This window comes from Frieseomelitta varia, unplaced genomic scaffold, assembly GCF_011392965.1.
Source record: "Frieseomelitta varia isolate USP_RPSP 00005682 unplaced genomic scaffold, Fvar_1.2 scaffold_1012, whole genome shotgun sequence".
Taxonomy (NCBI): domain Eukaryota; kingdom Metazoa; phylum Arthropoda; class Insecta; order Hymenoptera; family Apidae; genus Frieseomelitta; species Frieseomelitta varia.
In genome coordinates this window covers 5,405-77,493 of record NW_025108654.1, presented here as the reverse complement: position 1 = coordinate 77,493, position 72,089 = coordinate 5,405, and the positions used below count along the sequence as shown (strand labels likewise).

The window sequence follows — 72,089 nt, the reverse complement described above, 5'->3', positions numbered from 1 at the left end:
TCTTTTGAATGATTTCAATCATTAGAGTTACTGAATGATTAATTAATCAGTAAACTAATGATCTCGGAACATTAAAACATAATTCCGTATTTTGCAATTTGCACACATAAAGTTGAACAAATAGAACAATAACGTATATAAATAATAGATAGAATTCGATATTTATTAAAAATATTTTTTATTTTAATGTTCTTGAAAAATCAATTGGTTATTTAATTTACGCCTTGTATCGTTTTCAGAAGCTGTGCAATTTTTACAACCACACAGTGTTTACAACAATCTTAGGTTATTCTTACGAAATGAATCGAGCTTCGTACCGAAGCGAGTGCTTATTGTGGCAAAATTGTCACGATATCATTTTGAAAAATTACGAGAACCAAACTTGAATGACGAACAATTGAAATTAAAATTACTGGAAAGAGGCTCTGATTATGATACAATGATAGCTAGTCATATGGCAACCAAACATGTAAAAAATCAAGTAATCGAAGTTTTCAAGAAAATGAATATAGAATATAAAATAATAAATAGGTAAATATATAATTTCTATTATCTGAATTTTTGTTAAATTAAATAATTGTTAAACTAATGCTAAATTTCTTCTAATTGTTATGTTTATATTCTATAAGGGAAAATCTAGACAGTTCAAATTTTACTTGGGCTGATTTAATTCTTCCTATTGGTGGGGATGGCACATTTCTATTGGCATCAAATATGATATTTGATAACAAGAAACCAATAATTGGCATCAATTCGTTTCCGGAAAGGTCCGAAGGATATCTTATGTTACCATCGAAATATACAACAAGAATACCCGAAATTTTTGAAATGTTAAAAGCTGGTCACTATAATGTAGTCATGAGACGAAGAATTCGTACTACTATAAAGGGAGATAATATTTGGGAGCCTCCTTTCCACTCACACGAAAAGGGTCGCGTTGTAGGTGAAGAAAAGTAATAAATTAAAACATTTTCCGTACAACATAAATGAAAAAATATCATACATTAAGAAAATGTTTTGCAGATTTTATGTACAAGATTTGGAACGCGAAACAAGAAACGCTTTACCAAAAGAAAGACGTTTGCCTTGGTTGGCATTAAATGAAGTAAGTTCCATTCAAATGGATGATATATTTTTTAATATTTATATGTTTACATCTAATGTTTCTACATGCAGGTATTTATAGCAGAAGTACTTTCTGCTAGGACAAGTACCTTACTTATAAATGTAAATAATGAAGAAAAATATCATTTGGTAAAAAGTTCTGGCTTGTGTGTTAGCACAGGAACAGGATCAACATCTTGGTATAGATCTATAAATAGTGTTAGTCCACAAGTAGTAAAAGAAATACTGAGGCTTTTAAATAAGAAAGAATTTAGTAATGAAGAGATTGAACAAATATGTTCTACTTTCAATGCTACCTTATCTTTCAATGCTGGTAAGCATAATATTGTATTAAGTAAACGAAAAAATTGTTAATAAAACAATCGTTTGTGTTTTAGAGGAATTAAAACTATGTTATACTATAAGAGATCTGATAGTGAATGACATGTGGCCTACGCCAAAGTGTCTACATCCCCGTGGATTTTGTGATAAACTAACAGTAATATCGCACTGTTATGATGCTGGAATAGTCCTTGATGGAGGTATTGCCGTGCCATTTAATTTTGGAACTACTGCAATATTGGAGACTTATCCTGAAGATTCTTTACGAGCATTAACACTTCCAGAGTGATTACTATTTATTTCGAATAAAAATCTAATTGATATAATTTAAGGAATTGGGAAATAGTCTTATGTATTAAAGATTAAATGCAGTATGTAAAAGTTCTACCATTTGTATCTCTGAATATTTTGGAATTTTATAAAATGCATTTAATTTGATATTCCTATTGTGTACAGTTAAAGACTACTACTGGTGTGATCCATATTCCAATGAATAGTAATAAAATCAATGTAATAATGTATATGTAATATAAGAAAGTTTTTATGAAATTGTATTTCATAAGAATAAAAAAATAAAAGTATTGTTTATATTTAAAATTCTAATCAATCATTTGTTTATTTTTCGTTACAAAATCAACACTTAAACCACAATTACAATTCTATATAAGACAATTTATCTTTAATTATAGTTTAATTATAGTTTAAGCGTTGAGTGCTGAGAAGTACTGCAAAAGAAAACCTAACACAATAAATAGAACAGATATTGATAAACAAAATCTGAAACAATAGCCAGAAGAGCCACTGAAAAAGAAATCGCGATACAGTAGCCAGAAGGGCCTATCCTGATCTAATACATAAAAAATCTGAAAAAAATATTACTACTCACGAGTATAAAAAATACCCGCGGTCACTATGCTCATCAAAAATTCTACGTATACAACCAGTCACCCGTGCCGATTCGGACCTTTCGTCCTACGACATGATTGAGCGACCGGAGGAACATAAATGCATGCGACTCACGTGACAGATGTGAAGAACGTTATCGTATTGATGCTGCACTGGAGCAGAGAAAGTTATCGTGAAGATCCTCATCAAGTAGATACCACTGAGGATGGTGGAACGCCATGAAAAATTTCTTAAAAAACATAAAAACATAAAACATTTTGTTTCTAAAGACACAATGTTATTTGTAAATATTTAAATTTTAATAATGACAAAAAATTGGGACTAATGATTTTATTGTTAAATTTGAAAAATTGAATAAATTGAGATACAATATATAAAACTACTTACGATTTTGATCTCCTCCTAAGGAGAGGCCTTATCCTCTTGAGCACTGACTCTAGTACCGAAAGCGAATATTTGTCATAAAGAAATATAAAAAAAGAAAAATAAGACTATCAACGCACACGTTTAAGTATCAATCGGCGAGCTCACTGACTCTAATTTCACGAATTATAGTTTAAATAAATTAATTTGATTTAAGCTTAAGAGCCATTTTGCTCAAAAAAAAATATTAAAATATTGCGTAACAAGCACTGACGCTACCGACCGCATTGCGCGCGGTCACAAATATTTTCTGAAAATAAAACTGATTAGGAGAGAGGGAAGGACATTTATTTAAAAAGTATTGCTAGAAAAATATTTTTCTAGAAAATCATTAAAAATCATTAGTTGAAAATTATAGAATATTTCTCAATATTTGCAAAAATATTCTGTAAAAATTGTATGTTGAATGTTCGTTATTAGAGTATGTAGTATATACATTAATAATATATCACATATTGTATGTACAGTAACATTTCATGCGTGTTATAAGTATTCGAAAATGTTTACACAAATTAAAATTTCACAGCTAAATATATTTTAGAAATAATAACACGAGAAACACGTGTGAAATCTTGCTTTGAAATATTTCAATTCCGCGTCAGCATTCGGAGAAACATATAAATTGTATCTCAAATATACATAAATTGTATATCAAATATTATCTAAAATAAATAAAATGTTACCAAATTTCCGTGAAAGTTTATCAGATTTTTCATTAATAATATGCTATCTCTATGCTGTCTCTGCAATCAAGGAATAACCTGCACAAAAAGAAACGAAAAGTTAGAACAAATATGTCTAATGAAGGCAAATATAATAAAAGTAAAACGATAATCAACTTCAAATTCTATTTAAAAAGGGTACAAGACAAAGTACCAGTAACTATAAGAGTGAAGTCAATGATTAAAGAAAAATCAGAACGGAAAGCTTCAAAATCTCACTCGATTTCGTTATCTTGATGCTCAATGATTTGTCACACGCATATTAATTAAATGATACTACTAATAAGGTATAAATGGAAGTAAAAGAGTGTCAAAGAAGCGACGCCAACGATAGAATAGAAAAAGTTACGAACCTAATACCACGTAATACGTATTGCTGTTATGAAACTCGACAGCCGAATGACTCTCTCCGTGACACGTCTCGTCTTGCATTGAGAAACCAGTAGGGGATGGGGAACAAACACAACAATTAGACGAACATAAACATTGTGCTCGTGTTGTTGTTTTGAATTTCGAGCTTCAAGGCCTTCTGCGCCTTTATTTGAGAAATGAAAAATTTTATTATATTACACAGTAAAATTATTATTTTAACTAATAAATAATTATTGTTAAATTTATTATAATTGTTAAGAATTACGCAGTATGAAGTTAAAGAATCAACAAATAAGTAAAAAATGTTATAAAAGAAATGTGTGTATAAAAGCACATAATAAAATACATATACATATATATATATATATATATGTGTGTGTGTGTGTGTTAGTCAATTAAAAGGTTACAATATTTCTATTGATTAAAATTGAAATTAAATTTTAGTATAAAATTATAAATAATTTTTAGCACAGTGTGTTCTGTTTAAATATTTATATGCCATTATTTCTTTAATAGTTGAAAATTATGTACAATAATTATTTGATTCAATTTTACTTTAGGGGATTGTTAAAATTATACACTAGTAGTAAAAATTATAAACTTTTTAGTAATCTGGCAGATGAATTGAAACCAAAAGTGCAAGTTTTATCTTAATTCACAACACAAACGCAAGCTTAACAGCTATTGATTTAAATTTTTACCTGAAAACTTCTGGATAATATTTTTTTCTGGCTGATGACATTTCTTCTGGATAATACTTTCTTCTTCACAGATGAGGCGTGCTTCTTTCCGCCATGGTTACCGCTTAAAAATCGATCCTGAAAAATATCGATTACGTTCGAGAATCGTAGGAAGTTTATTGTGTATTTCACCGTGCAGTGGCGCTGTAATCGCACGTTTCGCAGGAAATAACTTGGAATAAAAAATAAAAAACTCCGGTCTAAATCAAATGTATACAAAGTTCATGTGATTCTTAAAAGAGAACGAAAATATTCTCACACTTGATGAAAAATTGTCAATACTTTAAATTGTTATAATTTCGTGAAAAAAAAATTGTACAATTAACTTGATTTTATTTTAAAGAGTGAAGTTTCCATTTTAACAATCCTGAGTTTGTTTGGTTCAAAGATATTTATTTTTATATCATGCAGCAAGTGTAGAAAGAATATTTTTCTTCTCGAAAATTGTAAAAATTCAAACATCTGAATTTGTTCAGATACTCGTATTAACCAAATATGGCGCGCTTTCATTGTCAGACAAATAAAGCTGCGCAATGCACAAACGACGCACTGCGCAGACCATGTTTAAACTGTAGCATGCCTTCCCAAAAATAATATTTATTTTAAAAAGTTATTATCTAATAAAACGTATAACTATATCTGTCTTTATTAAAATAAATTAAATATTATCATACTTTTTTGAAAAGTTACCAGATTTATCATTAATCAGAATCCCGTCCATTTGTATTCCGTGTCTTTCCTCCAATATTTCCGTTACGATTAATTAGTAATCTGTACAAAAGAACATCAGAACCTTCAAATAAATGTATACAAGAAATCAAATGTATAGAAGAAAGAAAGCAATCAAATAATAACTATAGTCAAATATTATTTTGAAAGTTCATACTACCGGTAAATGTAACAACTGAAGATGCAAAGTTAAATAAAGACAAAGATAATTTACTTATAAATTCCAATAATAAATTATTAAATTAAAACATACGATAATTAAATAAAGTCGACAGTGAGTCTGATCGATGAGAGAAAGGAAGATAACAATGAAAGTATTACACGGTTAATAAATATCACGCGTGAGAAAATACATCTTAATCCTCGATTTTCAATAATAAACTAATCCTCCGCGCAACAGGTTCGCGTTGCAATTTGGTGGGGTGGGGATTCAGCATTCGAGCGTACACCAATAGGATTCCACTCTGATCTATGGGAGAATATTTTAACTGTATTAAAAGCATATAATTTAACAATTCATAATTGTAAATTATTGGAAATTATTAATAATTGGAAATTTTATCAATAATTTTAAAAGTAAATATTTAAATACCTTCATGACACTATAATATATACTATAATATGTACTTCATGAACTGGTGTGTATGGAAATACATATGTATTTACTGTTAACCAAAAGACAAAATTAAATGTAAAATTAAATTATATTACATTTGTAATTTCTATTATAAATTATTATATATTATATTAATTATATTATTTGATAAAATCTTTCTTGATAGGTTAAATGGAATGCAAGAAAATAGCTGAAGTTATCCTTTCTTTAATTAATGAATCAGAAAAATTAATCATCTTAATTAATCTTTTTTGCAAATAAAAAATTGATCTTTTTATAAAAACTCATCATTTAGCAGTGATACAGTCTGTAACTTCATCTATAGTAGCAGTAAAATTTTATTTTATCGGTAATATTGAAAATGATAATAAAACTTTCTCAAAACGTGAGGTTAGATATCCCATACCTGATCTACGCGAATATTAGTTTACTAGAAATACAATTTATTAATTTATTAGAAATATAAAAATATTAAGCTTAATATTCAAATAGATTTTAATAAATTTCATTTTTTATATTTGATTGAATAATAAATTAACTTGTGCTCGTAGAAAATGCCGAAAGATGTCACTATGTTCATCTCCATCACATGGCGCCGCCATCCATGTAAAAAATTTATACGCAACTCGTAAATTGCTACAGTTGCTTGTGTTTATTCCTCTTACAACGAAAGTCGAAATATTAGTGGTGCTTTTTAAAATTAAACATTTCGTTGAAAATCCTTTCCTTCGGAATGGTACGCGAGTGGGATATATTGACAGTGAACTTTTCGCTAATGCGATTGGATTTATGAGAACTTGCAAGACTTAAACGGTAAACAAAAGTCATTCATTCATGGATTTTTTTATTTCAGTTAAGATACAATCTTACGTTATTTATTCATTGATGTATACAAGTTTAAATTTCATTCGTAAGAGTCTTACGAACAATTAATAAAGTCTACGAAAAAATGTTAACTATCTTTAAAATTGTCGAGACTGAATATCTCTTAATCAAGTTTGAGGTTAGGATGTTTTTTTTTATGTTAATTAAGCTGAGTATCTGCGATATATCTTTTGTTATCAGTATTTTATTGGTGATTTTTTTTAATGCACGTTAAATTATCAATGATATAGATATAGATATAAGAATATTTTGATCAAAATTTTATACAATTTACGTGATAAACATACACATTTCTATATTTTGAAAAAATGTTTTCTTAATGTTTGAACAAGACTGAGTCATCGACCCTATCAGCTGTTGCACTTTGTACACTTTCATATTTCAAAATTTGTTTATTTATTTTGTTAAACAATGAAATTATTTCACGATGGAAAAACATGAAAAAATAATAAATCATATATTACGCGAAAATCTCGATGTTCATTTTTAAGCAAATATCTAAAAATAATCATGATTAAAACATATTTATCTTTCGAAAAAATTTCTGTACAATAGATCAAATTAGAAAATTGTTATCAAATGTGTTGCAATTACTTTCATGAAAAAATTATATCTATTTCAATTAGACTACATAATCTGTTTCGATTATAACGTATGTAAAATATAAATTTTGTTAATATATATATATATATATGTACAACTCGATATCAGTTCATGCGAATATGCTTTTATTTATTTACATTAATAATTGTACATTTCATCCTAAGTAAATATTGAAATTATATGCATGTATATAAAAATATAAATAATGTTTGTAATAACCGAACTAGATGATGTTTTTATACACGATAATCACGTCCTTGTAGAAAAATCGATGATTACAAATATAATTTTTAGCTCCATGATTATGAACTTGTTTTTTGTAAGTATAAATAAAGTTAAAACAAAATTGCCAAAATCGCTATGACTAACTTTTGTTTCATAAATTAGTGATTTTTATTTCATTTTATTTTATATGATATACTACAGTGGAAACTGCGTTATCGACGATATTCTTGGAATCATAATGCATATCGAATTAAATCTAAAATCAACTAATATCAATCTAAAATCAAGTAATAAAAAGCGCAATTCTTTTAATATGATTTTGACATAATTTTTTTTTTTTCATTCGTTAGAGATTACATTTAAAAAAAATTGGCACGTGCAAGTTTCTAGAATTCATCTTAAAAAAACTTGTAAGAACTACTATCTATTTCCCGAATTTCTTGAAATGTTATTTTTATTTTAGTAATACTAGTCCGTATTGGGATTATTATTTTTCAGGTCTTGGATTAAGACAGCAGAATGGCAGAAGACGAGAGGCAAATAAGAGTGGCCGCAGAAAGTTTACTGAATGAATCTATAAACTCTCGGAGAAGTTTGTATACTCAGCAGAGTATGACGCGAACCCCAGATTTCATTCTTAGCGAAGATCTTATCGCGGGTAGCATGCAGAACGGGAGAATGTCCAATGTCAGACGTTTTTTTTGCCTCTTCGTCACCTTCGACCTCTTGCTTACTTTTCTCATGTGGCTTATTTGTACAATGGTAAATCATATACATGTACAGCGTAACTAGTTCAAAATGGGATTCAAACTTATGCATATTCATTTCACCCTTTGATTACGAATGATGCCACATCTACTTCATGAAAAATTTTTATTCCGTGACGAGTGACGCTGGAACAGTGGCATGAGTCTTTTATAAATTTCAATGGCCTCCTATCTTCCAGTTCTTTAGTTGAAAGTTACACGAAATTTACTCGAAATTTACCTTAAACTCACCAAAAACGTATTTTTAGATCGCCGGCGAAAGTTTGCAATCCGCGTTCATCAATCAAGTAGTTCATTATCACATAAAAACATCGCTTTTCGATATAGTGGTAAGTATCATGACGTTTATATTCGAGAAAAAAAAAAAAAAAAAAAAAAAAAAAAAAAAACGAAAAAAATGTCCGAAATGACATTTAGTTCGTCGTGGACAGAAATTTTAAGGATTTCATCTTCTTAGTTGGCAGCGATTTGCAGATTTACAATGTTGTTACTCTTCTATGCGCTGCTCCATTTGGATCATTGGATTATCGTGGCTGTAAGTGTCACAATTTCGTAAATGAGTATAATGGTCATTGACTGCAAAATAGTAATATACGATATTGTACAAAAGAAACGCTCTGTGATTTGTTACAGTTGACAACTGCCACGACATGTGCTTTCTTAATCGCTAAAGTGTTTCTTTTTGATGTAAGGGTTCAATCTTTGTACATTGGATTTTTATAATAATAGACTTGTTATTTTACTATTTTTATTTTTAGTGGTCAATATGCAATCAACCAGTATTTCAAGTTCTTCTCATCCTTACGTCTTTTGTATTGGCATGGGTGGAAGCGTGGTTCTTTGATATTCGTGTATTGCCTCAGGAAACACAAGCTAGAAATTGGTTTAGAAGTACGATATTTATAATTTATTTTATTATTGGATATTAAGATGTGATAAGCTGAAGCTTCGAGTTGATTTCAGATTTCACGAGTAATGAAAGAGAACCACTCCTTCGAGGAATTACCACAGAATCACGCCAATATGCCAGCATCGATCCTGGTACATTTTTTACACCTATTGATTCACCAGATCATTCTGATCACGAGGATGAAAATTTTACAAAACCAGGTAGTTCTAGGAGTTTATCAAAAACGAACGAAATATTTCCGCCTAAGTCTCTACCAAAACTCACAACAGAAATGGTGAGTAAGAATTATATAATGTATCTTAGGAAAATATTGATTTATGTTTATTAATCCTTTATGAACGATTTTTCAATGTTTATAGATAGAGGACTATAAACGAAGAGCAAATGCGTTAGTGCAAACTTGCCACGATTTATTGCAATCTAAAGATTGGCAAATTCAAAATATAATGTCAAATGGTGATATTATCTTTTATATGAACCGTCCTAAAGAAGGAAAGACGTTAAAAATAGTAGTAAGTTTAAAGAAGATAAACGTATATTATTCTGTTTATTTTTTCGTCATGATTTCACGTAATTTTTTTAAGGGAAATATTGAAGCTCCAGCTGGTATACTTGTGAACAGATTATTCGACGAAATTGAATTATCACCGTCATGGAATAAACTTGTTACCGAATCGAAAAAGTTACAGGTATCTCTTTTTTTTTTTAATTTTATATATTAATTAAACTGATCAATTTTCATGTATTTTCATGTAAATCAGTGTATCGATGAGAATACTGATATTGTTTATCAAGCCACAAGTGCCCAAGGAGGAGGCATTATTGGCGCTCGTGATTTCGTTATTTTAAGGCATCGTATTCAATACGGTAACTATTATATAAATAGTGGTACGTCAGTGCCTTTTACATCATTACCAAATCGCAGTAATGTCGTCAGGTAAGTTTGCAAGACAAATTTTTAAGATCATGCTATATTGAAAAGTAATTATTTGTGGTAATATTTTATTAAAGGGCTGAGAACAATGTAAGCTGTTGGGCAGCAGAACGATTACCTAATGACGATAGTAAATGTCGATTTACGTGGATTATTAATACCAATTTAAAAGGCTGGCTTCCACAAAAAGTTGTAGATAAATCAATGTCTACTGCATTGATAGATTTCATGTCTTGCGTAAGGAACTATATGAATGACACACAAAGATCAATCGTTTAGTGCAGTACGTTTCGATAATTAATCGGAGAACCACGGTCTTTCATAATGATGATTATCTTCTGGATTTGTGTGATTAAAGAAATTTCAATTTTTTATAGCATTTTTAATGTTCCAAAAACAACGCAATTCTTGATCAAGTCGAACATGATTTTCTTGTAGTGTTTTCCATGTGTATCATTGCAAACCGAATGACAAATGTAGGAGTCTTATATGAGTTGACAGACTGACGGGAGAACGATAATTGACTTTTTTTACATGCTTTCTATTTCGTAAATTAAGATTAAGAAATACTTTTTATAAAGTATGTTCAAAAAAATGTTTTATCGACTTTTTCGATATAGTTATTTTAAATTAAGAGCTTTAAAAATCATTTTAATCATGTAGCTTAAATCTTATTGTTTATAAATTATTCACGAATAATATAATAAAATTTTATTTTTTTATTTGCAAATCATCTAAAGTATTGCCAATGTACATGGCATTTAATTTTTTGCATTTTATTCTTCATCATAATTCTATTATATTATATTATATACATTTTTAATTTTAATTTAAAAATGTCGAATATAAAATAATTGGTACTGTTATTATAAGAAGACATTTATTTCGCATTTCTTTCAAATTTATTCAAAATTTTTATTAAATTGCAGTTGAAAATCTATTATGCTTATATATTTTATGAAAGTGATTGTATTTACAATACATATTTAATCATAATTTATGCATGGATGTGATTGACCATGCTTCGTTGTATAAAAAGAAACAGCAAAATATCAGGGAAAAGTTACTGAATAAATAATTATTCGATAAAAAAAGGCATGATGGAATACTATAACAAAGTTGTTTTAAATATTTTCATATCATTGTAATTTGTACAAAATACAAAATAGAATGATTCATTTGTCAAAAGCATTTCTTGTATTTTCGATAACTGCATAGATAATATTCTTCGTTATTTATCAAATCCATTCTGTTCATATGTATATATATATAGGTTGTGAAAGAGTACATTTGATATGATATAAATAAAAACAAACACCCAGAACGCGCTTATAATATAATCCCTGTATTTATATTAATATACCAAATGGTTCAATTTTGTGAAAAGAGTTATGCTATATATTTTAAAGCTAATGAAAATGAAACAGTATTTGTTAAAAATACCTTTTCTACACTAATGAAATTTATTTTTTACCCTAGGTATATTTTACATTTGCAAATATAAAATTGTAAAATTTATGAACGTTATTATTATATAGTTTTAATTGTATTTCTTTGAATGTATATATATATATAGATTAATGTCCTGCTAGTCACTTCTGTAGTCATTCTTATAGTTAATTTCAGTGGATCAATTGTGTGTTCGATCTTTAACTTTACAAGTGCGAATTGTTTTAAAACGTATAACGATTAATCGAAGGTCATGTTTCATGTCTTTAATTTTATAAAACTGGCCTAAATAAACAATGTTGCTTGTATAAATTCACATTGTACAGAGATAATAAAATGGAGTAACTTCCTTTTCCTAAAAACTTTTGTAAAATTCATTGAATTACTTCTTATGAAGAAAAGTTTTTAAATTCGACTAAAATTTATATCGCACGTCGTAATGTATATATAATTTGAGATAATTTTATATATTCCACAAGTTCGCATAATTTTGTATATACCACAAGTTCGTATTGTTAGATATGATATTTCAACGAAGTTACGCAATTAATGTTATAATTGAACTGCTCAATTATTTATTGATTATCAGTTAGTCTTTTTCAGATACCTAACGTAAAATAATATAGTAATATAAATACGTTCTTCATATTTATATTACTATCTCGAATGTCTTTATCCCATATTCGTAACGCTTAAATTTCTGTATCTAGTGAATGCAAAGATGAGACTCTGTTACCTCGTGTTATAGTTTCCCAAAATTTATTGCTATCCGAAAAAGCTTTCCATAAAGTTTTATCTTTGAAATTTTTAAATCGAATAGTGTTTATTGTTTATCCAAGTTCGTAAAACAACGATAGGTGTAGATTGTGCTATAACGTGGTAAATAACACCGAACATTCAAAATTTTATATGAATAGTTCATGTACAAAACTATATTATCGTTTTCAGATAATCTGTAAGAGAAATCAACAGAGAACTAATAAGAAAAGTTATTGAAGAGTGTTCGCAAAGATATACAGTAGGTAATATCACATCAAGTGACCGAGATACGGTTTGTTTGTTACATTTGTTGGAATTGATTTTTATGGAGCGGGTTTTTTACACAGCATATGTCAAATAAACAAATTTAATTAGTATTATAAGTTGCAAATTAAACTACCATTATAGCATCGATATGTAACGAACGGAACACATGGAAGCAAGCCGTATATTTCATTCGTTAGAACACGCATCCATTGATAACCATACGCTTTGACATAGGTTTAATGAAAAAAAGTACTCGAAATTTTCTGAAAATATACCTTGTTTGACAACTTAGAATTAGAGTCCCATTTGTAGCCAGTTAGCGAAGCACTGCTGTACGATCGGTGGGATGGTCACGTGTAAGTATGTGCGTGTAAAACAGGTGGCGCTGATGCTGGAGCCACAACCGAAATCGAGAAAGTCAGTCAGTTGGTCTCGCGCCTTACGCGTGTGCTTGTCGAGTTTTATGTTTGTTCGTTGTATCGGGACGTCGTGTTTCATTGTCACGTATTCATCTCCAAAACGATATTGTCAACGATTTACCGTGACAAGAACAACTTTCCTGCTCCATTCTACGAGCCTGCAACAGCAACTTGCACCTCAACGGAGCAACGCCGGTTCAGGACGATGCCGGAAACGTAAAGGACGCTTTGGAGCGTCTACGAGAGGATGATGCAGAAATGGTGAGTGTAAAATAAATTCTGTTGCTCTTTTTCTGCTTCAAACGTATTTCGATGTTGATAACATCGTATAATTCAATTGGTCATACAAACCTCGTATCGTGTCATTGAGAGGAAATAAAAATTTACAATACATGCGTTCTCTTATGTGAGACCGTAGCAATTCGAATCGGCGAAAGTGTAACTTTACGCGACAGATTCTCAAGTAAAGAAACGTAGTTTACCCGTCTGTAGTTGCCGGACGCTTTCGGAGCATGGTAAATAGTTGTGCGTAGAAAAACGTGCAATTCTAAAAGGTCGCGTGTGTGAACCAGCAAAACAGTGAATTTGAATTCACGTATGAATTTCAAGGCACGATTCTCGCTATAAAACTCTGATCAATTGAAGTTAAATGCACGGAAAGTTACGTAGTACTTTGCAAAAATTCCCCGAACCGTTGTAAATTTATAACATTCTTATAAAAAATTATTAATTGATTAATATTTTTATCAGAGTCGATCAGATTCACGCGAATCATTCGAATTGAAAGCAACGTTTGACAAATTCTTAGTTTCTGTCTTGAGAAATTTGTTTCTCGACGAGACATATCGGGCTCGCACATTCAATCTGTGTTTGCCTATCTGTGATCCTTTGAGCGCGATCCTTTTGACCTTCGGCCTTCCGACTCGGACGAATATGCATATTAGGTATCTCTGTGTACACGTTTAGGGAGTCGTGTATGCACGATGTTCCCGTTTCCTTCGCGAAATATAAAATTCTGCGGTCTCGAATGCATTATTGTCGGCAAAGTAACGTTCTCTCGTCTTCCTTCTACTCTCACTCCTTTTTTTTTTTTCCTTATACGTGCACTTCCGTTTCGAGGTAACTTTGTTTCGAACTAGTTTCTGCCGCCTTTTCCTCTAGACGAACTTTCGACATTGCACCGCGAGAGTTTTCGATTCTCTCTAGTTCAACGAATATCGTTAGTTTTGTTGTTCCGACTTTAATATTTTGACCGTTTCTTGTCTATTCTTGCCTTCCGGTCGAGAAAAGTACACGTATTTGGAGAGAAAACGTAATTGAAATAAATTTAATCTTTAGAAGCTCTTGTTAAGCTCTGAAATCAGATTGATGCTGTTACGGGTGAAATTCTATTCTAAATTTTAAAAATCAATAAAATCAAACCAATGTAATTAAATGTTTTATTAATATTCGATATTGTGCGAAAGGTCTTGCTTAACATGCCGGTAAATAATATTGTCCAAGCAAAATGTTGAATGTGAATTTTCGTCAGAAATCTCGATACATGACTCCAAAATTTCAAAGCTAAAAAAAAGACAGAATGAAATTTCATCTATAATAGCCTTTAATAATTAATATGTTTGTTATGCATTCATTGGAAATGATACGTCAATAATTATACAAGTGTAATTTAGAAGTATTGCGTAGTAATAAAAAGTTATACTTTGAACGATTCAACATCAAGATCGTGAGAGACCTGTTATGTCAATATCTTCCCCTTGCGTTGAGAGAGGGTTTTTTCAGGAGCGATTGTAAATACATATCCGTGTGGTTGTTACGTGCGTAAACGTACTATCGTGCTGCATCGTCGGTGGTTTTGTTGACAGTAGCGTAGACGTTGACCTTTGGCAGCAGAGCAATTTTCTAGGCGTGACGTGGTTTCCCCTCAAGGTAAATCGATTTCGCGCGCTGCTTCGAAATTTAAATTTAAACGCCGAAACGCCGTCGCACCGCCGAAATTCCTCGTTTAGTCTCTGTATTTGAAAAAAATCACTGGGTCACTTGTCAAGTGCAATCGTTGTTAATTTTCGCCCGAACAATCCGAGCATTTCGATTTTCTGAATTTAAGTTCCTTAATCATTGAGATCTAAATCTTTGTGTATTTGAACATTTTAATTTTCAAATTTGAATCTTTAAATTTTGGAGCTTTATACTCTTTCGGGTCTTTATATTCTTCGACGTGAATCTCCAAAGCTATCGCTGGTATGAATTAGCGTCAAATCGAAACTGGTACTCAAAAACTGTTGCGATTTCTGTATCCGTTAAGCTTAACTTATCGAAAGTCCTTGGGATTGTCTTCCTGATCGAGAGACTATCAATCTAACGTTGGCATTATTTCAAAAACAGTTTTTGCTTTTCGCTCGTAAATGGCTGTGCTTAGTCATTTGGCTGCGTGGCGGAAAACGCGATGTCCGAGCATTCAACGTTATATTATAACAAACTCCTTATTATCAAGTTGTACATAATTTTTCAATTTAACAACGAACTTGATTATTTTTCTGTATATTCGTATTTCTTTCTTTCGAGAATAATTGAATAGCTTGTTCTATTTTCTGTCTTCACTCGGCTAATGAAAATCCAATTAGCTTTATTATCCTTTAAGGATGCTTGCCATTTCTGCATACAGTATACAGTTCATTAAATAAACTTTCGTCACATGTGATAATTTTACGAATAGAGAAACTGCTATTCCTTAAGTTGTATTAGTTAAGTTTGTTTAAACAATCGTAAATGTTCTGATATATTTCAACAGCTCGTTGATATATGTTTGCATATTTTTCTTCAACTAAATCATCGAGCAATACTTATCGAACCCTTCGTTTCCCTGTTTCAATATTGTTTTTGCTCTAGGATTATTAAAATTATAGTAGAATCCAGTATCAGAAACTGGAGTGAATGTATGACTAATTTTAGTCAATTTTACGAGAGTTTAAATATGAACTTCATAGGAAACTACGATTTAATAACAATGAAAATATATAAGTTTATGTAGTTAGTTCAAAGGGCTTGAAAATCCACACTATAAAGTTGTATAAAAATTTTACTTTCCCACTTTGAATCTTTTCGTTGTCTTCTGCGAGATTTTTGCGAATGTTCTCAATCTTATTCGTATCGCATTTTTTCCCCTTAAACTGGCAAATTCTCAAGATATGTTTGTTCACGTACATTATTTTTATTTCTCATATGTTTTTATTACTGAGAAATTCTTGGCGTTCCTCAGGGTTGTCCCCTGCCCACTTTTGCATTTCCTGTTTCATTTAAACTCGAGGCTACGATGACAAATTTCCTTTCTAAGAATCTTTAGATTATCAAAGACTATGTAGTAGAATCTCGAAGCAATTATTTTTTATGAACGATGCTTAAGAAACCCTCGAGGATTTGGGGTAGTTGAAAATTTTTGTTCTATGTTAAGGCCATAAAGAACTTTTTAACATTATCCCCTTTTTCCTCGGTTTTTCTTGCTTGTTCCCTTCTATAACACGTTTTCCTCCTTTCTCTGTTTCTCTTCGAGAATATTACCCCATTACCAAGATCAATCTACGTAAGTTTACGTTGACAGTTTCCCATTTTCATCCGTTTTGCACGCATTAAACATGGAAAAATACGACTAGGAACCACGCGGAATCAAGCTAGCGATGTCGATGAAAAGTTCGAAGAATTTCAAATGCTTGCTTCAGTCCTGTTTTCATGGCTGATAGCTTTCGGAAACGTAAGTGTACAGTGCTGCGAATAATTATAAGTTCACAGCAATTTCTGCAAAATTTCATAAATACAGGAATGATTTATGAAAGACAATTATTTTTTATAGCTCGTAGAACATATCATAATTTGAGTACGAATTATTTCTCGTCGCCGATAGAAATTATCGGACAATTTATCATCGAAAATTTTATACAAATTAAAGTAAAGTTCCAAAAAATAATTTTTATTTACGAAAAAAAATGCTTTGGACCTATAATTATTCACAGCACTGTATTCATCAATTTTGGTATCAATCTAAATTCTCAATTTTCTCAATTCTTCGGAAAATCTTTAGAAATCAGAAATCAAATAAAATTCAGAGAACGATTGGATCACGACTTTCGTACTCTACGTTCGACGCGTAGTCGCAAACGAGTTTTTTTTACTTCCATTCATTTAACTCGCGGAAAATATTTTGGAGCGACGCTCCAACCCGATCTGTAACGAGTTTGCTGCGTTGTTGGCGAAATCATTTACATATCGTTTACATTAACCAAGCAATTTGCTAACTGCTGTTAGAATTCCATCAGCATTGGACATCCAGTCGCCATAATCGCTGTTGTTACACGTGAAAATCGTTAATTGTTCCACGCGCTTATCGTAGAAACACTCGCGATTACACCAAGTACCTAGTGCACGCGATTTGTTTGCGTTTGGAGCATCGGCGATGCGAGATACAGAATTCGTAAACCATCATTGTCGCGACGTCTAGGTGTGGAAAATGGAATGTCAAACGTTAATTCGATTATTTCGTTTGCAATTTCAGCGAACGGCTTTTTCACGATTCGTTCGTTTGGAAAAAGTGATATTTCCCAGTGGCCAAGGCTCTCTTGCATAATAATTTACCAACTAGTGGTAATATTAGTGAATCGGCTTCATAGTCGTAGATTTCAATTTTAGAATTTCACGTTAAGTTTGTAATTTGTACATTTTACATCACTAGTTGTGAATGTAAATTTATTGACGCTAGCAATTTATGACTGTTGGTTTCAAAAAAATTTCACCAATGATTTATTAGTTAAGAGGACGCGAGACATCGTTTCTATTTTCAGCAAAGAATTTCCAAACTTTTCTTTCCCTTTTTTTCTTTTTTTTATTGAAACATGAGGCTGAGTAAAATCGTGCTTGGAAATTTATTTGAAATTGCCCGACAGTTTATTTGCGAATCGAAAGGAAACGTTGGCGTTTGTTTGACATTTCTCTCTCAAATCGGATTTAATTTGCGACTCAAGAACGAATCGTCCGCGACTAGACCATCACGTTAACTCGACGCTTCATTTATTTTGAAACAATCCTGTGCCATTGGTAGCGGTTTACTCGAAGAACTCGTACTCGTGCCTATGCTTAATACCTACTGTAATTATTATACCTTGCGTTTGGTATAGAAAAAGTATAATTAAATCTACAAGTAAATCGAGGCATAAAGTTGTTATCCTTCCATTTAAATTGCTGCAGTCGCTCTCTCCTTTCTCTCCGCCCTTCTGTTTTATCTCGTCGATTTGACTGCTCGTTGTTTCGAGGTGTAAGATATTCGCTCCACCAAGTCTTGTTTTTAAAGCAAATATTTCGCGGCACGATCTCGCCTTTACTCGCCGTTCATCGCGATCCCAGAATTCTCTTCCCTGTCTTCTCCCGAGCGTCGAGCTTCGTCGTGACTTACGAGCGTGTTTTTACCGAAAATACGATTCTTTCAGATTTCGCGCTTTCGGTCGTTTGCCAAGAGTTTTGTAATCGGTTCCTGTCGCACGGATTTGCGGCAAGTGCCATTGACATCGAGAATGCCAACCGACCACCTGTAGAAACAAACGCTCGAGCCAAACTATCGTCGTCACCCACCGACTATCGTTGCTAATTATGCGATTGTTTCGCATGCACAAACTGTCAGCCGGCTGCTCTGACCAATTGCAGCTGATTTCCACTCGTTCGCGAATTTCAGCCGAAAGTGTGTGCTCTGAACGTTGATTGAATTATTCTCGATAATCGGAAAATTGATCGCAGTTGTTTGCTAAACGATTAGCGATGGACGATTAATCGAATCGTTCGATCGAACGCCGTGCCGAAAGTAGCGCAGGTCCGTTTTCGGTCAGACAGCGTCTGGTTCTTCGATGCGTTTACTACCTAATCAGCGAGAGAGAATTCTGTCGACACATTCATCGCGATCGATGCGTATCATTCAAATGATTTCGCTGACATACAAATGCTGCATCTCAATTTTTAATTTTAATTTTCACAAATATAATTAATTGGGACTTTCCAATTTTTACGACTTAGCAGCTTCGCTGCATTTTCTCTAAAAATAGCAAGCACATTATTATTTGTAAGATCATCAGTGATAGTAGTTTCACAATAGCAACTAAATATTTTGAAGTCGGAGATGGTAAATTTCATAGCCTTTTGCTGCGATTACGTTTTTATCAGAGCGCATGATGGATTTGTTTTATCTTTATTCTTAATTCGAGCCATTGTTCGACAATAACGTGGAGCCGCTTCGAATTGGTTCGTTTTGCACCGCTATTAAGGTTTTAAACTCCGCTGTACGGATCCGTTCACTTCGTTGAAAGCTTGCCAGACACATTGTTTGCTTGAACTGCAGGAATTGTATCCATTGGTCCGATGAAATCGTTCTATATTTTCACATGTTATCTCGAACGCATGTGGGAACAATCGGACTTGCCGATTGTTCTTAGATCGAGTCCCGTCGGACACGTGTCCCTGTCAGCGCACATGTTTCGCACGAGATCTATCGCCTGCCAAAATTTCGATCACGACGTAAATTTATATTCTTGTAAATTCGGCTGTAAAAATAAAATACAGACTTATTTCGCTCTGACGACGAGCGAACGGGGAGAAATGTGAACATTTCAATTTTTACTTACTAATTTGTATCGTGTCTTTAAGTTTCAAATAATAAATATTAGCTTAACGTATAACGTTCAGAGTTTGTAGTTAACACATTTCAAATATCAAACGAATATTAAACGAATCGACACGTGTTACTACGATAGCGAACGTTTTTTGTTCTTTTTTTTTTCTCTTTTTTAAAGCTTTCAGTTCGATTAACACGAAATTCATTCGTTTGGTTAACCGATACAGGTATTTCCTAGCTCGTCGTTGTTGTCGTTGTCATTTTCAAGAGAAATCAGTGTCGGCGGTGAATACTTTGAACGCTGCAACTACAATTCGTCGAACTTTTTTAACGTTCGAAAACCCGATAGAAATTGTTATCGAAACTGGCAACGTGCTTTCTGTTACTCATTTATTGCGGAAGTTTGTCTCGTAATATTTCGGAAGTAGTTGGTTGCAATTACATTCGCGGGTGGCACAATCCGCGCTTTCTATTCCCACCGTTTCTTCTGGCGATTTCAATCGCCTATTGCCAACATATTAATACAACATATTAATGTTGATGGCATCGCGTTCCACGCATCGTCTCCCTTCTGTTCACAATTTCCATGTACCACACACATCTTGTACGTGTTATCAGGTAACATTCTGGATTGGTCATTCAATAATTCGTTGATTGAGATATTAAAATTCAATGTCAGGAACAGTCAGATATTTATGCTCATCACTCGTCAATCTACGAGTAGGGGGCAGAATTATTTTTACGAAACACAGTTGCGCAGAACGTTTGAAATTTGTTTAGCAATCTTCTCAGAAAATGCATAAAAACCCCTCGTCTCTCGTACGAGACATCGTAACCGACACGATTCAAAAGAGAAACGAATTTTACAATTGTTCAGTCGTAGTCGCGAAGAGTTGAACGCTTGTCTATGGAAATTTCTCAGATAATTGCGTTTCTGCGTTGCCGTTAACGATCAGAATCACGACAATCAATCCACGCGACACACGTGCAGCAACAGTCCTTTCACTCGTGAAATATCGTTCCACCGTTGCGCGAAACGATAAAGCTTTGATTTATACAAGTGTTTCAGTCGCTTTAATCACTTTAATCGCGCCGCGATCGAATGTCGTCCTCTGTCGCTATCTTTCCAACAAGTTAATCGCGGCGATGTTCGCAAAACCTGATCGATCCTACCGCCCCTCCCCTGTCTGAGCCTAATTGTAAATCAAACGAAAGCTGCTTCGCTCGCATTTGTATGCCGCGCGAGTCGGGACACAATCGAATGGTGGTATTTAAATTACGCGTCCACGAAACCCGGCGAAAATATATCGTGTTTTATTGATTCGATGTTGCCGCCCGATTGTACGCCGTCGATCGGCCATATTCGATTCCCATTAGGCTGGAAAGTACTCGATCGTCGGCCGTTTAATCGCAATCGACAATGTGAATAATGTATACCGCGAATGAAACACATCGTACCGCGATTATGTTAATTTCGAACTTCACGCGCGGCTCCCTTCTGTCTTGGATCAAGATCGACGTGTGTTGCGAAAAGATTAATATTTCAATAGTGATACGATTCGGTGGGACATCGCTGCAATTGTTCAAGAAAATGTAACGCAATTTTAATATTTAATCTTTAATAATTGTACGTGTATACAATTTATGCAATTATACACTTGTACAATTGCCTATATACTATTGCAACTATACTTGCACAATTTGACGTTTAATTCAGAAGCATTGCAATTCGTCCGACTCGTTCGATAGCTCGCGTATCCATCTTTTTTTTCTATTTTTTCTTTTTTATGTTTAGTAATTTTTGAAAAGTTTTTTTGTTTTGTCGTTCATCTGGCGGAATTTGCGGAGGAGAAGTCTCCAAAAATCTGCATCTCCTCCTCTACGTGACTTCCGTCTTTACTTCCGAGTGTCATTTATAGTCTTCAGATAGCATTCTCATCCCTTCTAAGGTCCTAAAAGGTCCTTTATGTTTTTTTCCTTTAACATGAATCTTATTGTACCGGCGACTGATCATTTACAAAAAAAGATCAACTCGTCGGAGAAAGCTGGTGATCTCTTTCCGAAATCGACGCACCCTTACGTAGATTCCACTCCGATGGATTGACGTCGGAATAATAAGGAAATGAATAAAGGAAAGACGTCGTTGGAAATATTGTCGATCTCAATATAACCGTAACTCACCGATTACGTTCTATCACCATAACGCGTCTCGTGCCATCGACGTCCCTTGTACGCCGATATCTTGTAACTCGTTGACACACAGCTTCTCTCTTCCGGGCGAATCTCTCGCCAAGCGGCAACGACCACCACGGTCCACTTGTATCCATTTCTTGGTGGCTCTCGGTAGTCCACGGCAGTTCGATATCCATCGCGTCCAATTCCCGATGCAAAACGATCAATCGAGAGATTTCCGGAAGCATTCGGGGCGAAGAAAATTGCTCGCTCACGCTCGAGCTAAGTAGAATAAACAGGGATTCCCCGAGTTGGCGGCAAAGACCGTGACGAGGTCTACTTCGGTCAGCGCGGGGGAGGCGCTGCTATGTTTCGAGATATCTGCATAAAAGGCAGAGAGCCTTGCAATCGAGGTTGAAACGTCGCGTCGCTGCCGCTGGGGTGGAGTGGCACGGTCTGAGTGGCCACTTAAAATCTTACGGTGACGGGACACCTTCGCAAATCGAATGAAATCAACCCTTCGAGTGCCTCGTGACTGAGGGAATTTTTGAAAAGCCGTAGACGCCGGCACCAGTAGTCGTTGCACGTTCCCGTTGCGATTTTCAAGTTGGAGTCAACAAGAACGTGCGATCTTTATCCATTTTTCGTTTTCACCGATTTGTATCATTTATCGGAATATGCATTTTATTGTGTAACTCGTAAGAAGAGGTAAAGAATTTCAGCGAGGAAAAAAAGAAAATGATGCAGTTAAGAAAAGCAAATCTTTCAAAAAGTCAGTTTGAGATGGAAAATTTATTATATTTTATTATTATACATTTAGAGTTTATTATAAATTATTATATATTGTATATTATTTAAAATTTATTATGTATTATTCATTACTATTCGATACTAAATTTGATCTCTAAGTTTCGGTATTCTTTTCCTCAAATCCTCTCAAATTCATTCAGTTTTTAACATAGTTTTTCAAATTGGGAACCAAATTTTTTCTTCGTCAAATTGAATCTTTTATTGATCTCCGAGAACTTTTGTTTGTTCTAATCAGTAAGATGTTAATTCCAAGCATCGTCGTTCAATAAGAGATGAGATGTTGACGCAACAAATAATTTATCACAAATACTCTTTGAATATTTCAATCGTCCTTGCGAATTTCTCTCGAGGAGGGAGCAGCCTCCAATGAATAAAAGTCGATGATATATTATTCGAATTAATAGTTATTGGATACAGCCTTAATCTTATCGATGACCGTGCTAATTGTAAACTGTTTTAAATGCATCCCGCTCACGCTACTTGAAAATGTTAATTCTACAAGATCCGCGTCGGTTATGTTAATCATGTAACGGCCCTCGGATCGTGTCTGCGGGAATTCCCCGTTTCAAACTCTTTTCTCACCCGGCATCCGATCAAGCGTTAAATTCCGTTTAAACGTAAACGTACTTAATTGTCTCTTCCTCAAGTAACTATGTTTCGCAGCTCGAGTTGTTCGTAACGTCGTTACTTTCTTACATGAAAAGTATATGCAAATTATTCAGCCGCGACCTGCAAACATTGTGTTTACACGTTTAGGAGAAATTCTAGAAGAAGTTTAAAGAAAGAAGAGTTCTAAATGTCGCCAAGAACGTGTCGCTCTAATTTTTCGTAGTTTTCGTGTAAAAATTTTAAAAAAATTGTGAAATTTGAAGAAAGATTCACTGTACTTTGTTATTTGATCCATGAAATAGTTGGCAAACACTTCGAGATTAAAATGACGAAATTAACACATTGTTGGCCGTTGTCATAAGACATATAAAAACGAGCAGATATAGTGAGAAATACATTGCTTCCTATTCGAAAATTAAATTCAAAGAAGCACAGAAAATTAGACACGAAGGTTGCAAAAAATATAGATCTAAAAAAGCAGAAAAATATCAAGGATTGCCATAAACCAAGTTACAGACTACTTTTAATATTGGACATATGTACGTGTTTACATTAAGAGTGTAGTAATGAAAGAAATGAAAAAAACACAGAGAATTAGATGCAGAAGCTATGGAACTGATATTTACATAAACAAAAGAATTCTCATTCTCGTATGCTTAACAGAATAACTAAAATTCAAAGTTTTATCAATATATCATCAAAATTAATTAAAAAATATATTAAATAGAATATACAAATTTGACAAATTTCTTTGAAAACTCTGTTTTAACAAAACAGTGATTAAACATGAAATATATCATGTTGTGTATTATTGGGAAGGAATACTTTTTACAAAATATATTTATATCAAATTTCATTGTAACATCTTTTACGAGTCAAAAGTTATTCAAAAATGTCGCGTGAATTCTCGATCCAGCCGTCAAAGTGTTGGCATACTCGAAATTTTCTAACAGAACACACAGTTTTCTATCTGGCGAAAGTACATACGTAATTAACGATCATACGGTATTTAACGCGATTCCTCAGATTAGGCTAAAGTAAAGACATGTCCCCCAAGCACGATGTAAGCAACGTTTATGAAAAAAATCTTCGTCAGTTAATAAACCTGTATCGCAGAGCGAAGTTTTTCATGAAATCTTTGCACCGAAGTATTCGCGAAATTTAATGAAATTCACTTGGGAGGGGAAGATTTATCGATACAGTTAATCTCGACGGGAAGATATCTGGCGATCTTCATCGATGCTCGACAGTTTTCCACAGTCAGATCCTTCTGTCTTCTAACTTTAAATTAATTAATTCCTCACAAGTGATTTACGATGTCTGTTGTCCTCTTGAATTATCCCCTTTCTTGTTACGCTTCGCGACAAAATTTTCAACCCCCTCAGTTTGGCATAATAATTGGAGCGCAAGTAATTGCCTTGCATACCAACTCTATAAATCAGGAGACAAAGGTTCCTCCAAATTTGAAATTTAATTATATCTTGTAACTTGTCGAATCGCTAGTACAAGTTACAAAAACGAAGATTCGAGTCGATCAGTTTTTACGATATCTAAGAAGTTTCAATTATTATATCTAACTTGTTCGATAATTCAAAGTCATCCAGTGAGAAACTCCAGTGAGATTCAACTCAACCCTCTTTGTCTCTAAAATCCATCGGTTGTTTCACCGCAAGCTCGTCCTAATTTTCCCTATCCTTTCCACTCGTTAGCTCGCGCGTGTACAATATTTTCAACGAAGTGTACATCGGAGAGATAAGAATTTTCTTCTATCGGCGGTAAACGAGACGAAACGGCGGAAAGCGATTCGCAACGCACAAACCTGTCAGCGCACAGGCCTGTTAATTCTATGTCAGAGATTCGAGGTAATCGAGGCGTAACGGTATAATTCGATCGGTCGAGCAACACGAGGGAACGGGGCCGTTGTCTGTCATACACCGGTTACTGTTAATGCAATCGTTGCCGGAGTTTGATCCACGATAGGTCGCGTCGCTTTAACGAGCTCCCAGTATCGAGTAACGAAACTTCCATGGGGATTTAGGTTGAGGATGTGAGGCGACCTGGGCCGGGCGTTCTCCCGCTAATAACGCTACTCCGATGTCATATTTCGCGTCGCTTGACACCGGGTTCGATCGCATCGGGACCTCGTGTCCCGACCCACGACACGTTATATCGCGAGAGACGTTATATTGCGTAATCGGACGTTATTGCGAAAAAATGTCGCCATCTCGCGTGGACGTCGCCGACGATCTTATCGGTTCGAAACGTTGGAGGAATCTGCTTCTCTTTCTCTTTTTTAACTCTTATATAGTTATGACCGACTTGTTACAATTATAAAAGCTTCTCTCACAAATTGCACACGAAGGAAGGTATTTATCTATTTTCTTACGTATAAATCAGACCTGGGCTATAAATTTCTATCGAGTGATAATTTGAGATAATGTTCTTTAGCACTTGGCAAGTGATGGATTTCAATTAATCGTGTGTAGCTCATCTTCAGGTCAAGTCGAAGGGATTCGAAGCTGTGCGAGTAATTGGGAAAACGATGAATTGAAAAATCGATTACTTAAGAAGATAATATTCATTTGATAATTGAAAGTTTCTCTTTAAAATAACATTCAGAAATAAATGAAACCAAAATATTCGAAAGAAGAGAAAAATAATCAATGAAAATCAAAATGAAAATCGAAATAATTTACAAGTGCGTCTTGTCATGGCAGAAAATTTTAATAGAAACTCGTTCCTCGAACATTTGGCCCGTTGATGAACAAAATTTGGAGAAATCTTTTAAAGTTGCGAATGAGAACAGTCGGGAGGAGAGTATTGTATTTTACAAATGTGGTCATGGAGTATATTTAAATTCCTTCTATTGTCGTAAATATAAACGTTGGACGTTATACCTTGAGAAAGTTATTTCTATCAAAATCAAATGACAAATAAAGATTCTGGCAAATAGTAAATAATTTACTTCACGAAATAACAAATAAACCATTCAATTGAGAATAAATTAATTCAGCTGTTAAATAATAATAATAAATTAACTTAATAGTAATAGTAATAATAATAATAATAAATAATAATTGATCAACTTAATAATATAATTTCGTTATTTTATATCGAATTAATTCTGAAATGACTTTAAGAAAGTAATTTGAAAATTTTTCAAAGCACCCAAAGGTCTGTTATAAATTATCAATTGAAACGTATTTCAAAATCGTAAAATTCACGATTCTCGTTCTCAGAGAATCTCCTTGGCAGAAAGCTTCTCAACAAGCCGATATATAATTCCCACTGATCCGCCAGGGTAACGTCAATTTTAAAACGAGTAGTTTCCCTTTTTTCCCTGCTTGCCTTTCCTTTCTCTTCTTTCCATATTAATATAGCAGAGTTGTACAGAGTTGCGTGGGAGGTAATCGCGTGATCGAAGGTTACCGAAGGTGCTAGTTACTTATTCAATCAATGAACATTCTTGTCGATGTAACAGCGTGACTTAAAGCTCGTTACAAAGTTCCTTCCTATATCATATTCGTGATGGCCTTACGCGAAGTTTGATTGCTCTGGGAAGTTCCTGCCCGATCTGCCAAGCATACTTTGCGTCTCGTGTGATATCGGGCTTATTGTTAGACAGGTAACGACAGTCTTCCAGAACTTCGACAGAGTTCACATCGATTCTTTCCAACTTCGATTTCTGAACACGTTCGAGAAAGAACCGAGGTGTTCCGAAACGTGAGCGGTTAGAACGTCGAACGAAAAATGTCGCGCACTTGATCTCGAGTCGTATCAGGAAGTCGCAAGATCATCGCCGAAAGCGCAAGATTTCGATGACCACGGTCTAATCTGATAGAAATTCGTACTACTATTGGAGAACGTAGACTTCGTGAGAGTTCACGAGCAAACTGCAGGTTTAATATTTAATTGTACTAGATAATATTTCACGAAAGAAGTACATAGCTTGTGAGCGTAAAACTTGGATTATAATTGTGCGAAAACTTTGCTTTCCTTACACATGTCGAAGTGTTAATCACCTATTTTCATGAGATTTGGTGTAAATGTAGTTTTTGAAACAGTATTTGACCCGTATTTTCTTTCTTCTTTTTTGTCGGCAATCGTTAACGTTGAAGGAGTGAAAATTAAAACCTTAGAAAGTTGGGGGTGCGGAACATATTTTGTCAAATATCTCGGTAATGATTAAAGATACAGTTTTAGTGAAAAGCGATGAAATTAGTGTTTTTTTAAACGATTTCTTCGAACGAAAAAATCATTTGTTGAAGCCGTGTATTTTTTATTAGTTTTTTTAACAAGTAAAGAACGTTAATAAACGTTTTTTAATAAACGAATGCCTGTTTGTGCAAACTAGATATTCAAACACAAATTATAGATAAAATGGAATCTCGATTTTTGTATTACAAAAGAATTCTTCATTATTTGCAAAGCAGGATGTATACTAGAATTGTTCTCTGTTCGTAAATATGTTGGTTGGATACGTTGAATTGTAGGATACGTTGGCTGTCCGAGTCGTTGCTAATAACAAAGGATCTCGGAACTTTCGCCGACTTGAAATGCAGCCAAAAATTTAATCCGAGCGAGTTTCAGAGGCGAAAACGTCTCCTGCGAAACTCGTCTCCCGAAGCAATTAAGAATGCAGAGGAGTCTCGAGAATCTCTCAGCTCGACTGTGAAAGTAAATCGTAGAATTGAACGATTGTAAAACACGCGCCCCCTCGTCCACGGTTCTTGAAGCGTCGTTTCACGAGTTTTGAAATTAAATTGTCAGATTACAAATTTTCAGCAAAACAAAAATTTGCCACGCGTGTGCACGTGTTATTTATAGCGTAATGACGAACGCCAAGAGACAAACTGAGTGAGAATTCTCTCGGATAGGAGAGTGATTTCAACGTGTCCGGGTTTGTTACGAGCCAGCGCTTTTGAAATTTCGCTTCTGGCCATGCCGCGGTTGTCTCGTCGCCGCGGTTGTTGAGCAAAAATCGGAAAATCCTTTCGCCGGCGCCGGCCATGACTCCTTCGCCATTTTTATCGCCTGCCCGTTTCCTGGAACGCCACTTAGTTTCCTTGACTTTTGTGCCTCGCCTAGTATTTCGGCCTTTTAACAGCGTGCCTTCCATAGTAAACCGCGTGCCTGCGTTAACAGAGCGTCGCACGCGCGCGCCAGTTCCATTAAATTTGCATGCCGTATTCATGAATTCTAGCTCTGCATTCCGCCGCTCTCTAATTATCTTAAACAGCGAGTTTGAAATGTACGAAATGGACGGGAAATTATGTGTAGAAAAGAAAAACAAAATTTTAAACTAGCCACGTAGTTTATAATAATAAATAATATCTCGGTAATTAAGGAAAACCGTAAGTAAGTCCAAACATGGCAATGATAAATAAAGAGACGTTAAGACTTTTTCTAGACTTGCAAAAATCTCAACCTTAAAACTTCTGTCTTCATACGTATGTATGTACTTCACGCACACGTGAAGAATGAAATTGGCTGGTTGAAAACACAACTAACAACGCTCGTCGGAAAAAAAAAACGAAATTACCCTTCGAACAATCCAACATAATATCTGAACAGACGTTTAGAGTGAAAGCTGTAACAACAATGTAAAGAAGATATTTTTGAAGACAGTGTTGAATTCACATAAACTAGACTTCTCACGAATGTTCAAAAAAATGGTGGGCGATATTATTTTTCCAGAGATTGAAACTATTTAGGCATCATTAACTCTTGTATATTATACTTGTTCTAACGAACTCGCAATGCACGTTGACCATTGCTTTAAATTTAAACGATATCACGATATTAGAAAGATACAATCAGCAAAGTTTCGTGTTCAAATACCATTTGAATGATTATTTCTAGTGCTGTATAATTTTATTTGAAGCAATGCTTCGTAAATAAATTATCGGTGGATGATGAGTAAAAAAGGGGAAAGGGTTAAGATTAGAAACAGTCAGAAGTCTGGTGTTTTTTCGCTACGACACACTGCCTCGCTCTTAAACAGCGCAGAAAGAAAGAAATTCTCGCACAATAATTTCACTTGAATTTATACGCGAGTTCAAAAACACCCGAATACAGAGGTAATACAGAGTAATGTCAACCTTTGCTAGGTCGTAAAATTTTTATAGTATCGAGTGACGCGTTCAAGTGGCAATAAAGTCACCGACAGTTTCGTGGAAATTAGGCCAGAGAATAGCTCGACTTTTACGAGCCTTTGAGACCCGTTGCGGAAGGCACGATCAAATCGGGAAGCGACGGGAGATGTCTAAAATCCAACGATCCTAGAGGGGACGAGTCAATCGAACAGAGCCTCGAATGATAATGAGCGTCAGCTGGTTCACGACTGCCTCCATTCTCAATAATTTCTACTGTTTGAAATTTTATCATTCCTCTTACGTCGTTGCAACACCACACCTTATCAGCAATTATAAAAAACTTTATAATTTTAGCTGTTAGTTGTTGGTGGTGGTCAACGATTACTCACCTTTAGGAACAAGCTCAGGAATGTCGCCACTTATTTTGACTGTTTCCTATTGTTTTTCTGTTGTTCCTATTGTTTTTCTGTGGTACTATACTCGGGGTGTCTTTTCTCTTGCTACGCCAACTCCACGTGTTCACTCGCATTTCTTCTTCTGACCAAACAACTTGTAAAGGATGTTTCACGTAAAGTCTCTCAATAAATACAGCGTGTTTCGTAACCTGTGAGACCCACTTCGGGAGCTGATTGTAAAAATAATGAAAAAAAGTCGTATAAATATATGTCCTATCTGTCTTCGTTTATGAGATATAATGAATTTTATAAACAGAGCAAACTCTAGTAAGCTAGTTTTACCAGGGATGGTACATACAATTTTCATAATAATCATAATTGGGATGAAGAAAACCCACATGTTATTGTGCATTCAAGACATCAACACCAGTTTAGTTTAAACGTATNCGTTCACACGAAATATTAGAGGAAGTTCCAGTCGATATTAGATTATTCGTATGCGGTTTATGCATGATGGAGCTCCGCCGCATTTTAGCCGAGTGGCTAGGCAATTTTTAAATCAACGCTTTGCAAATAAATGGATTGGTCGTGGAGGTCCTATTTGCATGGCCTGCTCTCCGGAATCCATTAGATTTTCATTTGTGGGGACATTGAAAATCTATTGTATACGCAACATCGATTGAAAATGCTGAAATACTACGAAATAGAATAGAGCAAGTCTTCCGACAAATTCGAGAAACACCAGGAATGTTAGAGAGAATAACCAGATGAATGACAAGACGCGTGCAGGCTTGTCTTCAAATGCAAGCTGGTCATTTCGAGCACCATTTTTTAAAAGTAATTAAAACGGAAAATTCATTACATCTCACAAACGAAGACAGATAGGACATATATTCGTATGACTTTTTTTCATTATTTTTAGACGTACAATAAGCTCCCGACGCAGATTTCACAAGTTACGAAACATCCTGTATATATTTTCTCACCGTTTACTGCATACGCGTGTTTTTCCACTAAACGAAATTCCATCAATTGTGTAGGATGTTCCGTAGATGCACCGCCTATATCATCGTACAGTTTGCAGTCGAGACGTCGTCTTGTACTTTCACGTAGGCAACTTTGCAATTCAACGTCGCCTGAAGCTGCTAATGTCAGATCTCTGACACTCTTGCCCGGCCCACGAAACTCGAAAATCGTTTTCAGCGCCTTCTTCTTTCCTCTTATTGGCTCATCGTCTGTTAAAGGAATTCTTTCTGCTATTATTGCGTTTGTTGTTGTCGAAACTTTCCTCCATTGTCTGCTTTTATTGTCGGAACGTTCTTATTATTATCCACGTTCTTTTTTGTGCCGGGGCGCAATATCATTTTCTTGATATTCTCTCGCCGTATTTTAAAATGCCACCTCTTATGCGTTAGAAAATTTAGGCCATTTTTTCCTCTTGTTTCTGGAATTTCTTCCCTCGGAAAATTGGATTTCCTTGTTCTCGAAGTTATCTCGCTCTTCCATGTGCAAGGAATGTACTATTTCCGCGAATGTGGAAATTTCGGCGTGTCCCGTGTATTTTCGTCGTAGCGAGCTGGAAGTCAGGAGAAATACCGTGATTCGCGAGATGGACGCTGTCCACGGAAATAATCGGGAACGGAAACGAAGCTCTAGACGAACAGACAGCAGGAATGATTTCGGAGCAAGTGAACGCTCGTAACCACTGATTGACCACAGACTAGACGTTCACGTAATGTTTGACTATGTCCAACCAACTAACTCATCATTTACCATCCTAGAATCGTAATCCTTTAGACGTAAAGATAAAAATTAATCTCGATTACACAAATTACATATACAGAAAGTAACGAGTTTAATTTAGAATAGCATTTCGCTTCTGAAATAAAAGGGATAAATCCCTATTTCTATTTCTGTCAACGAAAGAAAATTTCTATTTGCTCAGACAATTCAGATTGGGAAGCCTGAGAAGCATCAACTCTCTGCCAAAAGTTCCCCGTTTACGACACGAGTCATCGAAGACGGGATCGTACCAGTTGTTAGTCAACGTTTGTTGAAACTAGCAACATTTGGAATCGTGGTAACATTTCTGAAAATATTTCCGATAGTCGCGTTAATGTTGCGACAATGACGTACCCACGAGATTGTTCGAGGTACCCGACGGATAAGACTCCGACTGTGACGTTTCTGTTTGTCTACTTGTCTCCGGGATCCGGAGAACTTTGTCGGCCCTCTCTGCCGTTAATAACTAAATAAAATTCGCCAAAAAGTTGAGGAAAGTCCGCGTAATTCGACTCGAGAAGGCGACTGCCGTGGGAAACAGGTGACGCGAACGAGAACGTTGCACGACGAAGCAAAGGTTTGTGGCGATTTGTATCGAAGTCGCGAAAGACTTCGGTCTCGTTTCTCGCAAGGAGAACCGATTTTCCGCCAGAGAAGGTCTCGTTTCTTCCGGCGCTATTCGCTTTATTTTCATTGATTCGAGCTTCCGTGTTCGCATCTGGAGAAAAGACGAGAGAGAAAAAGAGAGCGGTGCCTGCGGAATCTATTAACCTTTTGCGCTGGAATGACGTGCGACGCACGTCGACAATCTTTTGTCCCAAGATTGCAATATTTCCTCAGTTTTAAGTATAACCCAGTATATTTAAGTATAACCCAGGCAAAACAAATAATAAATTTATTATTTACTTCTCAGTAATTTCTATCCAGTGATATCATACCGACGAAAGCCGGGCTTCCAAAAGAAAGCGACGAATTATTGTATACGGTTTGGTCACTCATTATGGTCCGCCAATCAGTTACCAGCGCAAGTGATTAAGAATCGAACGGCGTCCAATCGCTCTTTCAACTGAAGTTATACGCGTTCCGTTGATTTTCTCGAGAGTTTATCGAACAACACGTCGGCTCTCGCCAAATACAATATCACGGATATTGTCTCCGCGAGATATTTGCTCCGCTTAGCATATAGAATGAATTCGGGCCAAGCAAACGTTGGTCTCGTTTAATTTCTCATTAAAGTTCCTCCGTCTTAGTCGCGGCGGAGAATTTACGAGTGTTAAAAGCACCGCAACGTGTAACTCGGCGCTTGGAAAAGAGAAGCGGCCCGCTAGGATTATAGTGATTTAGCCCTAAATAAGGGTTATACTTTATTTACGGAGGACGTTTCGTGGATTAAAGTCGCGGAGAAGTTGCAGGCACCGGCACTTCGTTCCTCCGATTCGCGATGTCAAGGCCAAGGGCACTCGTGACATGGATGTGCTCCAAACGCCTTACGAGCATGTTGGATTCCGCGTAAAGGAACGATACACTCAATATTTTCAGAAGCGTCTGTTCTACGTTGCAACCATGATCAAGGATGATGTTACATTGTTACAAAGAGTACGCCTTTTTATTATTTTGCCTGTTTATAATGGTAAATTTCACCACTTGCGCTGGGCAACTGATCGCGGACTATAACGAGTGACCAAACCGTATACAATAATTCGTCGCTTAGAAAGAAAATTATTGAGAAGCAATAAATTTATTATTTGCCTTGCCTATTTTGTTTTACTTAAATATAACGTAAAACTGAGAAAATGTTACAATTTTGGAACGAAGCAAACGTTGGAATGCGTCGCACGTCATTCCAGCGCAAAAGATTAAGGGAAGGGGAGAGAAGCGCGATATCCTTTCTGGAAAGAAATCTAGGAAATATCCAGATCCATTCGCGTTCGAACAATCACGAGGTCACGGACTTGTCGCGGGAACAACGACACGAAAGTCGACTGCAGCCCTCGGAGCAGAAAACTCGAACGAATTCGAACCCATTTCCAGAGACGGTCTCAAATATCGCGGCTCATAATCCTTTGGCGAGCGCACTAGCAAACCTGATTAATATTTAACTGGAAACCACGAGCGGCGTACTGCGGTCGAATGAATGACTAATCACGGCTAGATATGTCGTGGTACAATGCGCGCCTGCGAAATTAATTAAAAGGGCTACAAAGGGTTTGCTGAGTTGTAATTAGCAACGGGAAGGGAAAATGGTAAAAAGGGAAGTCATTACACCTTTCCGTATATACTGGAGAAGACGTTCTCCAGTTGGCACAAGACGATCCTTCTCTTTTTTTGGAGTTAGGTTTGGGTTAGGTTTGGGTTTCTTCGTAGCTTTCCTTCTTCAGGCCGCCACTTATCTCCTCGCCGTTTTCCACTCTCGCGTTCCTTCGTTTTCAACGGCCACCGCTGCCTTTGTCGCGCGAAAACAATGAACTGCGCGATTCCACGCGGCAGGCGAGAATGGAGCGGCAAGTTTGACGTAACAATAACATTCGAGCCGCGTCGTGAAGTTCCACGACGACGTCCGGAAGCTGGTTTATTAGTCCGCTCAGGACGCATTGTTGCGTGTATCTTATTTTCAGTTTCAACCACTTGAAAACTATACAATATTAAATTAAATATACACTAGAAATTAATTTAGAAAAAGTAGAGATTGTAGAGTAATAAAAATCTCCTGCAAATGTCACGGTGAAAACTCCACGTTCGTTTCAGTCTATCGTGAAACCAAATAACAGGTGTTCACAGACTCTCTTCTAGTTAACTATGATTTTTTTCATTCGTAACAGAAGAAATTCGCGTCCCGTTTAATTGAAACTACCTGAAATTTCGTTTCAATAAACGAAGTTGCCATAAACGAAGTTTCGCCGTGCACGGGATTTATTACCATGAAATGTTGGCCGACGTTTACGAATATTTCATATCGACGTTTGTGAACGCCCTTAGGCTTAACGCGTATCACACGGGCGATTTCGCAACAGCGCGACGTAGCGCGACCTGATGGCTTTATTACGGATTATTCACGCTTTCACGTGCACGGCTCGGTGTAATCTCACAATTATCAGAATCGTGGATTTCGGAAGATGCACGCCGACGTTTCCATCGACATCACTGTATCTTCATCAATGTTGCAGCCTGGCTTCATTTCGCCAGTTCGAACGACACGTTAATAATTCAGCCGCTTAGAGGCCTCGCTAATCAGTTCCATAAATGCAGGAGTACGCGGAAATGGCTCGTTACTTATTTATATAGTATCAACGATTTATGTCATCTGCTTGCTACATTGTTGAAGAAGCGAGTCAATTCGAATGACGTGATAAAATGAGAAAAGTTATCAAGACTGAAGTTGAGTCGTGTCTTTGAGAGTTTAATTGACTTGAAAATCAATTGTGAGATACTTTGATATCATTTCAAATAAATCCGTGACATTAGTCACCAGTAATCATTTACAAGACCATCGATATTTTACATCGTCAAAGAAGCAAGTCAATTCAGGTGATAAAATGAAAAGAGTTACCAAAACTAGAGTTGAATCGTGTCTTCGAAAGTTTAATCGACTTGAAAACCAATTGTGAGATACTTTGATATCATTTCAAATAAATCCATAACATCAATCACGAGTAATCATCTAACAAGATCATCGGTATTTTACATCGTCAAAGAAGCAAATCAATTTTACAGGTGATAAAATGAAAAGAGTTATCAAGACTGAGTCGTGTCTTTGAGAGTTTAATCGACTTAAAAATCAATCGCGGCATACTTCGACGTCGTTTCAAATAATTGTCGCGATTCACTGTGTTATCAACGGCATTATCCGTAACATCAATTACCAGCAATCATCCAGCAAGACCATCAGTATTTTACGCGGTCACGCGGACAGAACCGATGAAAATTCATTTTGGATGAGGGCCAAGCGCCGAACAACTGCGTGCACCTCGTTTCGACGTTCACATCCTCCCACGAGCACAATACATGGTGTATACGACCCTTTCGGATCAAGAGGACATTCCATCGACAGTTCTTCTCGAATCGTTTCGTGATAAACACGTCAAAAACGCTGAAAACGGGCAAAAATTGGAGTGACGATACAAAGTCACAGTCGCATTGAATAATTTCAAGCGGCGATATGTAAAAATCTAAATTCTCGTCTGTTGTCCTTCTGTTAAGCTGAGATTAAACTGAGGCTAGATCAAACAAGAGACTCGGGATATGTACAAACAATGGGTTACCAAAGTATTTCAATCACATTGAAAAAAAATTTACCGATACAATTGTCGTGGTAGTCACGTTTCATTGCAGTTCTTTCATGGAATGAAACATTTCAATGATCTCTGCTAACATTCCAATATAAGCAGATTTAGAATGTCAGCAAATTTCATAATTCACGAAGAAATTTCCGCGAGTTACCTTTCGCCAATTACCGCGTATTAAAGCAAGGGAAAAATCTAAAACCATTAAACCGGTGAATTCTCCAATCGATCCAAGAACTTTATTGTACACCGGGAACGAATAGACGGTGCCGTTGACGCGAAATACACGCTCGAAAAGAAAATTCGAATGTGTTCGCGTCATCAACCTCTCGCAGGCGCAAATATTTCGCCAGTTCGTAAACGCGAGCTGCAAGATGACGTTTGCATACGGCGTGCTGTGATTTCTCGGCTTGAGGCGTTCTACTGCTGTTTACCTGGGCTCGATACAGCGCCCTGATTCGTGTAATTTTCGGAGCTAGTTGCTCGCTCTCGAGTCTAGGATTATTCGCCGCCATGCGTGCGTGTGTGTGTGTGTGTGTGTGTGTGTGTGTACAAAAATTTTTGCGTTTTACGTTCCTATGGCGGAAAATTTCATCCTGCGTGCTTTCCGTGTTTAACGTTTCAGGAAGGATGTGGGTTTTTGCGCAGGAAGATAAAGAAATCAGCGTGCAGAATATTTTCGACGTAATTTTCTGCAAATTAAAAACTAGTCATTTTATTTTCATCGCACCAGTTTAATTCGTGGCAGTCGTACTGTTCAAATGTAGTATATTTAAATACTCGTTGAAAGGTTGATTATTCTAGCGTATTGTACAAATTAGATATTATTTGAAATACTTATATATATATATCTCAAACAGTCGATCGATATGCTCCATCGTTAAAATGCCAATACCTTACAGTGGAAATTTTATTTTGTCCTCCACTGTGAGATACACAATGATTCACACGCTCGCGTTTATTTATTTTTATTCAGTATTTCGTTTATCCGTTTTATAGGATACCTTGTTATAAGTCAAGAACCATTCGCGTAGTTTTACGTTCGTTGTGCCATTTTTCCCAACGTTCTATTATATCGCGTAATATAAAAATATCGAATTTTTCCTGAAAAATCCGAGACGTACTGGCCAAACCGTTTGAATCGAGCTGAACGTATAGTGATCGCGAAAATATTACGGTGTCGTATACTTTCTAAAACGTTGCGTTTCAACAATATGATTATCACTCGAACTATCGAACGATCGACTTTTACTAATATAAAACTTGTACCGCAGAAATGTAAAAGAAAAGTATTGTGAGAAAATCACAAATATCAATCAAATAATCGTAAATTTCATAGAGAAAGTATAAATTTCGTCTATTCCTTGGAATTGTTTAGTTATTTCACACAGAATCACAATGTCTTCATCCAAGTGAAATACTTTTTGCCCAATTCCATGTATTCCTCTCAATAAAAATCAGTTAGTCAAACATTCTAGTCGATGATCGAACAATCAGTTCTCGGAAAAGATCATTTTCAACACGCGCCTCGACGATTACCAGTCGTTTCACCAAATACCAGAGCAACGTCAATCCCTCTATTGAAACGAGCATCGATCTACGTATATGTTGTTCGAAACAGACCGATACATTGTCTTGCGTCTCTTCAAATCCAACAACGAGACGCGCGTTGACTGATCCCAGACGTCTGTCCTGTAAACGCAACCCGCGCGAAGATCAACTTCCCGCCACTAAAAATACGAACGTATTGTTTCTCCACGACGTGTACACGGGCGTGCAGCCACAGCATTTGGACAGATCCGAGCCCGGTACAATTAAACGGACAGCCGAACCGTGGCCAAACTGTACATACATCATTTTACTCGCCGCCGCCATCCGGTAAACACCGTCCCAAAGGAGAATTATAAATCTCGTTAATTGCTCGCGTTCGGACACTCGCGAGTGGACGATGTATCACGAAACAGAGGAAATCGGTGCCGCACAATCGTCCTGAAATGAACGTCGCGAGGGCCGGTGTTTTCCGCGTTAAATCCTGAATTTAATCGGTCCCTCGGAGCGAATATACAGGGTGTCGTGTAACCGGTGGTAAGAAGAAAAGAGGGTAGTGATGAAAAACTGAATGAAAAATGTAGAATAAAATTTTTTCACACGAAGCTTTGTCCCCGAGAAAGATAGCATTGAATGTTTATCGAGTATACGCGTGCACTTGATCAGCTGCGAGTAGTTAGAGAAAATCACGTTCATGTGGGACACCCTGTACGTGTTGTACACAGTGAAAGCAAGCGGAGAGAAAGGTTTAACGCGTTGTTACGCAATACGTAATTGATAGTTGGATATAACCGGCTACCTATTTCGCGCAGAAAAGCGATTGTTCAACGGGGATTCATCTGTGTTGCGTGCGTGGGCGAGTTGACGGAAAACCTGGGCAGAATTGCGTACCCGTGTCCTCACGAGCGGCAACGTAACTATGGCGATAACAATAAGTCTCCTACTGTAAGTCGTTCTCGATTGGCAACGAATGCAAATGGTCTTCTAATGTTCGGCGAATCATGTTTCTTCTTATTTCTCTGTGTACTGTCACTCCCTTGCAACAGTCGATGATTTTCTTAATTCTATTTCCAATTTCCAATTAATTTTTACTTTCAATTTCCAATTTACTTTATTTCCAATTTTCAATTAGTTTCAGTAATTGAGAAATGCAATTGCGATTAGATACGAAAGGGAACGAAATTTTAAATTTCCATTCTAAAATGTCAAATCAAGGTTTCGGGTGAAAGTCAATGTGATCAGGTTTAGTCCTGTGATTATTAAAAAATATTCTAAATTGATCGCGCTGATACGTACGTATATACGTAGTATATAGACGGGTACCGCGAAAAAAACTGGAAAAATGAAAAATTCTGTAATCCACTCGATCGGCGATAGAGTGACAACATCTACCACGGAGTCGCGTTACGGAATCGAGGGACTCGCGCTCGACGATTTTTATTTCACGTTCCGTTGCGTGTATCAAGTGCCGTGATCGCGTTGATGAGCGTATATCGATGATGGATCCCGACGAGAGGGAAGATCTCTTTTTCACGCAGGTTCGTTATCTGTGAAGTTTCGGATCAAATTGTTGCTCGTATCGAGAGGAGAAAACGTTGATTCTCGATCTCAACGAGATTGCGGAGTTGCAAACGTTGCGAAATTTAGGTAAAGCGTCACCCAGCTCCGACCAGACCAATACGTAATTTTATAATAACATTCTCGCGGTTGATCGACCAAACGTACACGTGTACGGGCGCGTATCGAATGTCGGGGGAAAAGCTCGCGTTTCGTAATTCAGTATAAACGTAACGGAGTCGCGTTATAAAATATCGAATGTCAGCCGATGAACATTTGATTAGAACGCAACGCCGGCTTTCTCTCTCATTGTCTGGCCCCTCGTGTGTATGCGCGCACGTATCGGAACAATGGCGTGCGAACAATGCGTGACAGTGTTCGTGGAAAATCTGACGTTGGTTGGCGTACAGAGAAGGGTTCAGACGTTCACTTACACGCGCGACCAACGTGATCGACGTGAAACGATAAATTGCACGGCAAATAGATAGCCAGAGTATATTTTTGGATGCAGCGATATCGGATCGCTTCGAGCTACTTTCGGAAATGACGTTCTTTCATTTTCGCGAAATCGCGCTAACGCTCTCGGCGCATTGTTTTCTCGTTGCGCGATCGAGAACAACGAGAACGCAAATTTATCGTGATTGAATAAAGAAGAACAATTCGGTCTTCGACAGCGTTCGACAGCGAGGAAATAACGCACGTCGCGCCTTTCAAAAATTCGACTGAATCGCGCGAGACTGTCAATGAAATTTCAAGCAGCGGCGAGTAATTACGATTCGTTTAACGTTCAAGAAGAATCGAAGGGAAGTGAGTCGAATTTCCTTTGAAACGTTTCCACGTTTTCCGTAGCCAAAAGTCTCGTTCGAATGGTCGTGGAGAGGAAAAGATGAAAACACAGATCGGACGTGGCTGGTTTGACTGAACGTGAGAAAAGACGGGCGAGAATGAGAAAAGAAGTCCCCCCCCCCCCCCCACGAGAGATAACGTCTTGCTCTCTCTCTCTCTCTCTCTCTCTCTTCCAAATATCTACTTCCTTTCTGAACACCCCTTATCTACTTCCCTTCATCGGTCGATACCGATGTCGTTTTCCTACTTAAAGAATCGTCCTCGTTCCTTCCTCGAGTTCACCCTCGTATCGCCCATTCTCTCTCTCTCTCTCTCTCTCTCTCTCTCCCTTTTTTTCTCTCCGCCTAGTTCAATTTCGGAGTGGCCTCTCTGTAATTTCCTATTTGTTTCGCGTGAATTGAAAGCTCCCTGAGCTATTCGCGGCGCTAAACGAATTTCGGGCGCATTGTTCGAAAAAAATGCTCCACTTGCGCGGAGCGTTTTTCGTATATTCCCTCCTTACTTTCTGCTTTATCGTTCCATCCGACGGCTGAAAGTACGTGGCTGCAGTTCGCAGAGTTTCACATCGGTGGACGATTAGTTAAAAATCTCCAAATGTGGCGCATCTCGATTTTGTTTCTTCTCTATTTCGATTTGAACAACGAATATTCACGGAGCGTGAATAAATGACATATTCGAGCGTTGCGTTGCGAAAAGTGACTTGGAGATTTTTCTACTCACTCGGCAAGACGCGCGTAGATAAATATTCGAGATCTGCCGAAAGTGAAATTTTTTCTTTCTTTCTTTTTTTTTTTTTTATTGAAAAGAATTTTATAAATTCTTCTTCTGAACGGGAGAAGCAAGTTTAATAGATTAATGAGCAGGAACAAACGTTCAAGAAGCAAGAACGGAGGAACCGAAGGATACATCTCGTGTTTTGCATCTTCGGAATCGGTCCTCGCGAGTTCGCTAATTATAAAATCATTAAAACGAAATTGGCCCGTAAATTTCTGACACGCTACGGTATTTAAATGTTTGAGCAACCACCGAAAGCGTAACTCAGTCGATGTTTGATGTTCGAATTTCGCATGACGAGTATATGTATAGCGTGCTGCCGCTATTAACTCTTCAGTAGTCGCACAATAAACCATTGTAATCCACGGTTATTTATTACCTCATCGCTAGTACGCCTTTACCGCTATTGACCTAAATCCCTGTGTAATTTCTTGTCAAGGTACTATTGTGGCTTTCAAATCGTTACACTCTGACGGTACGTATATTTCTCGAAACAATTTCAACATCGTGTCTCATAATTGCCCGTGGCTTCAAACTTCTAACATCGGATATCATCGATGAAGGTATTCAAATTATCAAATTGACGTCCTGAGTATTACGCTTAAGAATACGAATATTGCATTGTCAAAATTCCACGAAACGAAACGTTGTTGCATTCTCTCTCGATTTCTCAAAATAAGGCTAATGTTCCATCATTGTGAGTATCGTATGGCGGCAAAAAATTGTATGATTGACTGACGTTAGTCGATCAGTATCGAGTTAATCAATAACGATCTGTAGCGATCATTTCCCAAGATGTTCTTGACGAGATCATTCTATTTAGAGAAATAAATGTCTGTTTTTCTATTTCACGAATGAACAATTCCGTAAAATCGCTCATTTCTCTTGCAGATATCACGCGACCGATAAATATTATGGAAAAACGAATTGGCTTGAATTTTGAGCAATACGACTGACAAATTGCCAATTTCGACATGATCGTGAAATGTGCTTCGTTTATTTCTTATCGTGTCCGTCCGTTCGTCGATTTTGTCGCCTTGTGATGTTCATTAAGACATAGGTTAACTCAATTTTGTATCTATTAACCCTCCTAGCTATCTCGAATTTCGAGGAATTCAATATTTCCTCTTCCATTCGTTTCAACTGTTTCTATGATAAACTTTACGCAAAATATAAATTTCGCTTGAAACGTGATTTTCTGTAAAAAGATATTCAAAAGAGCTACTAACTGTGATTTTCATCGTACTATACAGGGTGTATATGAGTGTAAACGAGTGATATGGGTGCAAATGAGTCGAAAGGAAAGGAATGAAAATTTTTCTATTGAAGCGTTCGTTTTCAAGAAACTCGAGAATTTGAAAATTTATCAGGTATTGGAAAACTTCAAACAAGGCGCCCCATAAATTTACGTCAGTCTCAAGTTCAGACTATCGTTTGAATTGCTTAAAAGATACAGCTGTTCTTGTCAAAATTAATATTGATTTCTGTTTGGACAGAAACGAGCGAGCGTATAAATCTGTTTATTTTAGTTACCATTTCAATTATAGTGATTTATAATACAAGTAGAATATTTCGACACGGTTGTTCTAGCGTTAACAAGTATTTTCATTTATTTATTTATATTAGTATTTATAGTATAAGTATCTATAATATATTAGTATTTATAGTATTATAGTATTAGCATTTTATATTATATTATGTATAATATTAGTATCTATAATATATTATATTATCTGTAATATATTAGTATTTATAGATATTAGTATGTATAACATATTAGTATTTATAGTATTAGTATCTATAGTAGTATTAGTATTTTGTTTATATTAATATTTTCGGACAAGCAAAGTCAGGTATTATATACACATATGTGACGTGAAAGTGTTAATAAGCGCATTTTACACTTTCGTACAAATGAACCATTTTGTGTAATACGTATAATTTTGTATAATTTGTATTACTCTCAATTCACCATCGGATCGTTGTCGGATGATATCGATGATACACGATTCTTTGTCAAATCCTTTTGCCATAATTCTTGGCCATCTGGTGAAAAACGTGATTATCCCGAATCTATGGGCAAGTAGATGCTTCTCTGAAACGAATTCCTTGAAATATTATTTTCTCGTCGCCGGAGAGCGTGCGAAACGTCAGAAATCATCACCGAGGAAGTTTCGCGGCAAACGGGTGGGTTGGTACCGTGAAAGCTTTCCCAACTTTTCGAAAAACTTTGATCGACGACGTTTCTTGCATTAGACGCGGTGAAAACGTGCGGAAACACGGGTCGCAACCGATCGTTCTTGGCAACGATTCCCAGACCGAGTCGGAAATTGATAATTTTCGCTCGGGAAAATCGACACTTCCGTAGGAGAGGAAGCGAGAGAGAGAGAGAGGGCAGCAGGCGTTCCAAAAATTTTGATGAGATTCCGTCGGTTCAGCGTCAACGACGCGCGACGAATGCGAACAATGCGCAATCGAAGGCAGTCGCGGAACTTAGGGGAGGAGACCTGTTCGGGCCTTTGAGTAACCCAGCCAGGTCTTTTGTGTCGATGTTTCGTTCTTAGTTTCTTAAGTGAAGCGTGAGTTTTGACGATCGCGACCGGTTGAAACGTTGCAACGAGCTACCGACGTGCAAGTTATCTGTCTTTTCTGGGAAATTGTGAGATAACACTATGTATAAGAAGCCGAAAGATCAAACAAAGTCAGTTGAGTTGGAAAGACTATGAAAAGACACTTTTGTGTCGGTCATTCTGAAATCGTTGAATGTTCGACTATTTTTCTTTCTTTCTTTCTTTCGCTCGTACGAAAATTTATCTCGTTGTAGGGAGAGCTTTCAGTTCATTATTTTCATCCACTGGTTTGATAATGCTCTTAACGAGCGCTGCTAATTTATAATATCATTGAAATGTACAAATATTCCGATCGAAATCCAATAATAAACACGCATATGCAGTTATACTATCGAAGTGATTTAACGGTATAATGGAGATAAACAAAATTTATGCAATCATTAAACTTATAAATCTATTGGGAAACGACGTTTATTATATGCAATCATGCGAACAGAATATAGGTTAGAATTTATTATGCATGTATGTATATAATAATTTTCCCTTTATCGACTGATATCGTTCGTGTTCATTTTTCTGTTCTTTCCGCTTATATCGCAAACTGGCCAGTCTCATGCTATTTTGATAAAAGAAAGGTAGAAAAGGAAAGAAAGAAAAAACGGAGAAAAATTGGAATATATATCGGTTCTTAGCGTAGGATTTCACGGGATATGAGCATCGTAATTTGCTCGCGTTCCCCTCGACAAGAGCGATAGATTCTCGGCGATACTTCGAAACGGCAGGACGTTCTTGGAAGCCAGGGATAAAATGAAGATCGCGCGAAATCGCACGAAAAAGTCGATTTGATTGCTATCTGTGTAAGTTCATAGCCGCTCGAAGAAGCACGATGCATTCTCTGAAAGAAGTCCAAAGCAAATTTAAAAAATCTAAATGTCCGATCCCATCTGGACATTCATTCCCGCGTCATACTTGATGCGCATCGGTTACGTATTTACGACCGTAATGAAAATATGAAAATGAATATTCAAGTAGAAGGAAATTAAATTCCAGAACTTCGTTCTGCGTGCAATTCGTTTGTTCCAAGCAAATGAGAGTGGAAGAAGAAAGATCCAGAGTGGCTCGTGAGATTATTTGAACGCTAGACAATTTTGACAGTCGAAATTAATGATTTGAACTTTCACAACTACAAAGGCAGAAAAAATGAATTGTCTTTCCTGGATGATTCTTGCCATGCTTCTCGTGTGCTGCAATTTAACAGAGTACCTTTATCAATATTTTAGACACGCTGTACGAAACATTTTCGAACTTCATCAGCACTGTAATGAAATTCGGCTATCGTGACTACGTTTGGCAAAGTTTGAAACAAATCCGAGAATATACGTAGAAGATACAGGATAATTAGTGCGATGCATATTACCGCGAATGTTATGAAAGATTTAGACAGCCAATCGTTCATTATGTTATATTGACAATTGTGAATGGTCACTGTGGAGTACTTTCTGCGTATTCGTCCGTAATGTTTCGTAGCTTTTGCATAAATTTTAACAATGTAATCAGGTCACTCGTGTTTCATTGCAATTGCTAATGAAACTTCGGAATTTTATACGTGAAAGTTTCGTACAAAGTATGACGCGTTCAAATGCATTCGTCGGCTATTGAAACACAAACGCGAGCGAGAATGGTATCGCGATAGAATGACAATTAAAGACAAGAATTCGATCGATCAGAGTCTTTTCACGGATCAAAAAATCCCCCCCTCCCCCCATTGTTATTTACAGTCCAGCGAGGAACCGTAAAATCGATCGCTACGGTAATTGAAAAATGAAAGCTAGCATCCGATCGTAAAAAGAGAGAGAGAGAGAGAGAAAAGGAAAATGTTCTACGCAATTTATTTCCATCGACGCGAAAGACACATGAATAGACACATGAATCACGCGTGCATTTTACGACTTATGAAATATTTTGATCACCGCGTAGGATTGCGGCAGTAATGCTGAAAAATCCATTTCTACGTTGGAAAATTTTTCAACTCGTAGTGCGTTCGATGATTTTGTTATTATTAATTTGGCGCTAGAGGGCACGTACCTATAAATACAACGTTTGTTCATTATTCTATATGTTCTCGATGGATTTGATTTTCTGTTTATCGACGTGTCCGAAACAAACGCAATCGATACCAAACAACATCCGTGTGCGGATATTGCAAATATCACAAACATGTTAAATTCGCCTTTCTCGAATAATAAAATAGTCTCTGTAGTTTCATCAATATTTCATCAATTTCAGTCGAGATGCGTAGAATCATCGATTTCGATTATTCATGAAATTAAATTTAAAACGACGGATCTACAATAATCTGTCGATACGCAGTTCGATTATTCAATCATCAATTGCAGTCATTGTTAAAGTTAAATATAAGACGAATTTACAATCATCTAGCTTCTCGACGAACGTCGACGAATTTACTTTACCGATTTGTTCTTGGCAAGCTCCAAAAATTCCCTTCCGCGGGACGTAAACGCGGTTGATACGCTATTACGCAGACTGAAATGTTTGTCCGGCGAGAAGGTAAGCACGTCCACTTGCCAGAGACGAATAGGGCCGGCGCATTTGGGGAAATATTCACAGCAGAGCCGCGTGTTGCGTGACAAAGGGCCTGTGTAACTGCCTACCGGCGTGTGCGCGCATTCTGAAAAGATAAGGGGCTACAACGGTTTTGCAGTGACCGTCGTTTCTTGCCTATGTGATGTTGTTTCTGATGCATCAGTAAATATCCCTGAAACGTTAATGTTCCAAACGTACTGTGTATCCCGGCGCAAACAAGGATTTAAATCATCATCCCCGCGACTCGGCAAATGTTTCAAACAGTTTTTCACGCCGCGTCGGGACCTCCGTTCGGGAAATTAGCGATAACCGGGAAATTAGCGAAAGACAGAAGAGACCGGGGCGCCGAGGGAAACGAACGATCGCATGCAAAAGACGAGTCCTTGATTTTGTCACGCCAAGATGCCAATTGAAACGCGTTCCAGACGGTTAATACGTATTGATTCCTCGCTTGGCATCCTCACCCTCTCTCTCTCTCTTTCCCCGCTAAGGAAAAGCATCTTCTGCCTCTCGCGAATCTCTTCCTTAAATCTCACCCTTTGACCTTACCTATCACCTTCAGGAAGCCTAGGCTTCCCTTTGATCTCACCAATGTGATACATAACTAAACTTTAGGGTAGTTCTCGCCAGATTTCGCTAAAGGGGTTTCGTCGAGCAGACGGCACGGCTGACGTCGAGGTGTTCGGACGAAATATTTATTAATATTACTTTGCTTCCGAAACGAACGTTGCTTCCGTAACGAGAGAAACGTTGCATATGGTACGCGAGTATCTATTTTCCTCTCGCGTACTTCTCCACAGTCGTGTAAAGTCCTCGTCAAGTGAACAGCTCTTCGTAACGTTCTCTCGTTTGGTTTTTTCGATATTTTTAATTGAGATTGAAATTGAAAAATACTAATTGTTCCAGTTGCTGGAATTGCCTTCTATACGCGCGATTCCACTCGTTTAGCAACTTTATACGGGCGTGTTGTGACAGCAGCGTTTACGTGGTTCAGTAGTGTTAACCAACAATGATCGGACAGGCCCCGGCCTCTGACAAATTACCGACTCGTACTACTTACATCGATTGCACGCCGAACACTGTGCAATAAACTCCGAATAATTTAACGAACGTTTATAATTATTCTCCGTGTCTACTATTAGTAAAGCTGCTCTTGTGCCAACTTTTAATTGCTAGAACAATCGTCAACAAAATACCAAGACGTAATTAGAAACGGTTGTAGAAACGCAAACGCGAAAAGAGAAGGCGCGAACGTTAACCGAGCGATTATCGTTTTGTGTTCCATCGTCGCGTAAATAGAGGTGTTTTTTTTTTTCACACTGCACTCCGAAACGAAGGCAGTTTCTCGATGGACTCGTTTCTCGAGAGACTCGTGTTTTAATTTGAAAATCGTTCGTACGAAACCGCGTGAAAAACGAGCAATTTCTCCGCCGTCCCTCGACGACGGACAAGCCACGCGACTGGAAATTTCTAACGTGATAACGATGACATTTGGATTGTGATCACGTTCAGGGAATTTGAATTTCAGATTCCAGTTAGTTATGGCCCGTCGCATTACACGTTATATATCTAGTTTTTTCGTTTTCCGTGGACTGAGGGCAGAAAGTATTTTCGTCAGCCGGTGAGAAAATGCCGTCACGTTCGTAGAATTTTTACGATTACGACGGACTTTAAAGGATAGAGATACCCGTATTAACAACTAGAATCTTTCGAAGCAAGTACAGGAAACTACGTTCAAACTGTGGAAATGCTCGTTCCTTTTAAAAATCGTCATTCGACTTAAATCTGAAGAACTCAAACGCTTCAGCGACAATGTGAAGGCGCTGTCTCGAAGATAGTCTTTACGTTTGTCGACAGCCGTTTCGATTCATTCACTCTTTCTTGAATCCACCGACGAAAGGACGACGAAAGCTTCTTTCCTCTTCTCTCGGACGAATATTTCATTCCTTCGTCTTGTAACGGGCATCCCTTGTCTCTTAATTCAGACACACTTGCGCTGGCAACTGAATGCGGACCATAACGAGTGGCCAAACCGTGTACAATAATCTGTCGCTTTCTTTTCGAACTCGTCGGTATATCACTACATAGAAATTATTGTGGAGTAATAAATTTATTTGTTTTGCCTGGTTTATACTTAAATATACTTAGAATTGAGAAAAATATTGCAATTGGACAAAAATTTCTCGACGTGCGTGGCAAAGTTTAACCACTTGCGCTGGCAACTGATTGCGGACCATAACGAATGGCGAAACCGTATACAATAATTTGTCGCTTTCTTTTCGAACTCGTCGGTACGATATCACTGCAAGAAGTAACAAATTTATTATTTGTTTTGGGTTATACTTAAATATACTTAGAACTGAGAACATATTGCAATTTTGGGACAAAAAATTCTCGACGTGCGTGACAGAAGTTAACCACTTGCGCTGGCAACTGATTGCGGACCATAACGAGTGACCAAACCGTGTACAATAATCTGTCGCTTTCTTTTCGAACTCGTCCGTGTGATATCACTGGATAGAAATTATTGAGAAGTAATAAATTTATTATTTGTTTTTCCTGGTTTATATTTAATTAAAACTAAGAAAATATTACAATTTTGGGACAAAAGATTCTCGAGGCGCGTGGCACGTCATTCCAGCGCAAAGAGGTTAAAGCGTTCGGTGTCCCGAAAACGAAATTTAACCAAGAGCATCGCAGAGGCATCCATTGGAACTTTTTTACGTTGGCAAATAAATTCCACTCGTTCTCGTACGTTCGCCAGCCCGACGACGAGACTCCACAAGAGGCCCACACCCTTCGTTTTTAATTAAATGCTCGCCAACCCCTTGCCTCGGCCATCTCTCCCTCCTCCTCCTCCTCCTCCTCCTCCTCCTCCTCCTTCTTCCATCTTTTTCCACTCTCATTTATTCCCGTCCCATCTATTTGCTTGTCCCTTCTTTTTTCTCCTCTGATTAATCCTACTCTCTGTCGCGCTTCTGTTTTCCTAGGTCTGTATATTATTTTGCGCCTTGTTTGCGGTCCTTGTTGACTCGCGTTTAATCGTTCCCCCTCAGTCCGCGCCACGTTACGTCGAAAGACTTGCTTGCTTATTTATTGATAGGTCTGCAGAAACTAATTACCTTCTCCTTTTATCATTAGCTACTTGCTCGTTGTATATTTCGTCCGTAAAATCTCGTTCCACTTTGCCGTGATTGCCAATCTAATTCCGTTTAAATTCTTCTTCCACAGTTTCCAAAACTCTCTCGTATTCACTCACTCGGCGTATTATTATTTTCTTCTAGGATCGTCAGTCTTGCACTTTTATTCGATACGCAGCATCCTCTCTTTTTTTGCAACCTTTTTTAATTATTCGCGCTGATCCATCCGTTTAGCTCGCTTCTCCGTTCTCTCGTGTTCCCGCCGGTATCGATCGCGGTGTGCAATCAGCGGTATCGGAAGTTGAAATTGCGAGTGCAACTTGTTCGCCAGCTCGTACACGGGGAAAGGAAACAGAAAGGCAGTGATCCGGTTTTTTGCATCGAGACGTTGGCGCTTTTCTCCTCCGATAACCGAGTCCCTTCGATCGAGACAGAGCGCTGCCTTTTTTGCATTTTGTCCTCTCGACCGGTTCGAGCATTGTTTAAACTCATATCTCGAATGGGGGTAAATGTTATCGCCGCCAGCTCCGGTTCTCGTGCTCGAGTGTTTCTCCTCGCTCGGGCACGCGAACACACAGCTATTTTTACAGGCAATTTTTATGGTTTATTTGCATACGCGGGAAAACACAAACACTCGCGAAGCTAAATGCTTTTCTGTTTGCTCGTTTGATCACAAACGGGGGCCGCGTTGTAGCGGAGACACTCGCGTGTCTCAATATTTGTCGGTATTTTGTTGTCAGGTTACTGCCTACTATCCCAGAACGATTAAGTGTCCGATCGTTTGTTGAATATTTGATTCGATCCTACTCTATAGGAAGAAGCCCAGGGAATTCTCTCTCGATGCGACAACAGCCGCGCGTTTCCTCTGCAATACATATTTAAAATACGCGATTACGTTTGAACGAAACGATCAAAATGGCCCAAAGGAAGTTGGTAATGAAGTTTTCGTTAATCCGGGGGAAATTCTAATTTTCGTCACGCGAGTATCTCACCGTACAGAGTCGATCACCCCGTATTTCAATCCGAATGCGTTGTCACCTTCTCACCATTGTCGAGGACCTCTCCGCCGTTTAAATTTTCTCACAATTGCCCAAACCTTCCCCTCCCTTGATACTACTACCAACGATATATATACAGAGTGTGCGTTTCATCGGCTGGAATCGGAAATGTGGCCATTTCGCATGAAAGAGTAAAATTGTGGAAGTAAACGTGGAGTAAAATTTTTTCACGAATATATTATTGTTGAAACCTAATAAGCAAACAGTCAATAAGAGATTATTCTATTGCGTTAAAAGAGTATATAGATATTCTATCGGGTCAAGGTAATCAAACAGAGATTATTCTAAAGATTTTTTTTCTAAGAGATGGATGTACATGCATTTTAAATCGCAGATTCGTCGTGTAATCTGACAGAAACAAAATCCACCATCTCGTTAACAATTGTTTGAAAATCAAGAAACGATCGTAGTTTGCTGTACTATCTTAGAAAAAGGCAAAAAAGAAATTGATAAATTAAACGGCAATGTCAGAATTGGTTTGCCAACGTTTACTGCATGGTGAGACTATCAAATCTGAACTGTTTTTCATCAACAGAGGGTAAGAACTTTTTTGTACGCGGTTGTATCACGAGGTTGCCTGAAAAATGGTAATCGAACAAAATGGTCAGTATATTCAAGTTTTTGCCTCTCATGAAAAATTTACTTTTCATTTGCACGAAAAAAGGAAACGCAGTTACTTTTTGTTAAAGCCCAACCTAATGTCGCGAAAATGGTCAAATAAAAGTCTTTCATTTGAAGCTTCCATTTTCAAGCATTCTCGCACGTTTGCGTCGTGCATTTTTCATTTTTTCTAAAAGAAAAAAGAACGGAAAGAAACTTATTCTGCATTTTCGACTTTATTACCTTGCCGCTCGTACAACGAGATACTCTGTATTCCGCGTGGACTACAAGCATCGTCCTTTTGTCCCGAGAATCTAGCCATCCGCGGGAATTTTTTACCAAATCTTTCGCCTCCATACGGGCGAGACTATCCGTATCGATCGATAGGGAATCGAATTTTATTTATTCGTTTTCGATCTCGCGTCTGCATACCATCGAGCCTGATTGAAGCTAATTTATTTCTCGCCGCGTAAACAACTTCGAACGGTGAACGGGGAAATGACGCGGTGAACAATCCTCGAGGATCGAGGGAGTGATTTAAACGACGCCGGTCCCGTGGCCGAACGCGAATAGTCGAGCACGCAGCGATCACGTTCTTCAAAAGGAAAACACAAGGCTCGACTAACACTAGAACTACCAAAGTGGTCAAAATGACCAATTTATTTATAATTTTTTAGAGTAATTTTGCGGATTTACAATGTTACATTTGTAGGAGTCCCAGCTTGAGACCCCAATTTGTAGATGATGACCCCATTTTGATAAAAGATGGTCGTTTATTTAAAGTTAAGTAAAGAAAATTCGTTTAATAATGATTATAAAGTGACGTTTTACACTATTTTTTCTTAATCGCTACGTTTACACTCAATCTTCGCTCACTCAAGACTCACAGCTCACTCTGTCTTCTCGCTTTCACGGCTCGCAACTCACTCTGTTCTCTCTGACTTCTCGAAATTCGCTGCCTTCTTCATCTGCACAAAATTCGTCATTCATATACACATACACACAAACGCATCCATACGCTTAATATCTTAAATGCTAGGCCTGGAGGACTAGCCATAAACATTCCGAGGCCTAAGTTTCTCTACAGTACGCCACTTGGGACATCTGGTTGCAATTGTTGGGCCCTTTCCCAGAATTTGTCCATCCCACACATTTTTTTTAGAGTGGTTTTTGTAAAATATATGAATGAAAGCTCGTGTTCACTATCGTATTATAAATATACGTATACTTTTCCTATTCCTTGTATTCGAATTTCTTTCACTCGATTTTTGTACATTAGTCCTCGGTAGCTCCAGTGTCGAAGGCAAATAAAAACAGCGCTAAAACTGCCAAAATTCTCCCATTCGTCGAGTAATAATAATAATTACGGCCGATCGAATCGAAAATCCACACCACCGAACCCAAATCCACTCTATCGCTTTTCGTCCATCCGCGTTTCATTTCGTTTGGCCGGGAATTTTCATCGTTGTTTGAACAGCTCGCCTCGCGATCTCATGCCTTTTCCAATCGTGACTTATGAGAAAGAAAAAAAGAGAGAGAGAGAGAGACGTTTCCTCGTGAGAAAAGACGAGAAAAAAAAAGTCTGATTGCCTCGCTGGTAAATCCCATCTGACGACGTAATTTCGTTGGAGGCGTTGTAATATAGCGAGAACGCTTGCCCCGATTTCATTATAGTTAATTAAGCGGTTAAAGGTGCCGCTTATTCGCGTTGCTTTTAGCAACGATCACTCTCGTCTCGCAGGGCTTCGCCAGGTAGAACGCCTAACGAACAAGTTCGCCGGTCCGATTTTATTAGGGTTGCGTTGGATTTTTACGTAAACGGGATACGGAGTTTGCAAAATTTACACATTTTTGAAAATCCGAGGCTAGACAGTCTTTTTTGAATCTCAATATGTATTTTTCACACCTCACGCAGGTGTCTTCGCTCTAAAGGAACAATTATTTCCCGAATCTTTCATTCTGGACTTCTCTGGTCATTTATTAAAGTATCAAATAAGTAATAATTAAAAATAATTCTTCGATGATACTCGAGGCTTTGCCTCATCGTTCGTAAACGTCCCGATTTCTCGTCATTTCGATCAAAATATCAATTAAATAATTTTTCAATAATAATCGAGCGAGACGTAAACGTCGCAATTCTTACGAACATTCTTTCGCCATTCTATCCAAATATCAAATAAATAATTTCTCGCTAAAATTCGACACTTTGCTTCGTCTCAATTCTTAAGAAAACAGCGCGGCGCATATTCATTACACCACGAAAGTTCATTTATTTAATTCTTAAGGAAATGTACCGTGGTAACGTCGAGTGCCTCGAATTCCTACCGCGATTGTTCCCGCCGGTACGTTCGTATCTTTCCTCTTTTAACCACGTTTTTAGTAGTCCCATAAGCCGTAAAGCGGCACATAATCGTTCGTGAAAGTGATTCGATTGTTCCGGGAACAGGAGCTCAGACAGTGAATCTTTATTATCGGGCACGAGGTACATTACCCTGTCAGGGTTGTGATCACGGAACAACGCCTTAGGATACTGTCGTATCTTCGTTAATCCGACTAATAGCACTTTATTAACGGCCATTACCTACCGCACGGAACAACGTTCGCTCGATCGTCCAACCGATTTCGGATCGTCCCGATCGTTTAATAATCGGCGATACCCCATTTCTCATCCAGCCAATCCTTCATTTTTGTAACAGAACGTTAGGCCAAATTGAACGACAGCGTGATAACTCCCGGCTATTCGTCACTCGTCTCTGAAAGAATTTTGCTACACTTTAGCGGTGAATTTCAGAGGCTTCAGAATTTCGTTGCAGAAAAATATATTGTTACAGAGCCTTATAGATTATTTATTCTTATCATAGAGTCTTATATATAGATTAATTATAATCATTATTGTAGAGTCATTATAATAGAATCTTTTAGATTGTCTGTAGTCGTCAGTCAAGATATATTATTACAGTCTCAGGTAAAATCACTTGTGTTTATAAATTGTTGCAAGCAAATGATCCTGATCCTCGAGACGAATCATCATAAAATATTTCCTTAACCAATTAAGTTTTGGACCAATGTGGCTTAATACTTTTTTTGTTACTTAGAATTTATTAAATTCTTTCGATTTACGATGAGAAATATTGTCCAATTAAGAAAGGTATAAAGATGACCTTGAAAATTTCGAAATTGATACGCCCCCCTTAAAACCATGCAATTTTTGCATGAAACAATTTTTTATTTCTACGACGCATCATTCAAAAGTTATTTCAAGTATACAAGTTATGTTACTTAGATTATTTGTAGTCGTTATTACAAAGATTGTTTATAGTCATTATTATAGAGCCTTTTAATTGGTAATTGTTTCACTTATTAAAAAGTTTCACTCAAGCTCTGAATTTTCGCGAAGAAATTAGCGAAGTAAAATTTCAGACACACTAGTCAGAAACGGGCGATGTATTAATTTCAAGGGTTGAAAGGCTCGATGATCATCGCGTCGCTTGAAAATTTCCAACCGTGCTCGTTCCGCACGTTTGTGCAATACGATTGTCAGTCAAGGAATCTGGCATCGTTGTTTCGCAACGATCGGCCTCGTCAGAAAAGCAGGAAATTAACGAAGAATCGAGCTCGAGTCTGGTTATTGCACCTAATACTATAATTGGAGCGTCGAGTGCAAGATACTCGCGTCGTGAAGCCATTTGGTAATCGTCTAATTGGAGATATCGAGTACTTTGCGTAACGATCCTCTTCCCAATAAAACCTATTCCATTTCCCTTTCTATTCGTCTTTTCTTTTTTTTCCTCTCGTTCTTCAATCGTGCTAATTATACAACGTAATTCCCGAACGGTCGAGAGTAGAGAGAAAGAGAGAGAGAGAGAAATAATCGACTGAAATAATTTTTCACGCACACTTTACCTTCGCACGTATGTACATATACGTATTATCATTTTCGCGTATAAAATTATGTACCAACGACACGTAATTGTTTCTCCTTTTTGGCAATTTTTCTCATTCAAAATTAACGCGAGAAATGAGCTCGTCGATATTTTTCAAGTTATGAAAATTCTGAGAAATCCTCCCTGTTTTTGTTGCCGAGCGAAAGAAGAGCTTGCTTGTTTTTTCGTGGTGCAACGCCATGGTAATAAAGATTGACGAGGAAACTAATCCGTCCTCTAAAGGTTAAAAATGCTTCGCGTAGTGCAACGACGGACTGGTTCTCATCCTAATTCAAACGCGAACGTTATTAAAGCAATTCGTGGAAGGTAATTTACAAGGTAGATCACTCGCTGATAAGAATCTACGACGTAATGAACGCTCTGGATAGTCGGATCGATAAATTCTTTAGTAACTCACGGCATGCGAACCGATCCCTTAGATGTAATCGTAACTTCGTTAGCTGAATTAACTAACGTCTTTGTCGGGGAGGGGAAATTTCTCGCAAATCGACGAATATTAGTCCGGATATGAGAATATTGTTTCCAGGCAAATAACCATAGATAAATGTCTGCAAGGTAGACTGACGAAGAAAAAAAAGAATATGATTTACCTGTAGTTATCGAAATTATGAAACGAAGAAAATACAAACAGTGGACATGTTCAAATTAACCAATATTAGTCTCGATATGAAAATACTGTTTCGAGGCAAATAATCATAGATAAATATCTATAAAGAAGAATGACGAAAAAACAAAAAAGAAAAATGATTTATGCGTAGTTGTAGTCGAAGATATAAAACAAAGAAAGTGATAAAATAGTTGACCTGTTCAAAATAACGAATATTAGTCTGGATACGCAAATATTGTTTCGAGGCCATAATAACCATCGAAAGGGCTCATTATAAACAATGACGAGGAAATGTATGATTTACATACATTTGACATTTTATTTGATTTCAAAGCTAGGCAAATTGTCGTGTCTGTGTCGATTAATTGTAGAAAGATAACGATTTGTCGGGGTGGACGAACTATAACGTCGAGGCTGGCAAATGCATGTTTGGCCAGCACTTAAGTGAGCTAATTTAAATAATTGAGGCGACCTGCGGCGTGCACGCACAGCTACGAATAATTAGTACGCTTTCTGCGAAGGAACAAACTTCCATTAGGAGAAACAATAATTAAATTGCACTCTCTGGCGTGTATTTATTTATACAAGTTAATTGGTTTCCCAACCGATCGTTTATCTTCCAATCCAGAGTCCTTGCAGTTGTTTCTTCTTATCAACGAGCAAGCTACATATATATATATACAGAGTGTCCCTACGTCGGTAGTACTAGCGAAGAGGACTTATTTTTTCATATAGAATCATCTCTTTGCTTGTATTACCGACGCCAGGGAATATACATTAGTATACATGGTCGTTAAATGCACACACAATCACAAAGCTGATTTTCTCGAAAACAAAAGAATTTTATTCTTTATTTCCGACTGATCTTTCTCACATAGAATCACCTTCACTTCGTCTAGTACGTAATTTGTGTTGTGTAGATACAGCACAAGAGAAACGACATTCCGGCCGAGAATGTTCTCAGTCATTGTGTCTGGAGTTACGCGGCAAAATTAGAGAAATTACGCGCATTGGATGGGTTTCAGCGATGGGACAAACGTCGAGTTTGAGCGATTGTGTCTCACGAGTTATGTAACGAGAGTTATAACGCCTTCATTTACGTGACGTGAACATAATTGCAATTGATTATCAACGCCCTTACCATTGCATTATCACGGAACTGCAAGTTCATCGCGGTAGAAACTAGCAAGGTATCTAGGTTAACTCGATTACAGATCGCTGATCTAACAAATTGCCGGCATTCATCGACTTTCCGAACTCGAACTACCAAAAGAATATATTATCATTATAACGTAATCGTCTTGCCGACAATTTCACGTCGAGGACATCTTTTTTGTTCCATCGTCGGTGAAATATTCCCTCTTTGAGCACTGAGTTAATTCCCACCTTCGCGGATGGAATTTCAATTTTCGTGAAACTGGAAATTTCAGCGCGAGCCGCGTTTAAATGGAATAGATTATTAGAATTACGGCAAACGGCAAATGGAAGATTTTTATAGTCGCGTTAAAGACTGAATTGAATCTCTCTCTCTCTCTCTCTCTCTCTCTCTCTCTCTCTCTCTCTCTCTCTCTCTTTCTCTCTCTCTTTTTCTCTCGACGCGTTGATAAAAATGTATGAGTTTCGTTCGAAGGATGTGAATTTGATCATAGTCCATAAAATTGATCCCATTGAAGTCGTGTGAACTCTGGAACGTTTCTTCCTCGACGGTGGAACGACGTGCCACGTACGTCGAGAATTTTTTGTCCGAAATTGCAACATTTCCTCAGTTTTAAGTATATTTAAATGCAAACCCAGGCAAAACAAATGACAAGTTTATTATTATTACTTCGTAATAATTTCTAGCGGGTGATATCATAGCGACGAGTTCAAAAGAAGAAGAAAGCGACGATATTATTGTATACGGTCGCTCGTTATGGTCCGCGCAACCAGTTGTCAGCGCAAGGGGTTTTGGCTTTAGTTCGATAGATTTTGATCTTTCACTTGCTACTCTGTAGTTAGAGATTAAAATCCAATGTTGCTCTTCGCATCGATCGTACGTGTGACTTTGTTAAGAAACATGAAGCAGCATTGTGATTATGTTATTAACTTGAACGCGACTGTAATTTGAATAACGTATATTTCTAAATTTATTTGTCAATGAGAAATTATCGTGCAAAAACAGTACGGAACGGTAAGAATTATAAAATATTTATGGTGCACAATTATTAATATTTATATTCGAAGAATGAAAGTAAATTTAAACAAGTTAAAGTTTCGAGCCGTGCTCGTAAAAATATAAATTTTTCGCAGGGGAGATTTCGTTGTCTTGACTTGAAAGTGAATAAATTCGAGGGGTCGAGTTAAAGTTGTCGGTCGATCGATAACTCATTCAAAATCGTGTGTGTATATAGAAGGTCCTCGGCGTGTTTCTAGCTGGCAACGCGTTGCTGAATCGCCTTTTCACGAAGTTTTAATTACTAGAACATGACCGCCGCTGCCGCGGAATTACTCCATTAGCAAATAAAAGCTGACTCAGCTATACGAATCCTACATGCTTTGCCTTTGGTCAAACGTTCGTTGCTCGCTGCTTCGGCTACGCGCTGCAACTTTTCCCCCCTTGAAGAGGAGAGAAAACTCTTGAAAAGACTTTGATTTTACTACGTATTATGCTACGCTCGATCCTCTGTCCTAACCCTTGTCCACCTCTTGTTAATTACGATTCAGCCGTTTGAGATACCAAGCTCACTGAACAACGCGAGAGAACGTCGTTTTTATGTGTTCTCACATTTTAACCCTTTGTCCTCGACAAACTTTGTTCGTATCATCTACCAGCAATTTGTTTACGAAGCACCGTCACTTCAAATAAAATGACACGGCATCGGTAATTTAACATTTAACGAAATTCGATTTACAAATCTTCCACTTCAAATTACCTCTTTTGCGAGTCGTATTTTTGCACTAAAAATTAACCCTTTTGTAGATTATACTGTGCACAATAAATTAGCTCTTGCAGATCGTATTCACCTCTCATTCTCAAGCCATTGCAACAAAAATGAAATCCGATGTGAAGTTGCATTATTCCGAAATGAAACTTTTATCGTGCTCTGTATGTAGTGATACTTAAACAAAAAAAAAATGACATAAAATTAACACAAAATTATATTCATTTAACACTAAAAGTATGTACATTCACACGTGTAGATTCATTTATATTTATCATCTGTCACTGTGCAGGGTAGTTTTATATACACATTCAAATGACCATGATTTATATAACATTCACTAAATGACCATGATTTGAAGGAAAAATATTCAAAATATTTCTTTCAGAATTTATTTCTAGAGAAAAATTTAATTTCTGAAAAAAAAAAAAACGTTTTCAACGGGACTCATCGTTGCAGAGTATGGCGATAGAAATAATGATAACGTCGCGAAAGATTCGAGCTAGCAGCCTGAATTGATAATTCAATAAGGCAACGAGACACGAACGCCTAGAAAGTCTAGGAATCATACAGAATCGGAAATATTCCGCTCGTTCCTTCCGTTATGATCTGTCTTTCGATTAAAATCATTCTTTATCGCCCCTCTTTATAGTTCTCGTCGTTCAAGGACATTACACGACACGTTGCCGATTTGTATTCGTAAAATGTAATCGACAAGATGAAACAAGCGATTCAATATTCCGCGTCCGAACGCGCCGGATACGTGCGTTTGCCCTCGGCGTCGACAGGGCGTAGATCGATCGGAGATGTCCGCGTCTCATGTATCGCGTGATATATCGACCTGCGTTGCTTCGATAGTGACATCACGCGTACACGTATGTACACACGTTCTCAGAAGAGCTCCTCCGCGAAAACTCGCTCGTTCGATCCGAATCGCGTGACCTGCTCGCTGTTGCGTTTCGCCACTGTCGATCGAGTTTCGTGACGAGCCACCGATACGAACCTTTCCAACGAGATTTATCTCACTTAAACCCTAAGGATCCAAGCCGCGTACCAAGCTTACACCGATACAATCGTACCGCCACCCTTTCAAAACACAGCGGCGAGTATTTCTCAGGAAGCATTGAGCTACCGTTGTCTGTCTTTCTATGTATCTCAACGTATTGACATCTCTGTGAACGTGAGAATGAAATTTTTAGCCGTTCGTACTCGACTATTCCCTGTAAGGGGAATATTTGAATTTGGTCAACAGCTAAAATTGTAAAATTTTTTTATAATTTCTGATATTTTATAATGAGCGTAGTATGATATGGTGTTGTATGATATGATATAATACGACGTAAGAGGAATAATAAAATTTCGAAAGAAGAAATTCTCGAGGTCAAATGCACGTCAAATTATGATTCGGGTAATTCACATAAATTAAGCTTGTTATTGGTTCTTACAAACGTTTATAAAACGGCGAAGGCAGTTTCTCGGGAAATTGAAATTACGTATCAATTGTGTGTCATTCTGTCTCTTCTACGTACTACACTTTGATGATTGCTTTAAACGAGGTCTTTATACACACTATAATCAACAAAATTTCCTGCTAAATACCATTTAAACCAGGATAATTATTTCCAATGCTACATCATTTTATTTGAACTGATACTTCTCTCGCTGTTTCGTAAATAAATTGCTGGCAGACAAGAAATGTTTCCGAGAGTTAAAGAGTCAACGAAAAAGGGAATGGTGGTAACTTTAGTTAGTTGACTTTCTTCGCAATAAAGTGTCTTTCTTTTTTGCTTGATATTCGACGACTCGTTTGTCCCTTGCGATTCTTACGGAATTGTCCAATACGTGTTACGCTTCTAAGATCCTTCGCCTGGCAGTACCTTAGCTCCTAAAAAGAAAGAAAAATCGCGAGAGCGACAAACTCCCTGATCTTGCGAGATCGTTGGTTTCGTAAATCGGATACTTCATAATGAGTAAACCGGGATGTTTTTCAAGGAAATGTTATCTTCAACTGTGAGCCGTTTATATATCTGCAAATGAAATTCGAACGAAAGACGATCGTTTTTAATTACGCGAAGCTCAACGGGAAACTTTTCATCGGGAATAAAATCACGTGATGTTATCTTTCCCTTCCTTCTGTCCTCTTTTTGTTCAATAACTTTTTCATTCCGCTGCCCTGGAGATTCGTTTCAGAAACCTTTCGTTCCGAATACTAATGTTGGATAACATCAATTTCCCCGTTGTTCTATGTTAATTTGATCTGGTTTGTCTCGCGTCAGAACGTAGGCAATTTTCATCAAATGTATGTCCCGTTCGAGCGATCGTTTTCAAATTTCAGTCTCGAATTTGATCATCCAGGATCAACGAATAGCTCCAGCAGGATCTTTACTTTGTACAAATGCTGGACGTAGACTATTTGAATCATTAAAAAACGAAGAAGAAAGCTATGCGTAGATGGTAATTTTACATTTGCACGTAGCTTTGTTGAGTAAAAATTGAAAAATACGTAAAATACGATTGTTCTCTGTTAATTGTAATAATTGGCGTGACAATAAATTTATTTCGCTGGTAATTCTACAAGACTGTTTTTTCGTGCAACTCTTATGGTGACAAAAGATCCGAAATGGCTCGTAATAATACTATTGCAAGTATGATTGAACATCGTCCTCTTATGTGTCAGAGGTACAAAATGAGACGCCATCATCTACGTGATTATAGTCACAATCTGGAAACAAATTCTCAATGATATCACGTTCTAAGCTCGCATTAGACAAGTATCATTTATTACACTAAATTGTAAACCAATTACATTCAACAGTAATGTACGTATAAGGTAATAACAACGAATTTCGCAAAAATTCTGTCTTGTGAAGAGATATTTCTTCAATTCCTTTGTTTCTATTTTTCAACAGACTAAATTGCAAACAGCCAATTATATTCAACAATGACGCAGTAACAACGAATTTCGCGAAAATTCTGTCCTACAGATAGATATTCGAGCGAATGTTCCTTAATTCTTTCGTTTCTCTTTACAATGCACATCGAATTGCAATTATATTCAACAATGATATAGCAATAACGAATTTCGCGAAATTTTGTCTTGTGGAGATATATATAGCGAGTGTTTGTCAATTCTTTCGTTTCTGTTCGCAATACAACTGCCACACAGTGTCACGTTGTACACGCGACCTGTCATTTTAAGCTAATAAAACGTCGACAAACGTCTGCAAACGAGAGCCGTGTTGCACACGGTGCGATCGGCGCCTACTATCTTTCGAGTGAATTACCCGCGTCCCGTTCACAAAAGGTCCTTTCTTTCGCTTCTCGATCGAGCACCCGGCACCAACGACCGCCGCTGCTGAAAGCAAAAGCCGGGGGAAGAAACGAGATTTCCCAATTTTCGGACAGTCGCTGCGCTGTTGCGGCAACAATCGGTGAAAAATGACGCGCAAATGATCGAAAAGCAGCGAAAACTCTGTTGGAAAACGCGACGAGAAACAAAATTTCCAACTTTTCGACGGCAGTGTTATTGTTACGATCGACGAAGCACAACATGTGTGCGCGACGGAAATGTTAAGGGAAAAAGCGCGACGAAACGAAATTGTCAATTTTTCTCCACCGGTTTTGCAGTTCACCGATGGCGTTCGTGACTAGCGTTTGAACGTTCCGCCCTGGCGCGCGAATGTTCGCTTATCTCGTTCTTTAGCCGTTGGGAATGGTCCGTGAACAGTCAGCGTTTTTTATTGAACGGACGCTTTATTTAACACATTGATCGCCGAGCGTAAATCGAGCAGGTTTCTTACCATGGACCACCAGTCCAGGCTTAGATACGTGTTGTTTTTATGCTCTTTTTTTTACGTTTTTGTGTTGCATTCTGCCGTTTTTACGCTTTCGTTTTTTTTTTTTTTTTTTTTCCTTTTACTACGACACGAAACGTGCTCTTCAGTGGTTGCTTGTCAAATTAGAAGTTTTTACGCATTTTTTGCATCCCTCATTTAGAGAATTTACAACGAAACCCCCAAATTTCGCAAATCAGTTAGTTTCGTTTAAAATGTTTCCAATGTTTTATCACAAATGATTCAAAAATCACAGTATTATATATTTTTACAATATATATTTTTATATATTTTACATATTTTATATATATGTTTTTTTAAATAAAATGTAATTACGACTTCTTCAAAGTAATTTAACAACTTACTATATTATTATTACATATGTAGCTAATACCATTACATCTTTTCTCGCCTCAAAGATTTAAAAGATTAAGATCGCCGCACATATGTTGGCCACAGACAGATCAACATGTTAATCGTGCGAGGTCAGTCGCGAAGAAGTCACCGACAAAAGTGGCAAACTGTCGCGGTTCCTTTGAAATTCACCGATAAACTTTCCCGCGTTTTCTCGCCGGGACGTGGCAACTTTTGGAATACTCACTCTCGCGAGACGCTTAATTTCACGCTCGGATCCTGCCGCCGCGTCTGAGCTCCGAATCGTCTTGTTTCAACCCCTCCTCCGACATTCAGATCGAAAGTAGAGGTGCCAAGCAAGCTGAACTTTTTCAGTTTAGTAAACTGTACACTTTCTCGTCCTCTCGGAACCTTGGAATTTTCGTTTACGCGCGAGTTTTGAAAATTGACGAGTCTTTCGAAAACCAAACTGATCAGTTTCGTTTTTGGACAAATCCGTCAAAGAGCAATATTGCATCGAGATAGCATTGTGCAATTTTTTTTCCAATGAATTTAATACCGGGAGTATGAAAAGGAAATTTCAAAGTTCATTTTTGATCAAGTTTCGCCAGAGATAACGTTCCATTTACAATTTTCTTTCTCTTTTTTTTCAATCAGTGTAACACTGAGACTATGAGGAAAAATTCCAAAGATTTGTTTAATATATTCCAATCATTGTGACTTTCATCTAGGTTCTACGATTCATGGAGTTTAAAGAAATTAAATTATTTGCGATATCGGGAATTATTGCTTTGACTTTCAGTTCCCGAGAAAATAGATCGAACAACTTACATCTTCAAATTTAATACGAAAGAAAAAAAATAATATTCGTAATGTCACTGTAATAACGGTCCTAAGTTTTCTTTTTTTAACGTATAAAGTTGATCAGTATGGCTTTTAAGCGGCTCGTGCGTGGAAAGCTCAAGGGGATCGTTTTCCTGGAAATTCTGGGTTCCTTGCTTCCGAGAGAGCCGCGTTTTACTCCATTTGACGCGGATAGAAAGAGAGGAAAAGAGAGAGAGAGAGAGAGAGAGAGAGAGAGAGAAGGGATGCGGAAGGCTTCCTAAATAGAAGATAAAATGGATATCCAAGTGAAATCCTTTATAGGCTGTTGGTCCTTAAATTTATGAAACTCTGTAGGCGAAGCTGGAAAATTCAACGAGAAATAAATTCTCGAAATAAATAACGTTGCAAGAAAGGGAGAAAATATATGAATATATGTATGTACATATGTACGTGTCGGAATATCATATCGTCGAGCAAGTAACAATAAGCTTGGAAAAACGACCACGCGTTTACGCGATAATTATCCGATGTTTACCGATTAATGACGAATTAATTAATTACACGCCTTCGGCGAGTTGTTTGAACGTTCGTTGAAAATCTGTGGAATATTCATTGGTAGAAAAAAGGGGCACGAGTTGGAGTGAAAGACCCTCGTTTATCGTGTAAAGCAAACGTTAAGTAACCGTGAGTGTACTTTGTCTCTCTCGCTTTAAGACCGTCGTCAAAATAGGTCGTAACGCTTTACACAACTTGCAGCAAGTAGCGAATTTATACGGCGTAGTTAAGAAGCTTACTAAAAAAAAAAAGAAAAGAAAAAAAAATTGAAAAAGCCATCTTTTGAGTATAAAAAAGTTTGCTCGTGTTACGAGTGCCACGCGAAAAAGCGACCCTCTTAATCTGAAATTGAATATGAAAATTCGCGTCTTTTGCAAAAGTTTTTCTTCTTCCTTTTACTATTTTGTCAAATAAATTTTTTCAAACAAATTGAGAATACGAGAAGATCGTCTGTTCTAGAAGAAAACAATCGCTGCTCTGCTCCGCAGATCTTTTTGATCGGAAGTGAAAATGAAATTTTCCCTGAAATCCCCTTGAAAGAGGTTAGTTAGAAATTCTAAAAATATCCAGAGAACTTTCAAAGAGGCTTTGAACTTATTTGTGGAAGTAGTCGACCGTGTCACCGTGAATTTACAGCGTACGGGTGTTTTATACGCGAACGTCTGCCCCGAACAGCGGGATTGGAAAGCTTCCCCTAATCCGGCGATATCTTTCCATCTACAGGTGACGACTTTCAGCGTTGAACAACCGGGCGTTCGTCCTGCGGGAGACAGAGACCAGAAGTAAGGATGGCCTTTCACTGGGATAAGCTCTCACCGGCGGAATTCCAACAGCTACAGGATTTAGCAGCTTGTAAGTAAAAAGCGAAATAGCCGGCTGGCTGCGAGTTTCGTAAACTTTGTTACCAGATACCGGCCAAGGAAAGCACGCCGTGCCATTTCGGTGCAATTCGGTTGCCACTGCAATGCGATCTGCATTTTTCCCGAGCGAGGACCCAGCTGTTTTATATCCGATCGTTCGCGTTCCCTATGCACGAGAAAGGGTAGCTTATTGTTAAATTTTTACCATCAACGTCCGGTCGAGATTACTTTGCGAAAAATCACACCAAAGGGAACTGTCCTCTGCAAAGGAAAAAAACTGCTCTGGTCAAATTCTGAACATTGCAGGATTTTTACGTGGTTACGCGAACCAGGGGAAGTTTGGGTAGTTTCTAGGCCTCTCGGATCGTTGTAATTTCATTTGAATTCCTCTCGTGGGGACGAACGACGAGAAACGAAACGATTCTAACATTTAACGAAACAGAGGTGCTGATGAAATACATTTTCAATAGACTTTCAAACACGATCGGGAACGCGCAAACAAACGCGGCTAATAAAGTAACTGGCGAGTATCTCGGCTGAAAGTCATGGAATATCAGGCTCATTGTTTATGGAATTATGGAAATTCGCCCGACATCCCCTGAAAGAAAGCTGGAATTTATTCCGGCCGCGTCGCAGGATACGCCTGTCTTCTGGATAAATTTCAAATTTTCGAAACTACATTTTCCTTGCGCAGTCCGAGCGGCATTACGACCTTGTGTGCGTCTGTACGTGTGTGTGTGTGTACGATTTTATTAACACCGTGAATAACATTCGTGAATTGCATTCATTGCTTCAGATCCGGTGTCTCGAAATGGCACGGCCGCGTAAGTTGCTGCGTATTTACGTGTCTGGCCGTAACCGACCGTTTCTACTTATCGGATACAACGTTGAATACCGACAGTTTCACGACAATCGTAGTAAATAATTATCCCACTGTTTTGCAAATTGGCAAACGCGTACGGAGAATCCCGCTCTAGACTCTAAACGAAGGGAATTGTAAAACAAAAATCTTGGCTGAACTTTCCTTCTTCCTGGTTTGTCGGAGGTAAATATTATTGTTAGAAATAAATAGATTGCTTTAGATCCGGCGCGGGCGCGTAAGTACTACGTATTTACGTGTCTGGCGGTAAGCAACCGTTTCTACTTATCGTATATACGAACTTCAGCGGTTCTCCTGTAATTTCTTCGAAAACTCAACAAACTGATTATTCCACTGTTTTGCAATCCTGCTCTAGATTCTGAATGAAGGAAATTCTATATAAAAAATATATATATATATATAATTTATATTCTATATATAAATTAAAAATCTTGGTTGGAATTGGAAAGAATCGTGCTGTTGGAAATAAATATTACTTGCGAAAGTGAAACAAAGTGAAATAAAAAAAAATCTGAAAGAGAAAGGACAAAAAGAGAAACGCGAATTTTCCATTTTTTTCGCGAAGCCAGCCAGTTGCCAATTTCCCGATTTCCCGATTTCGGGGGCGGAAACACGAGTTTCCGTGCGGGAGCGTTAATCACGCGAAACGTTGGCGCGCGATCCGTCATAGTTTCTCGTCAGTCGTCCCGAAAATAGTGGCCACCCGAAAATACCTTGCTCGTTAAGTGCATTATGACGTCGACGTTTGGTAGATTAGGCCAATGGTCTCCTATTATTAGTCAATTTATCGGCGTTGTTTCCTCTGCAAACAACTGAATCCCAGATGCCCCAGATCGATCGTGTTTCCATTCGCCTCTGTTGCTATTTCCTTCTTTCCTACCGCCGGAGCTGGCCAATAAAACTGAACTGAAAGCGCACCTTATCCACAACCCCCTTCTTTTCCTTTTTGTCTTCTTTTCGCCGGCTGCCCGTTGGAAAGCCCAGCCACGATCAACTCGACCAACCGAGTAACATCGCGTCGATATCGCTTTAATTGCCAACGCCAGAGACACCGCGAGCGTATTGACACTCGTACCGAAGTTTCTTCGTCGATTGGATCAAGCGTCAAGGACGAGTTTTCGTCCAAGGAACGGTGGCGCGGAAAGAGGTGCAACGATTGGTATAGCCCCGCTGGAAAGGGATGAGCGCAGGATGGTGCTCGTTTGAATTCAAACAGAGTCGTTTCGTTTAAATTCAAATCAGCTTTCCTCGCTTCCTCGCTCGGTACGTAGCCACTTGGTTCCAGTGTCTTCTAAACTTAAATCTATATTTAGTATTACGTCTAAGTCCTAGAGATCGGTCTCGAATGAATCATCTCTGGTATATCGATTCCACCGGCGAATACGTGCGAGCGATGTAATAGTTTAGCTATTTTTGAAACAGCTTCGATCGGGTAAGTTCGATCGAGTATCAGCCGTGAGACGGAGGAAAATCGTGTCTTTAGAGAGCTTGGTGAAATTGTTATTGACAATGTGTCGGTCGTCATCGTCACTTGATGGAAAGCAGTCTCTTTACTTGGCATCGCGTCGTTGCCTAGCTGGGTACGAGGCGGAACGTAATTTTGTTGTAGATTCTATGCAGTGGACCCAGTGTGTTTCTCAGCCGCTTCCATTACTACTCACGAAATTGCATTTTCTGTTCCGGTAAACAGGAAGCTACACGGCGCGCAGCAAGTCACAGTTGCTTTTAACTTCATTGTTTCAGATTCTGCACGGAAGCTTCAGGATGTCCTCACCGAATTCTGCGGGTCAAACACAACGCCCAGCGGCGCGCCCAAGTACCATCCGGACGGTGTAAGTTGAATCGAGACACTCTGTTAATTATATTCTCACCCTTGCTCAATTTGACTTGGCCCTTTCATCCCTCCGTGTGACACGCTTCGATTTCAAGCACCTTTCCACTCTGACTCTGTCCAATTATCCAAATTCAGTGATCACTGTACACAGAAGAATCTTGATTATAATTTTTAAAGACAGACGTAGCAATATCTATTTTTCTCAAAGTCACGTTACAAAATATCCTCGCGATTTCGTTTGATGAACAAAGAAATCTTATTGGAATTTTGAAAGAAGTCTATTGGGATGTGACACGCTTCGATTATCCAAATTCACTGATCACTGCAATTGACTACAATTTTTACAGATAAATGTAGCAATATCTGTTTTTCTCAATGTTACGTTATAAAATATTCTCGCGACTTCGTTCGAAGAACAACACGGCTAATAACAAATAAGATAAGAACAAAGGAACGTTATTGGAATCGTTGGCAAGGTGTCAACCTGCTCGAAGAAATTTCGCGGTAAACAGTTTCCATCAGTCCGTTAATAAGAATGTTAAAATGCATGAATGGAATGCCCCAGAAAGATAGACAATATTCTTTGAATGTATTTGTTTTTAAAAATAGAAAAAAAGGAAGAGAGAGAACAATCGAACGAATCGTTCAATCATATTGCAATAGGAAAATCCAGCAAAATGGTAAACGATTGGATAATGCGCCGCGCGTCTAAAAGCTTTAATTTCCGGAGCATAATGTAATTTCGTTGCAATCTTCTTTCTTTTTTTGGGGGGAGGGGGGGGGGCCTTTTTCGCATCAGCCGTCAACTAAATTTCCACCGATACGCGAAATAATGCACCGTCAATCTGCATTTTGTCCCGCTTCGTCGATTGCCGAATTCATGCAAAACAAAACGATTACAACACGAATGGAAAATAGCGTGACCATACAACCGTCGAAATTCTCTGTGTAATCTTCTTTGAATATTACTACGAACGATATTATTGCGAGTACTGTTACTTTCCTTTTGGAAAAATTGGGTAGATTATGTTTGAACAGATACGGAAACATAATCTGGTCTCTCGGGGAATATTGATTAAAAATTGAGAATCACTTGCTCAAAGTTACGTATATACGTATCAACTTTCTATTTAGAAATAATTAGAAATTCTGAATTTATGTATATACATATCAATGTACCAAAATTAGAGAACGAATCACTTACTGAAGTGCAGCAACTTTTGTTTAATAAAGTAGTTTAATAAAGTTCGTTCGTTTGATAACTCGTAATCAAGCCTGAAGCATACGCGGCTGAAGATATGCGAAGGAGTTCAGATGAAAATCAATAATTTTTCAACGACGCGTTTATCGACACCGAGGAAAACCGGATTTCGAATCCTTCGGTGAGCGCGATGGCGTCAACTTTGGGGGATGAAACGGTGAACAGCGTGTACGGAAACACAGGGACACGTACGTAAAGCACATCGTGCGGTATAAACTCGCAATAACTCGCACCTGTTCCCGTACGAGCCAGACGTATTCCCCACCGTAATAGCTACAGGAATAGTTTCGGATTTTATGGGACGCGTGTTTCCTCGATGGCGCGTGCTAACACGTCCGAAGCGTTTGCGTGTAGTTCACTAACACGGTTATGTCGTTTGTACGTGTCATTGTTTCAAGCGGTGCGGTGGCTCCGTGAAACGCGGTATCAAGCCACGTAGACGCGCGATTTTCTGACCGGTGCGATGACTCTGTCTTTTATAGCCGCGAAATTTTATATCCGGCAACGATCGTACCTTATTCACCGGCTTTTCATGCGTTGTCTCGTCCCGGGCGCGCATATTTCACATCAGCGAATAATACGAAGTATATTGCAACACGCCCGTGCTGCGCGACGGATACTATCATATCACGGCTAGATAGATATTTGATTCAATTTTGTTCCTCAGAACAATTTTAATATTCGTTTCGGAAAGAAACGTGTCGTAAATGTCTTCCATTTTGTATCAATAAAAGCACAAAATCTAATAAGAGTTTCCACGTTATCGATAAAATGGGATTATTTATTAACTTAATTTAACGATCGGTGTTGAAAAATGTCGTAGATGTCTAGGTAGTTCTCGTTTCTCCATTCTGTATCGATGAAAACAAAAGTAGAATTCCACATTAACGTAGAATTATTTTATCAAATCTAATCGCCCAAACAGCCCTGTCAGTAGAATTCGTTTCGTTGATGAAACCGCGCCAGGTTTCATTCCGCGGAAATTTCGCAGCGAATATTTTTATCCTAACGTGACTGCCCCTTGTTCGACGCGTTACGAAAAGACGTCATCGCCGTTTCGTTGCTGACTGTTGAAACATCGATGTTTACGAGACTTGCCACCACACTCTTACCTTTGCCTTTTCATTCAGAAATTCGACACCCTCGTCCTCAACGGCAATATCGTTTCAAACCGACTGACTGTCATCTGGAATTGAATCGACCGACAACGCTGTGCCGAAATTTCAGTCATAAAGCTCCAGAGCAATAGAATCTCCGACAGCTGCGAAATTAGTACAATCAACGTTATCAAAACTTTGGGATAAATGACAGTACGGTGCAACTTTGTTTAGACGAACCGGTTAATGTTGACACTCATAATTGATAAACTTTTGTTATCCTTTGTTATCTAAACAAGTAAGAATAAGATGTGGAGAAAGCTCGGAGTGAGTTTTTAGTATCCGAACTACTCGATTATATTTAAACCACGGGCTAACTGGCGCACAGTGAGCTAGATTGGGAATCCAGGTGAGCCAGTCTCAATATTGTTCCAGCTTTGAAAAGTGAAATTATGGAAATCAGTCTGGACGTCTCCGTATATCATGCACTAACGTACACATTTCACAAAGCTTCGTTCGCTCGTGTTCTCCGATTTTTCTAATAAAATTTGCCGTCTATTTCTTTGAAAGTACAAAATAATACGGTAGCGGTAGTTGATAATGATTTAACAAATTCTTTACTGCAGAGCCGGCTAACTGGCTCTTGTCCCTACTTTTCTGACCGCTATCCTCTCCGCTACATTGAAATTTCCTCACCGTGCATGAACCCCACTCTTTCGGTCTGTTGATTCCCCTACTATGCAAGTGAAGAGATCGACGCAGTGGAGGGGGTAGCGCTAGCGATCAGGAAAGTAGGACTAAGGGCCGCCAGTTAGCCGCTTTTGAGTTAAACGAAAATTCGCTAATGAGAAACTTTACCACCAGAGTTGATAACAACAACTCTGAACTCCCTCGTCGTCTTTTCCTCGCGTATTTCTCACACATAGCTGTGCAAAATGACGCTAAGCTCCATTGATGGAAATTACAACGTCGCAAGGACGTTGTAATTTTTATAATGTTATCAAATGAAACACGTTATTATTAGAGGGAGTTACGACGTCAGCTCCGAGCGCGATGATAAAACTATGAAAATAAGGGTTGTTATCGCAGTCGACGCGATAGCTGATAACGTTACTTGACTGATGGATTGTCGGGTGGCTCATCAACCATAAGGGAGGGGAGCGGTGAAAGACGAGTGTACGTCGTTATCCAGATCCAGGATAACGATTCTTTATATCGGGCTCGCTTACCATTCTATATTTATTTTCCATCGACGGTTACGCCGCCAGCGCTCACTGTGCAAGACATTGCGTAAGGGATTCCTTCGTATCGACTTTCCTTTCCTTCTTTCTTTCCTTTATTACAATTTGTTAACTAGATTCCCTGTCGTTACGCAAAAATCATTCTCCCTCCTTCCTCCAGCAAAGGACGCACGTTGGCCGGTGGTACCAAGAGAGAAATTGTTATACGCTTTTACGTAAATACAATCCGCGTCGTTTTCACTTTATCACGTGCACGCGCGCACACGCGCAGAATGATACACACGGATATAAATAGCAAAAGAGATTCTTTGATCGAACGAAATTGCTGACTAGCCTTTTGTCCCCGAATGTCTGAGAGTGAGAAAGAGGACCGTCAGGATCGCCTTGGTCTCGGAGGAAATAAGTTCCGCGTGGAACTAAGCGATCGACGACGTAACGCGAACCTCCTTTACTTTGTCGGCAATCGTCGAATTCTTTGCCATAAGTTGATATGATAAAAACAAAAAAAAAAAAAAAAAAAAAAAAAAAAACAGGGAAGAGAGAGAAAGAGAGAGAAGATTGAAAATAATTTTAATAGGATAACTAATCTTTTAGGCAAGACGAAGTTGTACGGAAGCTTGCAATAATCTCTTGCCGGCGAGATTAATCTTCGTTTATATTGAACCGTAAAGTATACAGTTTCTGCCAACAAATGACGCCACTGGAGATTCTATTACTCTTCGTTCAACAAATGTTGACACGTTTGCGGGACGCGCTGCTCGCTGGAACAATTCACTCCGTTTGAATGAAAATTTCATCGTATGTTTTAGAAATCTACGAAACGACAGGCGGCCACGTTTTTACATCTCTGGTGTGAAACAAAAAAATAAGAACGTTTACTTGGGAAATGTGTAATGAAATTGGACAACTTGTTAGTCATGATTGGGAGCAAATTTCAAGTTGAGGATATACTTTCGGCCAGAATCCGATGATTAGTTAAATTCGGTGGAAGACTACCAATCCCATAAATTCTTGGATGAAATACGAGAGAAAGAATGAGACACGACGTGATTCGTCGTTCGCAACACGTCTTTTCTGCCTTACGCGCGGATCATCGGCGGTGAGTCATAATTGAACATGCCAGACGTGGTTAACTATTCCGTGTCGGTCGCGATCGACCTCAAATCTCCGTTTTGGCCGCTACTGAGAGAATTCAATTTACTCTGCCACGCCTCTTCTG

The 72,089-nt window shown here is 37.7% G+C and overlaps 2 protein-coding genes and 1 long non-coding RNA gene across 6 annotated transcripts in view; all 3 read left to right on the top strand.

Annotated features, from left to right (window-relative positions):
• LOC122535595 (NAD kinase 2, mitochondrial-like) overlaps positions 1-1,993 on the top strand; it is a 2,314-nt gene extending 321 nt beyond the window's left edge. Inside the window, exons 2-6 of the mRNA XM_043667312.1 lie at positions 240-531; positions 630-953; positions 1,024-1,105; positions 1,177-1,438; positions 1,503-1,993. Of these exons, the coding sequence (XP_043523247.1) occupies positions 240-531; positions 630-953; positions 1,024-1,105; positions 1,177-1,438; positions 1,503-1,735 (1,193 nt within the window). The 3' untranslated portion in view covers positions 1,736-1,993. The remainder of the gene's footprint in view (positions 1-239; positions 532-629; positions 954-1,023; positions 1,106-1,176; positions 1,439-1,502) is intronic.
• Positions 1,994-6,546: 4,553 nt separating this feature from the next.
• Positions 6,547-11,680, top strand: LOC122535198 (steroidogenic acute regulatory protein-like). Of its 4 annotated transcripts, XR_006308142.1 has the most exons (12): positions 6,548-6,771; positions 8,164-8,429; positions 8,683-8,763; positions 8,892-8,969; positions 9,068-9,121; positions 9,193-9,325; positions 9,398-9,618; positions 9,704-9,856; positions 9,929-10,033; positions 10,106-10,281; positions 10,356-10,624; positions 10,717-11,680. XR_006308142.1 is itself a non-coding variant. In XM_043666729.1 (11 exons), exons 2-11 carry the CDS (start codon positions 8,187-8,189, stop codon positions 10,555-10,557), a joined length of 1,446 nt encoding a protein of 481 aa, XP_043522664.1. In that variant the 5' UTR covers positions 6,547-6,771; positions 8,164-8,186; the 3' UTR covers positions 10,558-11,680. The 4 variants fall into 4 exon arrangements, 3 of the variants coding, with proteins under 3 accessions (XP_043522664.1, XP_043522583.1, XP_043522501.1); XM_043666729.1 differs by having other exon boundaries at positions 6,547-6,771; positions 9,398-9,622; positions 9,708-9,856; positions 10,356-11,680; XM_043666648.1 differs by having other exon boundaries at positions 6,549-6,767; positions 8,166-8,429; positions 10,356-11,680.
• Positions 11,681-13,178: 1,498 nt separating this feature from the next.
• On the top strand, positions 13,179-67,270 carry LOC122535368. Its single transcript, XR_006308158.1, has 3 exons — positions 13,179-13,433; positions 64,421-64,549; positions 67,181-67,270. It is a non-coding gene; the product is annotated as an uncharacterized LOC122535368 (long non-coding RNA).
• The last annotated feature ends 4,819 nt before the right edge of the window (positions 67,271-72,089 follow it).

Excerpts from the sequence above, each read along its gene's own strand:
- LOC122535198 (XM_043666729.1), top strand. The coding sequence starts at position 8,187 with ATGGCAGAAGACGAGAGGCAAATAAGAGTGGCCGCAGAAAGTTTACTG. Across the intron at positions 9,122-9,192 it reads CTAAAGTGTTTCTTTTTGAT|TGGTCAATATGCAATCAACC; the intron begins GTAAGGGTTCAA and ends TTTTATTTTTAG. Across the intron at positions 10,034-10,105 it reads CCGAATCGAAAAAGTTACAG|TGTATCGATGAGAATACTGA; the intron begins GTATCTCTTTTT and ends CATGTAAATCAG.